This window comes from Zalophus californianus, chromosome 12, assembly GCF_009762305.2.
Source record: "Zalophus californianus isolate mZalCal1 chromosome 12, mZalCal1.pri.v2, whole genome shotgun sequence".
Classification (NCBI taxonomy): domain Eukaryota; kingdom Metazoa; phylum Chordata; class Mammalia; order Carnivora; family Otariidae; genus Zalophus; species Zalophus californianus.
The window spans coordinates 20583359-20643179 of NC_045606.1; the positions used below are offsets into that span (position 1 = coordinate 20583359).

Genomic DNA, 59821 nt, shown 5'->3' on the forward strand with positions numbered 1-59821 from the left:
CAGAAGAATGAAACTGGACCATTTCCTTACACCACACACAAAAATAGACTCAAAATGGTTGAAAGACCTAAACATGAGGCAGGAGTCCATCAACATCCTAAAGGAGAACACAGGCAGCAACCTCTTAGACCTCAGCCGCAGCAACTTCTTCCTAGACACATCGCCAAGGGCAAGGGAAGCAAGGGCAAAAATGAACTATTGGGATTTCATCAAGATAAAAAGCTTTTGCACAGCAAAAGAAACAGTCAACAAAACCAAAAGAATGAATGTTTTAATGGTGAAATTTCAGGTATTTGTTTAGGTGACTGAGGTAGATGTTTTGGCAAAAATGCTATGAAAGTCTTCTACTTTGATGGATCAGATAGCCTGTGAGACTGGACTTGCAGATCAGTCCGCTGGACCTGTTTCAAAGCCTTACTTCACAAAAATGGTCACTTTTTCATATTTTAACTACCAACAGTGGCCTATCTCCCCTCCCTTGCCTTTCACTGCCCTGGTAAGTGAGCCTTTATAATCAAGAAAATGGACTTGATTCTCAGTTGAAAGAGATACTCGGGCACTGTTTAAGGCAGAAACAATGATATTAATGTATTATGCCCAATCTTTGCATGGCACTTCCTTCTCAAGTCCTTATTATCTCCATGCTGCTTATGATCCCTGCCACAATTTGGTGCACTCCTTTTAAGAAAAAGAACTCAAAAATATAAATGCAAAATTAGGTAGCAATTGTGAATATTTATTTACAAAAGGAAAATAAATCACAACATGTTCCAAATGTACACACATTTTTAAAAGTTGAGAGATATCATAAACATTATCTGGAACAGCCAGACTTCATTAAGAAAAGGGTCAGAGGGGCGTTTGGGTGGCTCGGTCCGTCTGCCTTCAGCTCAGGTCATGGTGCCATGGTCATGGGATCGAGCCCTGGAGAGGCAATATCTCTGTAGTTCTTATAAAATCTGGTGATGGTCTTGCCCTTTACTCTCTAGTTTTCCTCTCCCTGTTTTGTTTGTGTTGTTCTAGTCTTTACAGGCTCTGCCTCTCTTCCACTTGAAGTATTGCAGTAACCAGCATCTGGTTCTCCTCTGCAACCATTTTGGTCTGTGGCAATCCATTCTTGGAGCAGTGACTAGACGATCCTTTTTTTTTCTTTTTTTAAGATTGTATTTATTTATTTGCGAGAGAGAGAGAGAGAGAGAGAGCACAAGCAGCGGGAGTGGGAGAGGGAGAAGCAAGCTTCCCGCGGAGCAGGGAGCCCGACGCAGGGATCGATCCCAGGACTGTGGGATCATGACCTGAGCTGAAGGCAGACGCTTAACCCACTGAGCCACCCAGGCGCCCCCAGGGGCAAGTTTTTATGTTGAAATCATTTCTACCCCTCACCTTTGAGGATTTAGGCCCTCTGGCTGCGGTGCTCTCTTGCATCTCAGTTGTTAGAAAGAAAACAGGTTTTCCCTCCTTTCTTCCTTCCTCCCTTCTTTCCTTTCATTCCTCTTCCTCTCCCTTCTTTCTTTCCATTCTCCGTTTTCCCCCAGATATATTCCTTTCTCCCAAATAGGATGTTTTGTTGCTTTACTTAATTTTTCCTTTTTTCAAAAAAAAAAAGGTGTTTTGTAAATTCTGACTAGAATTCCTGAAAAAGAATCTGTCGCGCACGGTCTTGTTGCATGAGTCAGTATTTGCAAGAAAAGGTGGTCATCGAAAGCAGCTCATCAAAGCATTTTTTTTAGAGTGTCATTCTGCATCTCCATGTTCCTTGTCAAGTCTGAGTCTCCATAATCACTGTATTTGAGAATATATGTTAGGATGTTTCCATTTTAAAAATAATAAGCAACGTTTCCTACTTGAATACTATATCGCTTGTTCATTGTGCTTTCTTCAGCCTCGACCGTCTAAACTTGTCTCATATCCCACCTCCAAGCTCCACGAATCCCTCCTGAGGAGTTTGTGAGTCGTGCGAGGGGAAAGTGGGGTGTCAGTCCCGTAACTTTTGGGGGCTGCACAAGCAGAGCATTGGTCGCCAAGCACGCTCCCGAAGTTCTAGACGTTTGAGAGGAGCCCTTGGGCTCGCGGGGTCCCGGGGCGAAGGGCGGGGCGAAGGGCGGGGCGGGGCGAGGGGCGGGGCGGGGCGGGCTCGGGTTGCGGGCGGCGCGCTGGGCGCCTCCTCCGAGAGCCGCGCGCGGACGCAGCGGCGCGGCGTCGAGGCGGCAGGGGCTCCGGAGCGCGGCGGCTCGGCCCTGGGCAGCCCCGGGCAGTGCCGGCCGGTGAGTGCGCGCGAGCCTCGGGCCCACCCCGGCCAGGCAGTCGTCTCTGCTGTCTCTCGGGCTTACCTCTCGGGTCTCTTTGGCTCTCACTCCTTCCTAAAACTAATAGGCAACAACTTAGACTTGCCCCACCTCGGCGGTCTCTAAGCGCTGACAGGATAAAGTCTGAGAAGTGCTTTCCTCTGGAAACGTCTCCCTCCATCTCCCCCTCTGCGGCGGCCGCACGGACTTTCACGAGACGTTCGCCTCCCTTGGCTCCTCGCCGCTTCTTGCAGCGCCCTCCCGGTGCTCCGCACTCTCAGCCCTGCCCCGCCGAGGCTAGCTTCTCGCCTGTTTGTATCCCCTCCGGTTTTGGAAATCTCATTATTGCCCTTGGCCTCCTCGCTGGGGCCGCGCGCTGCCCGCGGGGTCACCGGTGGGGTCCCCGCGCTGGGCGGCCCGGTGCCCGGCCAGGGGAGCTGTGGTTCGGAGGCCGGGCCTCCCCTCAGCAGCCGCGAAGTCTGGCCGGTCTCCGCAGCTCCGTGAAGGGGGTGCGCCTTGCTGCTTTAAAATTTGGTAGTGGTGGCCCCCTGCCTAAAGCTCCGGCTCCCTCCTGAACGCCTCCGGTGCGGGGCGCGCTGCCCTGGTAGCGGGTCCGATACTGCGGCCCGGGCGAGCTCCTGCCTCACACTTAGGAAAGACCATTGATCAGGAAACCGGTTTTCTCGCAGTGACTGCCTCACGGAGTGGGCTCTCTGGCCCGGGCGGGCCGGGGACGCCTGCTGGGCGTTCGCGGGTGGGGGTCGAGCCCGCGAAGGTGGAAGACCTACAAGGGTCTGGCAGCTGTGAAGAAGGCAGCTGTCAGGGACGCTGTGGGGGAGGGGGCGTAGATTCTTTCCCTCCCCGTGATCAGTTTGGGGTCTAGAGTTGGTAAATCGTGAAGGGAAGCTCTAATAACAAAAATGGTAATTCGGTGTGGGGGGACACTGAGATTCGGCTTCTTCTTATCTGAGAACTGGGAACAATGTGCATTAGCCATAAGTGCACATAATCTGCATCACTGAAAGTAAGCTTGGAAATAGAGGGACAGTTGAATATGCAACTTTCTGAAGCGAAATTTGGAATAGGTTTTTGCCAGGCTGTCCTAAATACGGTAGTATTTCTTTGTTCAGAAGACTTTCAGGTAGGAGACCAGACGCAGGAGAGAGAAAGTCAGACTAATTTGCATTAGAAAAAAGCTCGGAGTGAAGAATTCGTAGGTAAGATGACTGATATCTTAAGTGCTCTGCTGGAAAGCATTCTGCTCTGTTAGGTAACACCTGAGCCCCCAGTCCTGTTACGTAGCATTTCTTTTTTTCTCTCTTTAACTACTCTGAAACTATACAGAGTTACAAGTTCCTCATTAATTTATGAGCGATACCAAAGAATTGACTCAATCCAGCAAGTATTCGAGCACCTTCTGCGTGTGAAGCACTTTGCTAAGAGCTGCAGAAGAATGGAAGATAGACGAATTTTCCAATTAAAACCACCACAACAGTGGACTGACTTGTCAGGTGTAGATGCCTCTTTAATTTAAATCAAAACCAGTTGAGTTTTACAAGGCTGATGTCAGAGACAACTGCCTGTTTTCTTTTAGGAGTTTTATGGTTTGGGGCCATTTTGAGTTCATTGTGGTGTGAGAAGGTGGTCCGGTTTCATTCTTTTGCATGTAGCTGTCCAGTGTTCCCAGCATTATTTATTGAAGAGACTGTCTTTTCCTCATTGGATATTCTTGCCTGCTTTGTTGTAGATTAATTGACCACGCAAGTGTAGGTTTATTTCTGGGCTCTCTGTTCTGTTGATCTACGTGTCTGTTTTAATGCCAGTACCATGCTGTTTTGATGTCTAGAGCTTTGTAGTGTAGCTTGAAATCTGGGGAAAAAATGAGTTTTCATCTCATTCTAAATGTGTGTCCCTTGATATCTTAATCATTCTGAAGTTTTTCTACCAATGCAGGTAGTCTGCATTTTATTAATTCCAAATAAAACATTTTCTAGGAAATATAACTAAGTAAGAAGGCATGTCCATTTTCCCTAGTGTTTGCACTATCATTGAATTAATAAAGTCAAAATCAACAAAAATGAGGGGATGGTGATTTTCCTTAGTTTAAAACTAGTGAAATTGTGCAGAAAAGAAGATAAGGTCGGCATGGGTAAATGTAATCCTCTGGTGCTTCCCATACTCTATTTTGTCTAAGTTCATTCCTTTTGGAAGATAGATCCAATTTCATGAAATCCTTCAATTCTTTTGGAAGACAGCTCCAGTGGCCAGTTTCAGGAAATCTTTCAGCAATTCATCATTGCTCTGGATACTAACAATCATCAAGTACATCATCTTTTGGACTTCACCCTCTTAAACAATTGTGTTGGGGGGAAAGGGGTTCGGGGAGGGGACAGGTCTTTTTAAAAATCTGGCCTAAGCTAAGGACTTTATCCCTACAAAAAACACACAGCATTCAAAATGTTGCATATCTTTCAGAGGAATAAAACCCCCCTTTAGAACAGGGCAGTGATTTAGTCACGGAAATGGAAGTGAAGAGAGGATATGGGTAAGTCCACAAACTGAGTGGTTAAAACTTAATTTACTTTGGAATGGAACAAATACTTGGCCTTTTGAGAAAGTGTCCTGTAAATAGGAATTAATAAATGTATTATCTGTAAAAGACTAAAGACAGTAGTCCTGTTAATTTTTTAGTTTATCAGTATCAGCTTGTGTCTTGAACATTATGAATCCCATTTTTTAATTTTTTTCTCATTCTTCTCAAGGAAAGTGCTTCTGAGATTTTTCTCCCAGTACTGATGCCCCATTCAGGGCAGTTTCTCACATACCAACTGTTATAACCATGAATTGCTCAGGATGGGAATGGTCGAATTCAAAATTTGAACTTGCTCTCTCACGCACACATACTCATGTTCACCTTTAGGAAGGAGGTGTGTGCGTATGTGTTACATCATTACCATATTCAGTACTATGTGATAGCAGTAGTTGCGTCTTGGGAGAGAGTTGATTGGTATTAGGAATGAATGGACAGCTTCAAGGAACATTTCGGATGTAACTTCTTTCGAAGAACAAACCAGCAACCACTGGATTAACTTTCCTTCCTTCTGTCCTAGGGCCGAGGAGCTAGCTGTCCCTTCTCCAGCTGTCAGCCCTACGAATCAAGGTTTCGCTGAACTGTACCAGACCTCTCGTCTGGGTCCCTGGCCCCTGCCCTCTGTGCTGTACTTTGGACTCGGGTAGGTAGGTCCCCCTGGAACTAATAAACTGGGAAAGTGGGTCATAGGTAGTGATGGATTTGATGTGTAGCACAGGATTTCTTAACATTTCCAGAGTCCTGAATCATAAACCACAATTTGGAAGAAAAGGGTAAGAGAGAGAATGCCAGAAGCAGCACAGCTTACTCTCTTTAACTTGGATCGGGACTAGCCTAACTGATCCTTAGCTATGAAGCAGCTTTGACTTACCATATTGAGTGACAGCTACATAGTTGGTCACGACCTTAGAGTGCCATTGATCGACATTAACTGGATGAGTAAACTGGTGGAGATCATGGTTTGTTTGGGTTTTTTTTTAAGATTTTATTTATTTATTTGAGAGAGCACGTACAAACAGGGTGAGGTGCAGAGGGACAAGCAGACTCTCTGATGAGCGAAGATTCTGACTCGGGGCTCGATCCCAGGACCCTGGGATCGTGACCTGAGCTGAAGGCAGATTCTTAGCCAGTTGAACCACCCAGGTGCCCCGAGATCATGTTTTTAATCCAAGCTCTGCCCTTAACTAAGTGTGTGATCTTGGGCAAGTAACAAGTCAAATTCTTTGGACATTCACTTTTTTTTTTTTTTCTGTCATATGGGATCAGTGATTCTCAACTACTAAAGTATAATTCTATGCATTTCAATCACAGGGAGAGTTTATTAAAAAAAAAAATACTGGGTCAGAGATTCTGATGTAATTGGACTGGGGCAGGCCCAGACATCTCTCTTTTTTTTTTTTTAAAGCCTCCCAACCCCTACCAGGAAACACTAATGTCCAGCCAAGATTGAGAATCACTGGGTTAAAAAATCACCAAGAGCTGATTCTAAGATTATGTCACCTGAAGATAGAAAGCAGGTCCACAAAATCCCTTCTATACATAGCCTGGCTCGGGATTACATAGACTCAGTGGTAACCAAGCCTAAACATGCCTTCCTAAGAAGCAGTCCACATCAGTGACTTCAGTTTATTTAGGGAAGGTGCTGTGCCTTCTCACTGGTTCAGTATTCCCACAATGCTTTTCGAGTCCTTAGCACCCAGTACATTTTGATGGCCTGAACTCGGTGTAACTCTGCCTATCCAAGATGATTAGCTGTTCCTAATGTCGCCAGAGACGATTATCTCTCTCCTTGGGGTATCCATGCCCAGTGTTCAATAGCCTGTTGAAATTTTTTCCTGGAGGTGATCTGGGATCTGTGTGTGAGGGGTATGGGAGAAAAGTGTCAGCAAGGGATAAAGATGATGACCTTGATCGTTGCTGAAATGTAAGCTTCTGTGTCCAAACTAAGATAAAAAAGGTGATCCTCACACCTTCTCAGGTAGTAGACTATCCAGTTACCAGAAGTGGGATAGGAAAAAAAAGAGCATATTGTTTACCTTAATCGTTTGTTTGGGACCCAGTCTTGTTGCCATTCCGTTGTTAATTCTGCAGATGTTCACACTTTGAAAATTATTCTTAGATTTAAAGATATAACTTATTAAATTGTAATCCATAGAATTTATTTCTGTTTATTCTACTCTTTTTTTCTCCTACTGCCCTTCACATCCCAAAACACTTAGAAGAAGAAAAAAAAACAGTGTGCGTGTGTGACTGTCAGATCAATAAAAGAGAAACGGACATGAGCTGACAAAAGAGGGAAAGGCATTAAGGAGGAAACATAGACCAAGGGTAAGAAAGCCCATGGATTGCAAGGAGCTACACTTCATTTCATTTCTTTTCTCTCTACTGTTGATCTTAGAGCTGCTACAAGTTTATTCTCAGGCTTTCCAAAACTTGGGCAAATTATTGTATTTCACCTGCTGTGTGTTGGAAAATATGGGCTTGTGGCCCATGATTCCAGCATGTTCCCTGCCGTCTTCCAAACATGGTGGATAGAGGGTGTCTCCATAGGTGAATTGGCAGCCTGGACACACTTGGTCTAATCCAGCATGGGCCAGCCCCAGGGCCTGGGCTAATTCTACATGATGTCTTGGGTTGGGGAATATATTTTTTTCTTAGCTTAGGAAAGCTACTGACACTGGAGTTCTTTACCTTTGTGTTTTAGAGGAAATGGCCTTACCTGGTATCAAAAATCGAATGCAGACCTGTAGAACCAACTCAGTCCCGACCTCTCCATGTACCTAGAGCTGGCTGCATCCCTGCCATTAAAAAACAAATCTTGTGTTGGATTCATTTTTATATGTTTATTGCTGATCATTATTCTCAAATATTTAGTAATATTGGGCACATGCTGTTATTTCATAATTTATTCTTTACCTTCTTAAATAAATTAAGATAGAGTAAATGTGGAGTGCCTGGCTGGCTCAGTTGGTGGAGCATCTCAGCAATCCTGAGCATCTCGATCTCAGGATTATGTGTTCTAGCCCCACATTGGGTGTAGAGATTACTTAAAAATAAAATCATTAAAAGAAAGATAGGAGTAAATGTACTATGAAAAGATGGGTTTTGTCCTCGTAACTTCAAGTTAAAACTTTAAGTAAAAAACTTAATTATTAACTCAAATGCCCAGTTATGTGTTTAAGCATTTTTCCTCCCACAAACCTAATTTTTGAAGTTAATGAGTACTGTTAGGGTTGTTCTGGGCCCTAGGATTATTATTTGTTTGCCTTTTAAATCTTTACTCTCTCAAAACAATTAAATGTTGCAAGGTAACTAGCAAAGAATATCCAGTGGAAATGTTGCAAGATAATTAGAAATGATAAAATTTCCTCAACTAGTCCCTATTTGATTGAACACTTTTAACAACCAAATCCAAAGCTAGCAGGGGTTTTCATCTCTTCCTTCCTTTCCTCCTCAATTCACTCATTCATTCAACAAATGTCATGTGAATTCCTGTTCTGTGCCTGTCCTCCTTTGGCTTTCATTCTCACGAAGGGAAGACGACAGACAGAGAATGAAGTAAGTGTGGGTCAGAGGGTGATGTGTGCTATGGATAAAAATAAAGCTAGGGAGAAGGCAGTGGAGGGGTTTGGTGGGCAATTTTTTTAAAATAAGGTAACTAGGAAAAGCTTCAGCTGAGAAAACGGTGTTGAGCACAGACCTGAAGGTGGTGAAGGAGAAGGTTCTGGGGAACTCGGGGCCGGAGTCAGGTGTGTGCCTGGCCCACAGCAGGGAGGTCCCAGTGGCTAGAGCAGAGTGACGAGGTGGGAAGTAGGAGGAAATGCAAGTGGCTGTGGGGCAGGAGCTTGGGAGAATGCTGAAAATCATATGGGGCCTTTTAGGGCCTTTTCAGAGGGATGCTTGTGAAGTGATAGGAAGATGAGGTTTCTTACTGTTTAGTCAAAATTCCAGCAGCCCTGGGATCTGTTTCTTCTTTGTTACACCCTCCGGGTGGTCTCCAGCTTTCCCTTCCTCACAAATCAGCCCCTACCCATTCTTTCCCTTGGGATTCCTTTCTCCCCAGGGCTGGCCATAGAGTGGGATTCAGTCTCCCATTCTCCTTGCTGGCTTGGTACCCTGCAGGTGAGGCTCTCCCTTCCTTTTTAAAGAATGCACTACTAGGGGGCGCCTGGGTGGCTCAGTCATTAAGCATCTGCCTTTGGCTCAGGTCATGATCCCAGGGTCCTGGGATCGAGTCCCGCCTTGGGCTCCCTGCTCAGTGGGGAATCTGCTTCTCCCTCTCCCTCTGCCTCCCTCCCCGCCCCCCGCCCCACTTGTGTGCGCGCGCTCTCTCTCTCTCTGTCAAATAAATAAATAAAAATCTTTAAAAATAAAAAGAATGCACTAGTTGCTAAAGAATAAAAACTGTCAGGTAGTACCAAAGCCAGCAATGGTGAGAGAAATTAATATATACAAAATATATCTTGGTTTCTACTGTAGCCCAGGCAGAAAGGGGCCGCATTGCTGGTTGGCTGAATTTAGCCTGTGTGTTTTCTTGGGTCTGCACATTGTTTTATAAATACTTGTGTAACATTGAAAAAATGATAGTTTTGTTAAAATGTAGTTTCAAGGTCTCTTTAAAAATTGGATGTTCTATTTATATGAAGTTGTGGAATGCGGTGCCTGGGTGGCTCAGTCAGTTGAGCATCCGACTCTTGGTTTCCGTTCAGGTGGTGATTCAGCGTCCTGAGATCAAGCCCCACGTTGGCCTCTGCGCCTAGTGCAGAGTCTGCTTAAGTTTCTCTCTCCATCTCCCTCCACCCCTCTGCCTCCCCCCTCCCCGTCTCTCTCTCTCTCTCTCTCTCAAATAAATAAATCTTTATATGAAGTTACAGAATAGGCAAAACCATGGTGATTTTAGGGATATGGCAGGGATTAACTAAGTAGGAGCACAAGGAAAATTTCTGGGTGATGAAAAGTTTCTATTCATAATAGTCTGAAATGCATGGTGGAACTCATTAAACCACACTGATCTGTGCAGTTCACTATATGTAAATTGAACCTGAATATAAAGAGAATTTTTAAATAGAAGCCAGTATTCAGCAAGAGCTGAGTGGGAGCTAACCACTTTGGGTTGGCACATGCTCTCTAGATTGGCACAGACTCACGTGGTTCACTTCAGTCCTTGTCATTACCCACCTGGCCCCTCGTGTATGATTCCCACAGCAGACTCTCTCAGTGGTTCTGGTTTCAGCTCTCAGTGGGGGCCTGGTATGTTAACTGGCAACAGAGAAAATAGTACCTGCCTCTAGGGTTATATGTGAAGCAGGTAACAAAAACAAACCTGATAGCTTAGGTCGGTCAGGCAGCCTATCCACACCCATCTCTCAGTGGTATTCTCAAACCTAGGGTTCTGAGAGGTCTCTGAACATGACTCTCACTCTTCAGCCAAGGGTCTCCTGTGTTTTTGCAGATACCTCCTCTGCGAGGATACAGAAAGTCCCTTGTACTCCTATCATCGGCACTTACAACTTGCTTTTATTACATTTGTACAAAAATGACAGTGTGTGCTATGGAAATCCTAAAAAGTACAAATAAAAACAAAATAAAATTAGCCACTATTCCACCATCCAAACGTAACCTCTATTTACAGTTTTGTGGTAAATGTTTTCAAATCCTTCTCCATACTTCTATGCATTTTATATTAAAAAAGGTTTGACTCATAAAATTCAGCACACACTTGCTCAATTTTCAAAATGAAAAAATAATAAGTGAAGGATGAAGCACAAGCTTTGCCTTCTCTCTAACCTGTACCTCTTTTTAAAAGGCTATAAAATTGTGCAAAGAATAGGAAGAACTCAGAAGAGAATGAGATAGACAAATGTTTGGAGGAAAGTAAATGATGAAACAGACCTAAGGATTAGTGCAAGAAGGACCGCCATGGGAATGAGAGCGATCTTCTAGAAAGAAGCTCTGGGCATGGAGTCAGCAAAGACAGAGCAGGCATGAGCAGAGGCATTAAGGCAGAAAGATTAACGGAAATTCTTATGCATTAATTAAAATGAAGCCATGCTTCTAATGTGAGTTTGGTATTATAGATAAATCCTTTTTCTTCCTAGCACTTGGAAAGAGGGTGGGCCCTAGCCTACAAGCCAGTTCTTGCCTCTTAACCCTAAAATCAAGCAAGCACTCAGCAGAGCCGACTCTGGTACACAAAGCCTCCTGATCACCATATTGTTCCGGGAAGGGTCTTACGCTGGAAACACTTGATATGTGATAGTGGAGGAAAATGAGAAAAGTTAACGAAGTGTTTAATTTATAAATATAAATATATAACTAAGAATAACCTAACATATGAGGGAGCATTTAAAAAAAAAGATAAACAGTTACTAATGCCAGAGGGGAGATCATTCAGGGAAATCATTTAAAATAGTTTTTAAAAAATCTGGGTACCCTCAGAGTGATTAAAAAGATAGTTTCCTTACACAAAAACAGAATTCTTTTAAGAAGGAACAATCAGAAAACCAAAATAGTCTCAAATTTTTTTAAAAAAATGATTACTATAATAAAAATAACTTATTAGAAGGACTAAAAGATAAAGTTTAAGAACTCTAGTATAACACTATGTTAACTGTACTGGAATTGAAAAAAAAAGTTTAAGAAATCTGTCAAAGAGACAGAGAATATATATGCTAGAAAAGATGAAAAAACATAGAGGAGCAGTCCAGTAAGTCCAATATCAACCTATTGCAGCTCTAGAAAAAATCAAAACAAAATAAAAATGGCGGGAAAGAGATTGACAAAGAAATACTAGGAAAAAATTCCTGTAGTTGAGAAGTAGGAGATAAAAAGAATCCATCAAGTGAATGGAAAAAAAATCCATACAAATATACAATCATTATAAGATTTCAGAATCAAGAATATAGCAAGGCTCCTAAAATTAGTTTCTAAAAGGGAATATGAAGTTACTTAAGATTGACATAAAGTTTCTCATCAATGAACTGGATACTGAAATGTAATAAATCAATGCCTTCAAAATTATGAGTGAAGGGGCGTCTGGGTGGCTTAGTCGGTAAGCCTTCAACTCTTGATTTCAGCTCAGGTCATGATCTCGGAGTCATGAGATCAGGCCCTCATTGGGCTCTGTGTTGAGAGCATGGAGCCTGCTTAAGATTCTCTCCCCCTCTCCCTCTGCCTCTATCCCTGGTCGCACACACTCTCTCTCTCTAAAAAATAAAAAATAAAAATTATGAGGGAAAATGATTTTGAACTTAAAATTCTATTGCCAGTGAAATTATCCAGTAGGTATGAGGATGACATGAAGACATTTTCAGACATTCAAAGATTTAGGCCCTTTGCTTCCAGGTACCCTTTCCGAATCAATTACCTAAGGATGTGTTCCAGCAAAATGAGGGTAGAAAGTGAGAAGGAGGAAAGTGTGGAAGAAGAAAGAGTGTAACTCCCCAAGTGCAATTAAAATAAATCCTAGGCTGACAGATGTGCACCAGGCTCAGAAAGAAATCAATACAAATTAGGTCAAGTAATCAGTGAGCTCCAAGAAGAATGACTTTAATTCTTTTTTTTTTTTTTAAGATTTTATTTATTCACTTGACAGAGGCACAGCGAGAGAGGGAACACAAGCAGCGGAGTGGGAGAGGGAGAAGCAGGCTTCCCGCCGAGCAGGAAGCCCAATGTGGGGCTCAATCCAAGGACCCTGGGATCATGACCTGAGCTGAAGGCAGATGCCTAACGACTGAGCCACCCAGGTGCCCTAGAATGACTTTAATTCTATTCAATAGATAGAACAAGTAATGAACAATTTTAATGTAGTTATAATAATGGGACTTCTGGCAACATGGACTAAGCTGACTCATATGTACAAACACACAAAAACAAAAGATAAACTTTAAATAAAGACTACCAGAAGAATGCAGAAAACTGTTTTAAAAGAACAGTAAGTGCAAGCTCATACTCAACACACCCCATAGGAGTTTCTTTGTGGGAAAAAAACCATAAGGTGTAGGGATGGGGTCATACATGCAAACCTGGAAAGAAGACATGGCCTCAGGCCTAAAGGAACCACCCCTTCTCCCATTTAATATGAGCTCACTATTTTAAAAACCTGCCAACTGTGGCACCTGGGTGGCTCAGTTGGTTAAGCATCTGCCTTCAGCTCAGGTCACGATCCCAGAGTCTCGGGATCAAGCCCCACATCAGGCTCTCTGCTCCTTGGAGAGCCGGCTTCTCCCTCTCCCTCTGATCCTTACCCCCTCTTGGGCTCACTCTCTCTCTCTCAAATAAATAAAATCTTTAAAAAAGTAAAGTATGGTCCATTAAAAAAAGACGAACCTACCACAACCATAAGGGAGTATCAGCAAAGAAAACAAATAGAAGAATTAGGGGCGCCTGGGTGGCTCAGTCGTTAAGCGTCTGCCTTCAGCTCAGGTCATGATCCCAGGGTCCTGGGATCGAGCCCCGCATCGGGTTCCCTGCTCAGCGGGAAGCCTGCTTCTCCCTCTCCCACTCCCCCTGCTTGTGTTCCCTCTCTCCCTGTGTCTCTCTCTGTCAAATAAATAAAATCCTTAAAAAAAAAAACAAAAACAAATAGAAGAATTAGATCCTCAAGAATAAAAGATAATGGAAATATATCAACAAAATCTTAAGTGTTTTAAAAATTATTAAAGAGATAAAAAGAATCCAAACAAGGGAAAATACTACACTATGAAAAAAAGACCAGCATATTTCAAAAAGAAGATACAGAAATAAAAAATACAGACATTGATTTTTTTAAATTAATGTTCTAGCTAAACAACATATTGGAGCCAAAGGTAAATTAGTAAATTAGAAGCCAAATCTGAGAAAACTGTCTGGAATCAGGTCATTGAGATAAAAAGATGGGAAATGTCAGAGGTTAAAAAACACAATGATATAATGAGACGTGCCAACGAATGTCTAATAGAAATTCCGGAAGGAGGTAAGAGAAAGAATTTGCCTATATTTGTTATATAAATAAACAAATTAAAATAGTAGTACAGGGATGCCTGGGTGGCTCAGTCGTTAAGCGTCTGCCTTCTGCTCAGGTCATGATCCCGGGGTCCTGGGACCGAGCCCCGCATCAGGCTCCCTGCTCAGCAGGGAGTCTGCTAACCCTCCCCCTACTTATGCTCTCTCTCTCTCAATTTTTTTAAATAGTAATACAATCTAGCAAAAATAATGAGAACTAGACTTAAATATTCATTTTTAATGGTAAGCATTCACAGATGTCTAAATTCAATGATTTAAAAAATAGCTGTATCCCTGGTGATGGGTATTAAAGAGGGCACGTTCTGCATGGAGCACTGGGTGTTATGCACAAACAATGAATCATGGAACACTACATCAAAAACTAATGATGTAATGTATGGTGATTAACAATAAAAATTTTAAAAAAAGGCAAAAAAGATCCAAAAAAAAAATAGCTGTATCATTCTATTACTTAGAATAGTAGTACTCAAAGTTAAATATATTTTTTAGATTTTTTTATTTAAATTCAATTTAGTTAACATATAGTGTATTATTAGTTTCAGGGGTAGAATGTGGTGATTCATCAGTTGCATATAACACCCAGTGCTCATTACATCAAGTGCTGTCCTTAATGTCCATTACCCAGTTACCCCATCCCCCCACCAACCTCCCCTCCTGCAGCTCTCAGTTTGTTTCCTAGAGTTAAGAGTCTCTTATGAGTTGCCTCCCTCTCTGTTTTTATCTTATTTTTCCTTCCCTTCCCCTATGCTCATCTATTTTGGTTTTTAAATTCCACATATGGGACACCTGGGAGGCTCAGATGGTTGAACGTCTACCTTCGGCTCAGATCATGATCCTGGGGTCCTAGGATCAAGTCCCGCATCGGGCTCCCTGCTCAGCGGGGAGCCTGTTTCTCCCTCTCCCTCTGCTTGTGCTCTCTCTGTCAAATAAATGAAAAATAATAAATAAAATCTTTAAATTCCACATATGAGTGAGATCATATGATATTTGTCTTTCTTTGACTAATTTCACTTAGCATAATACCCTCTAGTTCTATCCACGTCATTGCAGATGGCAGGATATCATTTTTTTGATGGCTGCGTAATAGTCCATTGTGTGTGTGTGTGTGTATACCACAACTTCTTTCTCCATTCATCTGTCGATGGACACATGGGCTCTTTCCATAGTTTGGCTACTGTGGACATTGCCGCTGTGAACATTGGGGTGCACGTGTCCTTTCAAATCACTATTTTTGTATCCTTTGGATAAATACCTAGTAGTGCAATTGCTGGGTCATAGGGTAGTTCTGTTTTTAACTTTTCGAGGAAATAGTTCTCAATCTTAGAGATTTGGAAATGTGTCAAAGTGATTGAAGGGTGCTGCTAGCATTTAGTGTCAGGGACAAAGATGCTAAATGCACAAGAGAGTTCCACACAAGTCCTAACCAGAGTACTATTAGCACTTTTTAAGAAATGCTGATGTAGAGTTCAAAATAAATCCACCAAAGGAACTAAAAACAAAAATGATTTTAAGAAAATAGTTGCTTTGGGGTGCCTGGGTGGCTCAGTCGTTAAGTGTCTGCCTTCGGCTCAGGTCATGATCCCAGGGTCCTGGGATCAAGCCCCACATCGGGCTCCCTGCACCGCGGGAAGCCTGCTTCTCCCTCTCCCACTCCCCCTGCTCATGTTCCCTCTCTCGCTGTGTCTCTCTTTGTCAAACAAATAAATAAAATCTTTTAAAAAAGAAAATAGTTGCTTCAAGGAATAAGGCTACACTTGGGGAGAAGAGGGGTGGAAAACTGTTGCTTTTCATAACTAACCTTCCCATAATATTTGCAGTTTTATTGTGTCTGTATTATTATGACCTGAAGTTACCATTTTAGAAAAAGAAATGACTGGTAAACCAGTAGATTCTTCTTCTGTTTTTACTTAAAGTTCAGAACTTTTTTTTAAAGATTTTATTTATTTGACAGAGAGAGAGCACAAGCAGTGGGAAGGGGCAGAGGGAAAGGGAAAAGCAGACTCCCTGCTGAATGGGGATCTTGACCTGAGCTGAAGGCAGGCGCTTAACCGACTGAGCCACCCACGCAACCCTCAGAACTTTTTCTTATTAAAATATCTGTCACTCAAATCTAAGCACCAATTTGAATTGCTGAGCTTTTTACCCCAAAGAAGATTCTGGAAGCATATCTTGTGAGTATTAATGATCTTTCAAGTGTTCCAGCTAAAAAAATAAATCTTAGAATTTATCAACTGAGGGAGTCACAGCAAATCAGTGTTAGAGGGGCTTCATTTTTTAATGGAATTGAGTAATTTTTCCATAGCAGGTGGTTCTATATAGAACAAAGGATGGGAGTAGAGTCAAATAACTAGAGCATATGGACTCATTTGGAGCCTAGAGCCTGCCCTTTACGGTCCTATAACACCTGGCTCTGTTCAACCTCTCCAGTTTCATTTTCTGTAACCACTTAAAACAGGATTTCTACCCGTGCTTTTGGTGTTCTATGAACATTTTGTTTTTTTACTTTTCACATCTTGGTGCAGAATCACATGCCCTTCCTTCTGCCTTCTACCCGTTATCCAAGAGCGGCTTCAAATCCAGTATCCTCTCTGAAGCCTTCCAATGTGCTTAAAAACCACCATGCTTCATAGGCAGCAAATCACAAGTGAGAATACATGCCTATAATTAATATCATTTAAGTAACATCAGATAAACATTCTGGCAAGATCAATCTGACACACTGTTAATGAGGCAGCATTGCACACGTGCCTGATTTCTGAAATCAGCACACCTGAATCCCCTCGTGGCTGTACTTATCCTATCAGAGCCTCAGATACGTCATCTGAAAAACGTGGATAATTCTTACCTCACGTGGATGCTGTGAGTCTTTAATCCCACAGTCTCAGTAAATCTTAACTGCTGTAATTATGTTCATTATTGTGTATAAAGAAGCTCACATAAATGTCTACCATTCATATTATTTTAAGTCAATTTATAGTTTTTATATACTCACTTTGTAAGTTACCCAATACTTGAGTATTGACATTGTTTAAAGGTGAACTTTTTTTGATTACTATTGCATATGAACTCACACAGATCAAAACCAGAATTCCACTTGTAATGGCAAAAATTTGGGGTTGCCTGCCTATCTCAGTAGAGCATGTGACTCTTGATCTCAGGGTTGTGATTTCAAGCCCCACATTGGGCGTAGAGCTTACTTAAAGTAGCCGAAGCATCTAATAATAAGGAAGGCGGTTAACTAAATCATTGTATATGTATATTAGAAAATATTAAGCAACCATTAAAAATTATGCTTCTGAAGTTGTTTATTAATGTGGCAAAATGCTTATGATATCATGGTAAGTAAAAAATTTTTAATGTAGGGGTGCCGGGTGGCTCAGTTGCGTGTTGACTCTTGATTTTGGCTCAGGTCATGATCTCAGGATCTTGAGATAGAGCCCTGCGTCTGGTTCCATGCTCAGTGTGGAGTCTGCTTCAAATTCTCTCTCCCTCTCTCAAATTAATAAAATCTTTAAAAACAAACATTTTAATGCAAAACTTTTAGGACAATATCCAGCCATGTAAATATATATGCACAAATGTATGTACTCATGATCTACATTCAGTATGTATTATTTATGCATGAGAAAAATGGAAAATTTCCAAATTTCCATGATGTTCGTATATTTTATAAGGAAAAAAATCATGATTTATATATCAAAGGCCCTTGATCTCGTTTTCTAAATATTTCCTTGCCGACAATCTCTCGCTCCCATCCCTGGAACTTTCTGTGTTCCCCTATATGCTCTATCATTCCATATGCTTCTACCCACCTGTAAGAAATCCTTAAAAGGAGGTAGAATGCTGCAAAGACATTAGATGACAAGGGTCCTGAGGACATGTGCCATAGCTTATTGATCTCTAAGCCTCTTGGATGTGACAGCCCCAAACATGGAGGTAGAGAGTCAGTAGAATTGTATTGAATGAATGAATGGAGACCCAAGGCATTGAGAAATGGAGCAGGTAAAAGGAAGTAAGTGTGAGATTGATTTAAAAGGTAATTGTAGGTATCTATGGAGTCCCTTATTCTAAATGCTTTATAATTCTTACATTAATCCCCAATGCAGCACTGTTGGGACCAGCTAGACAAATTATAAGCATCCATATAATGGCATGTATGCAGCTGTTTAAAAAACAAAACAGGGGATGCCTGGGTAATTTAGTCGGTTTGGTATTGACTCTTGGTTTCAGCTCAGGTCATGATTTCAAGGTCGTGAGATCGAGCCCCACATCCGGCTCCGTGCTCAGTGAGGAGTCTGCTTGAGGTTCTCTCTCTCCCTCTCCTCCTCACCTGCTTGCACTCTTGCTCCCTCTCTCAAGTGGATACATAAATCTTTAAAAAAATGAGGAATCTATTTTATAGTGATACGGAAAGATCAAGAGATATTAAGTGAATAAAGCAAGGTGCAGAACAGTATTAAGTCATTCTACCATTCATGAGAAGGAGACTATTCATATCTGCCTGTGTAAAATATTTCTGGAAAGACACACAGGAAGCTGACACCATGGTTGCCTCCCAGCCGTAGACTGGAAGTGAGACTGCACTTTAATTCTTTTTATACATGAATTTTTGAGCCATGTGAATATATTAGTTATTCAAAAAGATAATTAAAAAGGGAGGAAAATCATTATCCCCATTTTCAAAGAAGCAACTTGAGATTGAAGGAAATGAGGCCCCCTGTCCACAGCAGTAGTAAATAACAGTCACACTTATTAAGCATTTACTGTGTGCCAGGCCCCACAAGAGGTATTTTGGAAACATTTTCTAATTTATTCCTCACAGATCTATATTGAAGTTTTATGTTTATTTCAGTGTCACCGCTGAAGAATCTGAAGGAAACAGAATTTTTTTTCCAATCGAGGACACTTTTGGAAGTAATAATTACTCTGGGACAGCAAGCATAAGCCAGGACTTAGGGTCACTCCACTTAGAGAAGACAAATAGCATGCAGATGTCCTATCATCATGGCAGAATCAGAACATGCTCTGTGTGACTCCGCAGCCTATACGCCTAACTGCCGTTTACAGATGAGCAGATGAAGGGACAGAAGACTGATGTACCTTGCAAAAAACACACAGCTGTTAAGTGCCAGTTCCAGCCTCCAAGCATGGTCCTTCTGAACCCAAAGCTTATACTGCATGATGTTGTTTCTCTGGATAGAAATCTAATAACCCTTTGGCAGAGGAGTTTAAGAGGAGGATGATAAATCTAAAAGAAGAGGGAAAGGATGGGCAGAGCCCCAAGCTAAGTAACCTGGCACCTTTGGCCCCCACCACTCAAACACACCTGGAGAGCATCCAGTTGCAAAATGTCTGGGGGACTGCTGCACGCGGGAGTACGTGGCCAGTGTTTCGGGGACAGTGGTCCTGGCCTCACAGAGCTTACTGTCCACATTTAGGAGCAGGTTGCATAGATTTTAGGGCCTTTGGCTCTTTGTATGTATTGGCCACTGCAGTTAATCAATGATTGTTAATAAGGAAAAGCAAATAATATATGTTAAGGGTCCCAGAAGACTATAGACAAAAGGAAACAACTTTTTCAAATTGCTTTCAGGAAAAGGCTGATAAGGTCATAAGTGAAAAATTGTTTTCTGGACTACAACTCATGAAGCTTTGTCTATATGCTATGCCAATTATAGAAAAGCTTATGCCCTGGGAAGTGTAGAAATTTTTCATAATAAATAACATTTTTGTTAGTTGTTCATGCTGATGCCCATAGAGAAATTATGTGAAAGATATAGTAAGTTTGGGCATGTGCTTGCATATTTGGAATGAGAAGGTCAACATAAGCATTAGGACTAATTAGATTATTATGTAATTGAGTATACAATTATAATGAGAGTTATATAAGTTGATTACTTTGAATAGACGGACAGATGCCCTGAAACTCTCTCTCTTCTGATACCTCCAGTCCACAGTGAAGAATACTCTCACCAACTGAAAAGCATTACTGAACTGCTGTGTGTTTGCATGTGTGTGTGGTGGGGTGGGGTGTCTTAGTTTCAGACAACTGAATCCATTCTAGCTAAATCCACAGAGATTTAATTGGCATTTTGAACAAGCTTGCCAAATACTATTCTCAGAATGTTGTCACTGGAAATACTATTTAAGGATGAGGAGGACACTAGGACTCAGAGAGGCAAGTTGTTTTTCTATGTACATTCAACAAGCATTTTTGAGCCCTACGTAGCCATCACTGAAGAGAAATCCACAGCATTGAGTTTCCAGTCACAGTCTCGTTTCCCAACAGGTTGTTCCTCAATCTCCCTCCATGACTTTTAAACAGTACAGATTCCAGAATTATTAAATCAGTATGTCTAAAGGACCTGGAAACCTGTCGTTGCAGGCTCCCTAGATGATTCGGACACGCTTCCAAGCATGGAATCTCCTGGTGTAGTTGGCCCTGTTGTAACGGTATTGACTGGCTCAGGTGCTTGCGAAGCAGAGCTAAAGCTGGACCCCGACCCTGGCCTCCATGCCAGAGCATCTCCCACAAAACCAGCCTGAATCTCCGTTATCAGCAAGCAGCTGATTCTTGCCTTAATTTGAAGTTAATAATGGTGCCAGTGTTTTGTTATGGTTTTTATTTATAAATGTCTGTGCCTTTTAAATTTGATGGCTACTTTGAATAGGAAACCAGGTTTGTTTTGAAGACGTCACTTCAAATGGGTAGATGGGTCTGTTTTCTGACCTACAAAGGGAGGGGGTTACATTGGATCATCTTCAAGATGGACTTTCAGACCTAGCAATCTATGATGAAAACTGTTTTTAAATCCCTTCTTTCATGGCTGTGGAAAACAGGATTTGAACCTCTAGGTCATTTTGCTTTTCAGTTGCTAGTATTTTTGTTGGAGGACCTGTCAGAAGATTTGTCCCTTTCGACCATCTTAGAAGTGACATTTCTCATGTGAGAGTTTGTGTGGTTTTACAACTTGGTGATTTTTATTTTAATCAGCACACTGGAAGCTCATTATCTGTCAGATAAGAGTCTAGTCATTTGATCTGCTCGTGTTGGCCCCTTGGTTTCTTTGCTGCTCTTCTTCTGATAAGGGGGTTATTGATAGCCTTCATGACTTTAATTATTTAATCATTGTTGATGAGCATTAAAAGTTCCCCAAAAGGGCAGCCTTTCTCTATAACACCCTCTTCTCCTGTCCTGACCCCTCCCAGCACTCCTTTCTTTTCCCAGATAAGAAAAAACTGCCAAACAGATATCTCGAGGAGACATAGACTATAGCCAGAGTCCTAACACCTCAAAAATATTTGAGAATCCCCTCTAATATCTGTCTCCTCCTAACCTACAGAGTTACAGTTGCCACATTTAGCAAAGAAAATATAAGATGCCCAGTAAAATTTGAGATAAACCATAAAATTTTAATATAAGTATGCTCTATGCAGTATTTGGGGACATATCCTAAAAAAGTATTTGGTGTTTGCATTGAAATTTAATTGACATCCTATATTTTATTTAGCAACCCTAAAGAGAGTACATACCCTAATGATTTCCCAAATCCATCTAATGTTTTGAGATCTTTCTTTGAGACTTGCTCCTAATTTAAACCTAGAGCAAAATGTTTGTAATAACTGAGACTGTATTTGTGTGAAGTTTAATGGCTGTTGCACTGCCCAGCTACACACAACTCCCTCTTGTTTTAAGAACATAAGAATAGAAACAAGACTTTGTTTGAAAAACCTAAGTGAGAGATTTTTCTGTTTTGTAATTTTTTGTTAAATATTTCAAAGACACACATAAGCAATGACAGTGATATAATGCATTGCCCACACTTTATTTACACCCTACCCAGTTTATTTTCTTTTTTGTTTGGATGTGGGTGTTTATATTGCCATTCCCTAAGTCAGTGGTTTTGACCTTCAGCTGTGTGTTACTGTCACCTGGAGAGCTTTTTACATCCTCATCCCCCGCCTACCTCCCAGACCAATTAAGTCAGAATCCCTGGCATGAGAGTCAGACATCAGAAGCTGCCCCGGTGATTACAGTGAGCGGCCAGAGCTGAGAACCAATTCCCTAAATGAAAATGGCAAAATCAAAGTAGTAGTTTTACTGCTGAGTCATGTCCTCATATTCTAAATTCATCTTCAAAATTATTTCAAATTATTTATGGTTTTCTTATGTCTTTTTCATATTTATTTCTCTGTCTCTCTTAGGTTTTAGACCAGTGGTTCTCTACTCATTAAAATCATCTTAGGATGCTGTTTTAAGAAAATGCCTTGGCTCCCCTCCTGGAAGTTGTGTTCTAATTGGTCTGGTGTGGAGCCAGGATTTCTTGGTTTTAAAAACACCTGAGGAGATTCTGAGTTTAGGCAGAGTTGAAAGCCAGGATTTTTTAATATGTCAAATACCTATCTAGCTGATCATCTGAATTTCCTGGGGAACATTTATTTATTTATTTATTTATTTATTTATTTATTTATTTATTTAAGTGGAAGAAAACACATTTATGTATTTATTCATTTCTACTTACAAGTAAGGTCACAGACATCAAGTAGACATCGTACTGTCTGGCAATACCTTGTCAGTCTCTGGTCTAATTCTCTTTATTCAGACCTCCAACAGTCTCGCGTTCTCACTTTCCTTCCTTTTTTTTTTTTCTATTAAGATTTATTTATTTGAGAGAGAGAGAGAGCAGCGGGGAGAGGGAGAGGGAGAGAGAATCTCAAGCAGACTCCCTGCTGAATGCCCCTGAGATCATGACCTGAGCCAAAATCAAGAGTTCGATGCTTAACTGATTGAGCCACCCAGGCGCCCCTCCTTCTCACTTTCAATACAATTCACAAAAGAGAAACAACTCATCTTTCCAGCACCACATCTACCAGCCTAAGTGTATTTGTATCCACGTACTCTGCCTTCCCACTTTGGACAGGGAGGAGCTCTCCTTTTCCCCCTCAAGGTCAGGTCCTGCTTGTACATAAGAGCCAGTGTCTCCTAGGTAACTTTTAAAACACACATGTAATTGCCCTGCTTGATAAAGTAGAAGGAATTTTGACGTTCTAGGAGGAGGAGAAATGGGTGTTGGCAAATGACCTTCAGAGTAATGGGTATAAATGAGGAATCCTGTTGAGGATAGCGAAAGGACTTTTGAGAATAAGAATAAGAATGTCTAATATTTTGGAAATATTTTATTTCCACGACACCTGGGTGGCTCAATTTTTGGTTAAACATCTGACTTCTGCTCAGGTCATGATCTCGGGGTCCTGGGATCAAGCCCTACGTTGGGCTCCACACTCAGCGGGGAGTCTTCTCCCTCTCCTTCTGCCCCTCCCGCTCTCCTGCCTCTCCCTCGATCCTGCATGTTTTCTCTCTCTCAAATAAATCTAAAAAAAAAAATATTTTGTTTCTTCTGCTATGTTTCAATGTAAACACCTATTCTGTTGCTCTGAAACCTTTAGAGAAGGCTGTCATGCATGGGTACAGCAGCGCATGCCCACACCCACACAGAGTGAATGTCCATTGTCCAGGCCCCACCCCTGGAAATCCTATTTCAGGAGGTTCAAAGTGAGGCCCTGATAACAGTATTTTAAACCTTCCCCAGACCATTGTGGCAAGTGGCCAGGTTTGGTCCCACTGATTGTAGTAGATGTTACAACATCTTTAGACAATGTTCATCACAATCCATCCCATTGACATCTGGGTGAATTGATGTTGGGGAACATAAAATCAATGGTAAAACTGGGTTTTTGCAACAGGGAAAAAAAGAAAGTCTGATTCTTATTAGACCTCCCTCGGATCTACCTTGTCTTTTTCTCTTTGAGTGACTCTGAAGGAAGATACAACCTTTCTGAAATAGGACATTAGAAGACCAAGGAGGTATACAGAAAAATGAATAATAATAAATTTTAAAGCAGGCTTAATCTCCTGTAATACAAAATAACAGAGAGGAAGTATGACCTACATAATCAACAGTCATGAGCACCAATCCAAAGATATCGTTCATTTGTCAAATACTGAGTGCTGGCTAAAAGACAGGGACTGAGCTAGGCCCTTGGAGCTCAGGGTATGGTATGGCCTCGGGAATAACAGTCTAGAAGAGACCAATAATTATCATCAGTGGGAAGAAAAATGGGAAATTACATAAGTAGTAAATATAGACCTAGTATGCAGGGGATTAGTGGTAAGGGAAAACTTCAGAGAAGCAGAAGACAAAACCAGGCTTTTGAAAGATACAATGATCAAGGTGTAGGGAGAATGGAAGGAGAGTGAGGGGGGAAACAGCATTTCTTATCAGAGTGAATAGAACTGTAGGCATGGGCTTAAAGCAGCATGTGTGGTACATTGCCTGAATTATGGATGGTTCTATAACACTGTCATGTAATGTTCTGGAGGACTTGGGGCAGGAGGAAGGCAGAGGGGTTGCCTTGCCCTATGTCAGGCTCCACTCACATACACCAGCCCATTGTTCTTGGGTATTATGATGAGTTCCTAGAGTGTCCATAAAAAGTTAGCCAAGAGATGGCCAACAAGCCTTGCTAGCCTAAAACAAAAGACGTATGATCCCTATTTGTCAGATTCTGCAGCAAAATCCTCTTTCTCCAGACTAATCTGTTCCTATCCTCCTTATTGGTATTGCCATGCTTTTACTGTTAGACTTCCTTTTTATTCTAGACTCTGGAATTTTTAACCTCCTTGGACATAGGCATTTATTTTTGCATGATGTTTGTGGTTGATCACACGAGCCTGAGTTCAGTGTGAATGTAATTTCAGTTTGATGAGACTCTAAATTTTCATCCCACAGGAATTGTATCGGGCAATGTCAGTAATCCCCCACATCCCTAAGGTCACCACATAGACACCTGTTAGCTCAGGCTAACCCCCATCTCTTCTGCTGTTACCTTCCTTCAGGTGGGAACACTGACTTTAATTTTGTGCACTTAATTTTTATTATAAGGTATATAGTTCAAATATACAGACAAATACAAAGAATCATGTAATAAACACCCATTCACTTACTGCAGGGCTTAATCAGATCTAAACATTTTGCTCTATTTGCACCAATTATTTTTACAAACTAAAACGTTGTAGATACAGTAAGTTAAAGCTCTATCTCCCCTGAGTCTAATTCCCCTCCTCTCTTATCATTCATGGTTTTACACATTCACTACATCTATGTGTCCATAAACAACATATAGTATTGCTTTATACATTTTTAAACTTTGTATAAATTATTGCATCCTTGAAATATCTGTACCTTGCATTTTTGTTGAAAATTAAGTTTTTGGGATTTATTGATGATGACAGATTTAGTTTGCTTTTTAAGACTACTTTATAACATACATATATCGCTCTACTGAAATTTACTTTTTACTGCGTACAGGTAGACATTTGAGGTTTTTTTTCCAATTTTTCAGTATAATAAAGCTATAGTTAACATCCTTGTACACATTTTCATGTGCACAGTTATATTGGGTTTTTATTCCTTAATCACTTCTTTTACTCATATTAGTAACATTCACTATGTAGCATTTATATACATACATGTATACATATATATGATTTATAGACATATCTATATATTATATATATGTCTATAAATCAGCCATCTTAATTGTCTCAAACATGACATCATCATCACCTTTAAAACAGTATTATAAAATTGCACTTATGTTTTCAACTTGTAACCTCTCACTAGTCACCAGGAATTTCCCTCATTGGAGATATATAAACCTTAGTTCTGAACCGTGGAATAATTTAAGGAGTAATCAAATGTGAGTACAGAATTGGAGAGGAGGATAATATACCTTCAAGAAACTTGGGGTCAATTTAAGGACTGATCTTGCCCTTTTCCTGGTTCCTTGACATGTAAATGGTCAGAGTCAGCCTGAGTCACTATTCCCCTCATACGGACTGAAAGCCAGCTGACTGCAGAATTTAGCCGCTGAATTTAATACAAGCTGTTGTTAAAAGCATACACATTGCCACTTATTGCCCTGGGAGGAAATAAGTCACATGTGGTTTGTTTTTTTTTTAATTTTAACTTCACTTGATTTATTAGTGGTTGCTAGATACTGAGCTATAGGGTAGGTGCTCTGGGATGTCCAAAGATGAAGAAGTCCTCCAACAAACTCACAATCCTGCAAAGAAGAGATGCTTAGGAAGAGTCATCCATCAGATTTAGGCATCTGAAATAGGCTCTTTATTTTCTCCTTTAGCGACACTCAGGAAATGCTTGTCTCCTGCTGTTGATGCATAATCTGAGAGTACTATGGATCATGCTGAAGAAAATGAAATCCTTGCAGCAAGCCAGAGGTACTATGTGGAAAGGCCTATCTTCAGTCACCCGGTCCTCCAGGAAAGACTGCACAAGAAGGACAAAATTTCAGATTCCATCGGGGATAAGCTGAAACGGGCATTCACGTATGTTGTGTTTTAACCTATTTCCTTTATCCTGTCATTCAGTTATGACAGAAGCGAGGTCAAATGTATCAAGAAAATCTGGTGCGGTGGGGAAAATGAAACAAATGGTGAGCACTTAGGATTTGCAAACTGTCCGCACAGTTCACTCAGGGATAGGTATCTGATTGAATCCCAGCTTCGTTATATATTTCACCCTGTTTATTAAATTTTGATTATACTTGCATCCATTTAACAGTTTATCTAAACACCCTGCTTTCCCATACTCCACCGCCTTCGAAATATCCACCTCTTCTCTTCGTCTCTCAGGAATATTCCAACCACTGTATCTTTTTTTTCCACCCCGACCTCTACACCATTTGGCAACATCCTTAATTTATGTCCCAACCCAGGCTGTGAAGGACACTCAGTGTCCTAGGACTCCTCACTTTGGAGACGCTTACACAGCCATGTTGCTGGCCTGGGAATGGTAATAGGTGTTGCCTGACATGTGTGTCTCTGGAGAGCTCCCAAGATTAGGTTTGATTGCTCCCTTCTGGACCCTTGGGAAGACACATCCATGTTCTGTGTTCATGCATACTTCACAGGGACCCTCCGCTCTAGGTGTGATCATCAGGAGAGTTTTAAAATGTATTCACTGGAGTCAGACTATCTGAGTTTTAAGCCTAGTCCCAATCACCTACCAACTGTGTGCTTGCATTTCCTGCTCTACAAAAGGGGGATAATAATAGTACTTATATCATAGAGTTCCTGGGGGTTAAAATCTGTTAATATATGCAAAGTCCAAGGCACATGGTAAGTACTACATTAGTGTAGCTATTATTAATGTCTTAATTTTCTAAACAAGGAGACTGGCATCTAGTTTGTTCCACTCAAATTCATGGCTCTTGCCACAGTTGCCCCAGATCTCCTTCCAATATCGTCCTTCACCTGATGATCAGATACTTTTGGCCACTGAAGACATGATATAAAGTACCATGCATGCTGCAAGAATGCATTGTCTTTTGAATGGAATAAACTGCTTCCTTGCTTCCTTGTTACCCGGAGAACTTGGGGCTGTCGTGGTGGTGATGAAACCCATCTGTCCATCTCTTATTTAGTGATGTCTCTGATGATTGGCATAGGACTGGCAAAAGGACTGGCCAGGGCCCAGAACATAGTCTATGTACCAAAATCAACTGAACTCTATAGGGATTAAATACAAGGCCTGGGTTTTATCAGCATGATGTTCCACCTAATCAAGACAACCAGACACAGAATCCACTACAACACATCAGTGACAAATGGTGTTTTGAGGTTACCTAATCAAAGACTCTAAAGCACTGACTACATATCCATAAAGCTCATAGTACTTGTATAAATTTCCTTCATTTATAAGGACAGGGGAAACTAAATGGGCCTATCAGTCAGTGGTTCCACATCCAAAAATTTACTCAATCAGTAAATAATTCCCCCACTTTGTTTTACACCAACACAGAAAGTACATTAGGATTTCATCTGCTAAAATAATAGCTTCCAAGGTATCTCAATTATTTTGAAGCTAAATTTTTATTTTTCATGGTAAATTGTAGAGCATTATTATGGAGCCAATTCAGATGTTTCCCTTAAAAAAAAAAGTTTACAAACAGATCTTCTTGTTTCTCATCTCTACAGAGTGGAAAGGTCATTCTTAGCACAGAATGTGAATTTTTCCTTATTGCTCCAGGATATGGGGAAGGGAAAATGCCTTGGTATGAATTCTATAGAAGTATTCCTCATTTTATCTCTGGGTTTTTTTGTTTTGTTTTGTTTTGTTTTTGTCCTCCCAGATGTACTCCTAAGAAGATACGAAATATCATTTATATGTTCCTGCCCATAACAAAGTGGTTACCCGCATACAAGTTCAAAGAGTATGTGTTGGGTGACTTGGTCTCAGGTGTAAGCACAGGGGTGCTTCAGCTTCCTCAAGGTTAGTAGGTATATTCATTTCTTTGTGTTGTTTCCCTTGCCATCATCTCTTCAAACAATTGTTGACCTTTTCTCTGTTTACTTTCATCATGATTGTGAATTCATAGTTTTTATCATATCCTAGTAACCTTTACCTCTCTAAAGGAATTCTTCAGAAATATTTAACCCTTAAAAAGCCCAGAGACAGTAGTAGTAGAATATGGTGATACTAGTTTACAGATCAGTATATTCCTAGGAACTGGCTGGGCATGGCCTTACTTCTTCCTAAGTTAGCCAGTCACTCAATGAATGTGTTGTTGGAGTTCTCCTTGTTAAGGTTCTTGACTTTTAAGTCCATATTCTAATTACAAGGGACCGGGATATGCTGAATTCCTCTACATTTGTGTGATTTTTATGTGTGATATAAGAATTTAAGAAAATGCTCATTAATTTATTCATCTATTCATACATGTTTATCAAGCATTTGCCCAGTTCTCCTTGTCCTTATGAATCTAACAGTCCAATCAGGCAGAAAGGCATGAAGCAAATAAAAGCACATATACATTTTTAACTACAAATGATGTTAAACACAATGAAGGAAAATTCAGGGTACCAGAAGATAATAATAGGGGAACCTAACTTAAGTAGGTAAGTCACAGAAACTTCTTTAAGAGAGATTTGAGCTGAGCCCTGAAGGATGAGCGGGAGGCAGGTAAGGAATGAGAGGAAATGCATTTGAGGCAGAAGGAATTGCTATTCCTCCTAAGTGAAGACACTTAGCAGGAAAAGAATTGAGTATTTGAAGACTTGGTTTGAAGAATTACTAGAAAAGCAGCTCGCTAGGGGTGTAGGGGAAGAGGGGCCGGTGGCCAGCGAGGTGGGCAGTGATAGATCTGCCGAGCCTTTTTGGCCAATTTTTGGATTCACTCTGAGTGCGCTGAAAGCCATCACCGTGCTTTCACTTGGGGTTTCTTTCTTTCTAAGGGGTCACTAGGACTGCTGTTGGGGTGACGTGGATTTGGTTGGTGGGAGGGGTACCAGAATGAAAGTGGGGAGACCGATTGGAGGTGATAGGACTCGGTATAGGGAAAAGGTGATAATGGCTTGAACAGCCTCTAGGTCCGTTGGCCAAGAATCTCTTCCCTTCTCCAGTTTCCCAAAACTTAATTACTAAATGATCAATTTGTCAAGAAAAAAAACCACTTCCCCTAATGATCAATTAGTTGCATTTTTAATTTTCTAAGTGACCGATTTACCAAATCTGTTAAACATAAGCCTTGTACTAGGTGTAGGATGGTTTTCCACATCCATTTTGGCACCAACACCCCAAGGGCAGAGAAGGAGACAGGTTCAAAGATGGGGGTGGGGGCAGGGAGGGGAGCACACAGAGACTCAGCATCTGAAATGGGAAACAAGTGGAACTGACATTGAATCAAGTGGGACAAAAAAAGCTACAGAAGTACTATGGTGAAACCGTGTAAACTAATACTTTAGCGAAATCCTCAGGATTGTGCCTAATTGGGTTAAAAAGCCATTCCACAGGTTTATTTTTGACCTGTTAGCCATCTTCCATCTTGAACTAGGGTGGTGGTGATAAAAATGAAAAGAGTTATAAAGGTACATGCTGTATTTTATGGTGAATTCAGCCAGATTGGCTGTTGGATTGATTGAGGGGGGAATGGGGAAGCAAGGCATGTCAAGAATTACTTTAAGGTTTCTGGGCCGATAAGCTGGATGCAGGGACATTGAGGAAGAAGGGTGGTCAAGAATGACTCTCAGATTTCTGGTTCTAACATCTGAGGGTTGGAGGTGCCCCCTGCAGATGTAATAAAGACTGCAGGAGGGATGAATTTGAAGGGTGAATTTGAACATGTTAAATTTGAAATGCTTGTGAGATAGACAAATGGACATTGCATGTTTATATTTAAAATAAGGGCTAAAAAGAGAGCTGTGGGCTAGAGATGTCAGTTTGGGGATCTTTGACATACAGGGGACATTTAAGCCATGGAAGGCCACCCAGGAAAAGAATGTGGAGGGAAAGAGAAGAGCGCCAGGATCAAGCTTTGTCCAACATTAAAGACCAAATAAAGAAGGAGGAACCAGCAGAAGAGACGGAAAAAGAAGCATCTGGAAAGAGGAAAGGAGAACCAGGAACCTGTGGCTTTACAGGAAGGAAGAAGGAATGATCCAGTAGGTTGAACACTAAGGGATGTAAGTCATCCCACAATCAAATTTGTATGGAAAAGGTATTTTTCTGCCCATCACTAGTCAATGAAGATAGATAAATAGGAACACCAAAATGTAGCAAAGACAGAGATCCAAGAGATTAGTAAGTTGATGTCTTGTGGTTGGTAAATTATTAGTAAAAAGACTTTGTTAAGCATTGAATTAATGCATTCATGAACTTAATTGGATACATGCTTCTTTCTCTAAATTTAAAATCCCTCTAAAATGATGGTAAAGGAGAGGGAAATGGTATAAACTAGCAAGGACAAAGAAAATGGGAGAGCAGGCACCATGGAGCAGGAGAAAAAATGGCAAGGGATAGACGAGTGACAACTGAGTCATCAGAGTGGAGAAAGCTGGTATTTGGGTGTCTGCCTTGCAGAACATTGGGAAATTGGCAGCTCCAAGGGCTGTCAAAGGTCAGAGTCAGGCAGATGGCTAGAAGCAAGAGAGATTGGTTGAAAGTCTGTATAATAAATAGCAAGTACATGGACACCTAGGTCCCCACCAACACCACTCAGTGGATGGCAGGTGAAAGCACTGAAAGATGTCAGGAGGAATGAAGTCTACACATTGACCTGTGCACTAACAAAGGCTCTTCTTTGCCCCGTGCAGCTCCAAAGAGCCTGTGAGAACTTACGGCCCAAGGCAAACGAATCCCCACCCCCAGAGAAAAAAAAGCGATAGTGACAACTGGGGGTTCCCCAACCAAGATGCTGGGGCTGGTCTCCCAGTTGCCATATAGTAAAGCTCATCAGTAAATAAAGGGGGCCAATGCACATGAAGCTTCAAGGAAGAAAACAAACCAAACAGAAAGAAGGACCTCATTGGGCATATAAATAATGGAGAGAGCAAAATAAAACATAATTGCCCTGTAACATTCTCAGCAAGTTTTGAAAACATATCGAATCCATGAGATAAGAAAAGGATGTGATTTTAAAGATTTTATTTCGAGAGAGAGCTTGAGCAGGGGAAGGGGCAGACACAGAGGAGAATCTCAAGCAGTCTCCACACTGAGCACAGAGCCCCACGCCCAGCTCCATCTCATGACCCTGAGATCATGACCTGAGCCAAAATCGAGTCGGGTGCTTAATCGACTGCACCACCCAGGTGTCCCGGGTTGTGATTTTTAAAAGGAGCCTTCAGAGAACAAGAAGGAGCTCATAGAAATTAAAAATATGATAGCTGGAATTAAAACATTCAGTCAAATGGGTTGGAAGATAGAGGAAATCTGGAAGTAGAAGAAAGAGATGAAAACGTGTGCAATAAGAAGGGGCAAGATGGGAACCCCAGAGGATCAGTCCTGGTGCCCGTCCTATATCTGCTGGCATTCCAAAAAGAAGAGGTTAAACAGAACAAAAGAGACTCTCAAAGAATATTTTCAGAATTGAAATACATGAGTTTTCAGACTGCGAGAAACCACCAGGTACCCAGCAGAGGAAATAAAAAATAAAACGAGGCACACCATAATAAATATCTGAATACCAGGGTTAAAGAGAAGATCTCAGAACTTCTTAGAAAGGAAAAAAAATCACATATTATGATATAACTAAGTGGAAGCTGAAAAAACAGGAAGTCAGTAGTTCACATCTGAAACTGATGAACTGAGAATAATAATGCCAACACATTGTTTAGAGCAAGGTTTCTCAGCCCTGCACCATACCAGGAACAGCCCCCATCCTCAGTCAGTCATGATAACAAAAAATGTCTCCTGACATTGCCAGATGTCCCTGGGGGGCGGGGGGGGGGGGGGGCGCAAAAGCCTCTTAGTTGAAGACTGTTGATTTAGAGAAATGAGATAAATGGTAGAAAAACAGCTAAACGAGTTGGAAGTGAGCGCCTCTGGGGAGCAGAACCTGGAGGTAAGGCAGAAGAGAGCCCACTTTTCTTAGAGCCTTTTAGTACTGCTTGGCTTTTTAAACTATAGACATGCGTTCCTTTGAAATAAAAATAAAAAATAGAAATTTGTTTCTTAAAAAAAAGACAACGTTAAAATGACCATATTATTATATATGGAATAGGGATGCTTCCCCAACTCTTCTTTGGCTAAAATTTTTTTCTTCACGACATGACAATGCATTAAGTGAATTTTGTAGTTGTCCCAGACATTTGGCTGAGCCCCCTGAGCTGAGAACAAGGGGTGTTTATTGCCTACACATTCTGAAGAGGATGCCAGACAGACCATCTCTGCAAAACTATGAGTGAATGACACCAAACTGTCTCTTTAGTGTATCACTTCAACAGGATATATTTGGGGACCAGGGATATGATAGTAAATTTGGAGTGAGAATTTTCTAGAGAGAGGTGAGCACTATACATTTCCGCTCCACCTAAAGTCAAGGTAGGAGTGACTGCAAGAGAACCACTCAAGAGCACTGAACACATGTCCTCTGGAGTTTTGGGGGGATTGTTGCCTAATTCTTGCAAGAGAAAAAAATCTACAGGTAAAAAGGTGTAAACTGCCCATGTAGGCAGAATGGAAAGCCCTCCAGTGGGCGTGGCCTGCACTTCCAAAGCTTCTTATAAAGGTGCCAAGCTTTCCCGTTGGATAAGTGGGTGCTCTGGAAGGTAATGAGGCTTGGCTCATTTGAAAGGTACCTGCCCAAGAAGACTGCCTAGGGAGGAACGTATGCCTGCAGAGAGAACCTGGAAGAGTGTAAGAACTGGGCCCTGGAAGTTCCTTATTGAAAAGGGATCCCCAACAGACCCACAAAAACACCCTGTTACAGAAACAGCCAGCATTTGGCCATCAACACGTATTATAGCTACACCAGTAAAAGTAAGACTTTCTGCCCTTACTTAGGTTGGGAAAGAATAAAACAGAAAAATGTCCACCCCTTGGCAAAGAGGAGATGACAGGGAAAAGGGTCTCAGCCTGGGTATAGGATTGGGATGCAAGGGTGGGCAGGTTAGGACCCATCTGCTTAAGTTAATGTGGCTTTCACTGCTTCATCCTAAAGCGCCAAGAGATATGTATATATAACCCTCTGTTTTTCTGTTTGGTTTCAATCCCACAGGGTTAGCCTTTGCAATGCTGGCTGCCGTACCTCCGGTGTTTGGCCTGTACTCTTCATTTTACCCTGTTATCATGTATTGTTTTCTTGGAACCTCCAGACACATATCCATAGGTAAAAGCTTAGAGTTGATATTTTAGTGCTGTTCTGTTTGGATTTCCAAGCTTTGCAGTGTGCCAAAGAAATAGCCTGTTTGTTATCAGAACATCCGTTTCATAGTAACTTTTGTTACTGCATACCCTCTAGGTGCTTTATAAAAATAGACTCCCCCCAGATTTCCAGAATGAATAGCTTTCTTATAATCTTGGCATACGGGGGAAAAAAAAAAAACATTTTCTCATGTAAGAAAGAGCAATTGTTGAAATCTGGGAAATAAGTACTTTAGTTCATAATACAATTTGCTTGGATCTGGTTTTTCTTTTTCTTTTTTATTTTATTAGTGTTACTGCATGTTCCTAATTACTATGCATGTATCACATTTTCATCCTATTTGAGGCTCTGAACTCTACATGATTTTTCCCAGTGTATTTAGGATAAGACTTATATGGACTTCATAACAGCGTTGGTGCTGCACGAGGCTACCACCAGCGAACACACACACAATGTTTCCGATTTCTGGTGCTGGGTAACAAATATGCCCCAAATGTAGCAGCTTAAAATATTTACTTGATTATCTTGCACAGTTCCTGTGGGTCAGGATTTGGGAAGCGCTCATCTTGGGCAGTTCTGCCTCAGGGTCTGTCATGAAGTTGAGAGTCAAAGGAGGAGCTGAAGCAGCTACTCTCTCCCCCTCCCTCTGTCCTTGCCCCTCCATCCTTCTCTCCACGGGGTCCTAATTGAGCTTGCTCACACCCAGTGCCCAGCGCAAACAAGTGTTCCATCTGAGATGGCAGTGGCATCACCTTCTGTTACCTAGCTTCAGAAGCCTCACAGCATCACTTTTGCTGCATGTCACAAGCCCACCCAGATTCAAGGAGAGAGGAATTAGACTACCACTTAATGGGCAGACATCCAGGTTCTAGAAGAGTCCATGGGATGGAAGATACCATCGTGGTCATTTTTAGGGAATACGATCTGTATGTACACAGCTTACATGGAACCCAGGGGCACAAGGCTGAAGAGCAGTGCAGTTTTAGGTCAGTGATGCTGTATCAACCTCACCTGGGTCTCCTTGAGAACCGGCAACAACCAAGGAGGTACACAGAAAATGATTGCCTCAATTAATGCTTCACTTCACTTTCAGGTCCATTTGCTGTGATTAGCCTGATGATTGGCGGTGTGGCTGTTCGATTAGTACCAGATGATATAGTCATTCCAGGAGGAGTGAATGCAACCAACGGGACAGAAGCAAGAGATGCCTTGAGGGTGAAAGTTGCCATGTCTGTGACCTTACTTTCAGGAATCATCCAGGTAATAGCCACAGGTGGAGAAATGGGCTCTCATTTGTTCATTTAATAAATACCTATTGAGCCTTCGGGGCTGGTCTACATGGTGGGCAGGGTCCAGCCAGCAGAGATCCAGAGCTCGGGGCTCAAAGCACTCAGAACACCAGTCCCACTGCACGGCTCACTTAGGTTGGTATTTATTAGGAGCTAGCAAGCTTCAGTTGGGTCCTTTAGAGATTCCAAAAGCAAGAAAAGTTTAAAGCAGGATTGATTAGTATTGGAAAGAAGCCCTCTCTTACCTGCTTGAAAGGAACAGGAGGTGACGTTGACTCAACATGCCCCCAGTTCTGAGGACCAGGGAAAGTATGAGTGTGCCGGGGAGCGGGTGGGCGGCGGGCTCCAAGCCACTCCCAACCTTCGACTGCTTTCTGTATAACTGGTGTTTCACTTGGGAGCTACTTAACTGCTGCAGAGGCAAGACTGTAGTGTTAGAAAGTGGTCCAGAAAGAACTTTTGTATGTTTTCTGTTGGTTTTCACTTCCTGGTCTATCACATGACTTCTTTGTTTCTTTGTTGTTAAAAAAAAATTAGTTTTGCCTAGGTGTCTGTAGGTTTGGATTTGTGGCCATATATCTCACAGAGCCCCTGGTCCGGGGGTTTACCACTGCGGCAGCTGTGCACGTCTTCACCTCCATGTTGAAATACCTGTTTGGAGTGAAAACAAAGCGGTACAGTGGGATATTTTCAGTGGTGTATGTAAGTAAGCTACTTCCTGACTTACTGGTTTTTCCTTCTTATTTTCCTCTCTTCTCTTCTGTATCTCTGTCACCTTCAAGGCTCACTTTTCCAAGAATTAAAATAAAATGGAAAAGATCTCATTATTCTAAGACTTTTCTGAGAACCCTACACAGAGAATTAAACCTTAAAGTCCCATTTTATTAATAGGTGATACCTCACAAGGAATTTTTTATTAGGCCTTTATTTGGTGACCGCACCTTCACCCCAATTGGCTGAAAGGAATGCTTTTCCTTAAGACCGAATTGTGTTCTCTTTGGGAGCTAACATAATTTAAAGGCATCACGGGAGAACACATCTCTCTCTAAAACTGCTTACTCAAGCAGGCAAAAAAAAAAATCTATAAAAGATTTAACCAACACGATTACCCATCAAATCTAATAAAATCTATGTCGACCCTTGCACCCAACTCAGAGAAAATATAAATTATTTCCAAGCACATAGGGAACAATGGTAAGAACTGATCGTGTTGAAACTGATCACAGATTCTGAAAATTCAGTATTTTCTCACACAGTGCAGTATAATTAGCAATCGATAACTAAATATAGCTTTAAAGCCCCCCTACATTTGGAAAACAAAAAACCTTCTTAATATTCCATGGATAAAGAGGAAGTTATGAAATAACTAAAACCAAATGACAGTTAAATTCTTCGTATCCAAAGTTCTGAGATGCTGCTAAAGCTAGTCCTGGACAGAAGGACCGATGGTCTTTGCAGGTGTTTGTGTGCATTTCATCATGCTGGGCACAGCAGTGAGTGAGCAGATATGGCCCTTGCCTCTTGGAGCCCAAGTCCCGTGGGAAGGCAGATAGTAAACCATTAACTGCATAAATATATAATTAATTGCAAACTGTATTACGTGCTATGGAGGAAAGGTACAGGCGGCTATGAAAGGGAATAGGGAGACCTTTCAATTAGGGGTCTAAGAAAGTCACTATAGGGAAGTGACATTTAAATTGAGTCCTCGATGGATTAGAATGGGATCAAACTGTAGGAACATGTCCTAAATAACTAAATTCTTCATTTCCCATAGTAGCCGATGACCTGCTTCCTACACTGAGATTTCTCTCAGTGCCTTGTCACAAAGAAAACAGAACAGATAAGCACCAGAGTATGCTCTAGGCATCAACAGGCAAGGTGTGTAGCCTGGGCTCAGTGTAACCCACTCTCCCAGGGGCCAGATGAGTACTGACCATATTTGGGGTGCTGAGGCTGCATCCCGAGGATAAAAGTAGGAGACTTTCTTTTCTTTTCATTTTTTAAAAGATTTTATTTATTTATTTTTGCGAGAGGGAGAGAGAGAGAGAGATCAAGCGAGTGTGACAACAGGAGCAGGGAGGGAGGGGCAGAGGGAGAAAAGACTCCCCGCTGAGGAGGGAGCCTGATGTGGGACTTGCTTCCAGGACCCTGAGATCATTACCTGAGCCGAAGGCAGATGCTTAACCAACTGAGCCACCCAGGTGCCCTGGAGACTTTCTTTTCTAACTCTCCTGGGCTTTGTCCAAACTTCAGCACTCTCTTGCCTTTGAAGTGTACCTGGTCCCTTTTTCATCTGCTAACTATGACTTCTTTCTCCCTCTTTCGCCTCCAAAAAACTTCTCTGTGTATTTACCTTTGCATTATCTTGCTGATATCAACCCCTAATCTTTCATCATGCTCAGAACTCAGCTTAACGGGTACTTTTCTGAATATGATAATACTACACTGAGCCATTACCCAATCAAAGAACACCATAATATAAGATTGTTGGATAACAGTTACCACTACAGGGGCGCCTGTGTGGCTCAGTCTGTTAAACGTCTGACTCCTAATTTCAGGTCAGGTCATGCTCTCAGCGTCATGAGATCGAACCCAGTGCTGAGTCTGCTTGGGATTCTCTCTCTCTCCCTCTCCCCTGCTCACTCATTCATGCTCGCTCTTTAAAAAAAAAAAAAAAAAAAAGAATTAAAACTATAAAGTTATATGACGGGGTAAAAATGCCTCCTAATTAATGGGAGAGATTTCGGTCTGAGAACTTTTAACTAGAAATGCACAGTGATGGGAAGACTGGTGTGTCTTAGCACACTAGTGTCTCTGTCTCTCCAGGGGCCGTTGCTTGATGTAACATCCAGTGTTCATTGTGTTACAGAGCACAGTTGCTGTGTTGCAGAATGTTAGAAACCTCAACGTGTGTTCTCTAGGCGTCGGGCTGATGGTTTTTGGTTTGCTGTTGGGTGGCAAGGAGTTTAATGAGAGATTTAAAGAGAAATTACCTGCACCCATTCCTTTAGAGTTCTTTGCGGTAAGTCAACTTTGGCCACAGATGCCTGACTATTTTGGTGAGGGATTTAGAAAGGGGAGGAACAGGGAGTTCTACCTTTTTTCTCCCAGTTCTGCCAATAGAAGGGTAGAATATGTCAAGGGGAACTTTCACAAATATTCTAAAAGAAAGGAAATCTATGAGAGTGTAGACAGGGATGATTTTCAAAGTCGAGGTGAAGGCCATCTGTAAAAATTGTAACATGAATCATCTCTGAGTGATGAGATTATGGAAGATTTTTCTTCCTCAAAATTTGTATTGACTAATTGTTTTATAATGAATACCTACAACTCTAATAACCTGAAAAAATTAAGCTGTTTCCATTTTGAAAAGAGCAAGAGACAAAGGTTCCCAGACTTTCTTGGTTCCTGGTGCTCCTAAGCCAAAAGAAATACCTAAGAGTATTAAGTAGTTAATACATATTTACAACTTAATACGTATTTACATCTCACAACTTAGGAACTATTGTAAAAATAATGCACATGCAATGAACTACTATATATTCTATTACGTTCTTAAATGACCACAACGGTTTATTAATAACGGTACCTTATTATTGGTTTCCTGCAGCCACCACTACAGTGAGGACTGGCTCCCTGCCCTGGCCAGCCCTCCTTCTCCCCTGGATGACCCACTCAGAAAGTTCGATAGCAATAGTTCTTCAAGATGAAGAAACTTGCTTCTCCTTCTGTTATTTTTCCCGTTGCTCGTCAGTAAGGGCTGTCTTTACACATCCGCTGAATCTGTGCCCTGACCATCCAGGGAGGCTCATGCACAGCAGGATTCAGTGACCCCGAGTGTAGCTGAGGGGGGAGACCGCTGTGGGGCCGGTGGACGCCTCTAACCACAGCTAGTGCTGCTGACGTGGACAAGGGTCAGCTGAAAGACTGTGGGTCCAAACATACATTTTCTAATGACACACTGTCAGTGCACCACCCTCACAGTGCACTCTCCAGCATCCCTTGTTCATGCCATCGTAGTAAGAAGGGCAGAGGCCACTCCTGGAAGGTCTTAGGGCTCTTCCTGTTTGCAGTCAGCTGGCCAAACACCTCAGCAGGGAACAGAACAAAATAAAGAGGAAAGAACACCAAGCCAAGAGGCAATTTTGTGGGAAAAGAGCCACCAGGAGAAGTTAGAAATGCTAGCGGCTAACTGTAATTCTGTTTCTTAAAACTGGAAGTTGAAAGTGAGACTAGATTGTGGCTTGGCTAACAAAATCGTTTGCAGCTCACGTTTGAATTTTCATCTATGAAGGCACATTTGGATTTGTGTCTGTTCTAGGTGGTGATGGGGACTGGCATTTCAGCTGGGTTTAACCTGGAAGAATCCTACAATGTGGATGTCGTTGGGACACTTCCTCTGGGGTAGGAAAACCGTTTTTATTTTAAGTAACATCAATAATCAATAGATCTATTATTGTTTGTAACTCCTGCTTTAGTATTCTTACAATCAAAATCTCTTTTTTTCCCGCCTACATATCAAATAGCTGAGGCTTTGGGGTCTTTTTGGGTTTTAGCAGTTTTTTTTTAAATTGTAAAAAAACAACAAAATTTACCATTTTAATCATTTTGAAGTATACAGTTCAGTATGTTAAGTATATTCACATTGTTGTGAAACAGATCCCCAGAACTTACTCATCTTGCAAATCTGCAACTCTGTACCCATTAAAACAAGAATTCTCTACTCTAACTACCCTCCCCCCCGCCAACCCCTGGCAACCACCACTCTTTTTCTCTGTATGAATTTAACTACTCTGGGTACCTTATAGGAGTGGAATTCTATTTGTCTTTTTGCGACTGGCTTATTTCATTCAGCATAATATCCTTAGAATTCATCTGTGTTGTAGCAAGTGACAGAATGTGCTTCCTTTTTAAAGTTGAATGAAATTTCACTATTTCACTGGAGCTACACACACACACACACACACACACACACACACACACACACACACACACACACATCACCACATTTTGTTTATCCATTCACCCAACAATGGAACTTTGGGGTGCTTCCACCTCTTAGCTATTGTGAATATTATTGCTATGAACATGGGTGTGCAAATAAGTCCTCAGGACCCTACCTGCAGTTCTTTTGGATACATACCCAGAAGTGGGATTGCTGGATCATAGGATAGTTTGATTTTTAACTTTTTGAGGAACTTCCATACTGTATTCCATAATGAGTACACCATTTTACAATCCCATCAACGGTGGTACGTAGTGTTTTCTTTTGTTTCCCGTTGCTGGTTCTTAAAATCTCTCTTCAGGTGCCCTAGGAATTAAGAGCCAAAATAACCTAAATCTAGCCTGACACTTACTAGCTGTGTGACCTCAGGCAAGTCACTTACCCTCTTAAAGCCCCAGTCTCCTCCCCTGTCAGGTTAGCACCATCATTGACTCCTGTGTCCAGGGCAGCTGTGAAGCTACAGGAGCTCGTGTGTGCACCTGGAAGAATTTAAGACACGGGAATTGGAAGTTCTACAGTTCATTATTTCAACAGATTTTCTAGTTTCAAGTCATCTCTTCTTTGCTTCATCAATCCCCTTTTACCTAATTCTACATTTAAAATTTTTTACTATTCTCTTTATGTTTGAAGGATAACTGTGAGCCTCTCTTCTCACCTCATTCTGCCTCTCCGACATGGTTGTCTCTGCATCTCTCTGTGTGTCTCTGTCTTTCTGTCTCTTGTACTGTCTCTTCCTCTTACCATCCTCTTCTCTTTCCAGATGAGCAGAATCAGATGTTTGCCCAGATGCTGGGCACTGATGAACCTGATACCTTGTCTCTGGTCCCATCTAAGAATCTCCTGGGGAAGGACAGGGGCAGGAGTTGCTCTTGAAGCCAGCGTCCACCCCCTACCCCAGGGCAGGTGTTGAAGGAGGAAGCAATGGATTGCCATCATGAACATGTTACTTATGATTCCATGTTAAGGAATAACCCGGTAGTAACACTTGCTTTTCTGTTTGGACTTATAATTTATAAAATACTTTTATAGCCACCATCTCTGTTGGTGCTCACAATCACACTGTTGACATATATGCTCTCCCCATTTGACACGATAAGGAAGTTCATTTATTTAAGCATATGTTTATTGAGTGCCTGTTATGTGCCAGGGACACAGCAGTTAAAAACAAAAGCAGCTATGCAAGCAAAAAAGTGTCTGCCCTCACGAAGCTTATATTCTCCGGTGGGGGAGGGGACCAGGGGGTATGAACAGTGAGAAGTGCTGTGAAGAAGACGGAGGCCAGGTAAGTGATAGGGAGGGGCTGGGGTTGCTGTGTTAGGTAGGCTATCCGAGAAGGCGATATTTGAGAGACATGGATGAGGTTTAGTGGCTCACTGGTGAGTCCCAGCCTGGACCCAGAATACAGTATTCCGATGCTCAGTTGTTAGCCGTTTCCGTTACCTCACACCTGGGTCTCTAACATAATTAGTCATGTGCTAAGCCTTCGTCTTTGACTAGATTCAATAGACAGTTCTAGTCAATAATCACAAATAATTTGATTAAATGTGAATTCTTATGCTTAGATTTCTCCTTTTTAAAAATTCACATACAAATAACCACAGTTTCTACCCAATACCTCCCTTTCCCTATTGTATTGTACCCAAATATGTTGCTTTTCCTCCATGTGTGAGAGTCATACTTTAAAAAAAAATTTTTTTTACCTTTCTATAACTTGACTACCCTTTCTGGAACTCTGCCCCAAACCAAGCAGGAAAGAAATAATGCTTACCTAACTGCCTATCTATATATAATCATACCGTTTATGAGTCTTACTGCTGAAAGTCTTACTGCTCCAAAACAATGTCTTAAAACATAATCAACTTGTTTGCTCACAATTCACAATCTAGGTAGGGAGGTGGGTGGTCTCCTGCTGTCACTTGGGGTCTCTCGGGCAGCTGCTGATATCTGAAGGGGTGCCTGGTGGGCTTCACTCCCCGGTCCAGTCTGTCAGGTGGAGGGCTGGAAGGCGGAGGGCGGGTGAGCATCTTCTCCCGCAGGGTGACTCCAGCAGGATAGCCAGACTCTTTTATGTGGTGGCTCAGGGAAACAAGACAGAAAAGCAGAAGGTGCCGGCCCCTAAAAGCACTCATCCAGCATCACCCGCCCCGCATTCAGTTGGCTAAAGCAAATCACAAGACCAGCCCAGATTCCCCGGAGGAGACACAGATCCCCCCGCTACACAGGAGGAGCAGCCCAGACAAGAATGGGAGGAACTGTTGGCGGCCATATTTGAACGCAAACTACTGCACTTATCTATCCACACACACAGGACCGTGTGTTGACTCTTAAAGGTCCCAGTCATGGCAGTATATCCTGTTTCTTGGTCTACTTTCCTTAACTCATTCCAGAATACATTCTTTTCTCCTATTCTTCTTCTGCGCTCCCAAATCTGCTGCTCTGGCTTCCCTCCTGGCTAATGCTTCTGCAGCAAAGTACAAGGGAAAGACAGTCAGTTTTGCAGGCAGACCTCCTGGGCTTGACTCCTTGCTCCATCTTGGGCAAATAACTTAACATCTGCAAGGTTCCGTTTTTTCACCTCTAAATTAAGATAATAATGGCACCTAGCTAAGAGGATTGCTGTGAGGACAGATGAGATGATGTATGGTAAGCATACGGCACTAAACGTAGGCTTAATATATGTTCGGATTTTTTTTCCTTCTCCCCCTCTCGTTCCCTTACCCCTGAACTTGAAACATCTCCTTTGTCACTGTGATATGACACGGTCAGAGAAATAGGCACAGGGAGGCAGGTTCTTCATGGTTTTTGTTGTACTGGTCGCCATTTGTACGTGAGCCATCGGACCTTGGACAAATTGCTTAGTCTCACTATCCCTCATTTTCCTCATCTGTAAACTGGGGAATATAGTGGTGCCTAGCTCCCAGGGCTGTCAGAGATAAATAAGCACAGAACCTGGCGCAGAGGAAGCACCTAATAAATGGTTGTTATTGTAAAAAAGAATAATATGGTATGTAAATTGATTGTTGTTATTATTTAGCCCAATGCCTTGAATTGGATCAGGTGCCTTTGAAAACGTCTAGTGCCCCTTACCCCATACCATTCTAGGGAATCCCTATTTTGTTTCTTTAGGACAAGGGTTCCAAACTATAAGAATGGACCACAAAAACTGGGTTCCCCATTGGTCCCTTCAGATTCCCAGGGCTACCAGGTAAGACCCAAAGGGTATAATCTTCTGTTGCTCCTTTCCCATGTTAGAAACTCACCTAAAGAGATCCTGGGAAGCAGAGACCTTACTTGAAATAACAAAGGGGAGTAGTCTGGACAGTAGTTCTCCTCTAAGACAGCCCTTGTTAACACCCTCCCTGCCCTCAGACTTTGGTTCAAATGTCTTGTGCCACCTGAGCACTTTGCTGACCCTCCCTTCTTCCTGTTCTGTGTCTTACTTACACCTGCCATACAGAGTGTCATGAGGTATGAGGTTACTCCTTTTCTAAAGAAAACGGCATCTGATATCTGCTGATAACCCATTTGGGTAGAAAGCCAGTACTCTAGGGTTGGGCCCTAAAAAGAACCTGTGTGTGTCAAAGAGGGTGTTCATTCCTTTTTGCCAAACCAGAGCAACTAACCATCCAAGCATTGATCACCTCATTTGCAGGTGAGGCTCTTCTGAAATGCTCCCGTCTAGTTGCATGTTTTTTTCCCAGTGGCCACAATACGTGGGTTAAAGTCAGCTTGACTTTTCAGGCTACTGCCTCCAGCCAACCCGGACACCAGCCTCTTCCACCTTGTGTACGTGGATGCCATCGCCATAGCCATTGTTGGATTTTCAGTGACCATCTCAATGGCCAAGACCTTGGCAAATAAACATGGCTACCAGGTTGATGGCAATCAGGTAAAAAAATCATTCATTCCCTGCAGATGTTTCATTATGGTATAATCATCCTGCTGTGCTATGGAAGGCAAATGATTTGGATTTCTCTGTCTCGTTAGAAAAACTTATACTTTGATATTGGGGGTACTGGAAACATGTATTTATTCAACACTACAGTTTTTTCATTATTCCTGTGCATTAGATCATCAGAGCACTGAGGTACAGTTCTACCTCATGTCATGGGTGGGGGTCCTGCTAGGCAGAGGTAACCTTTGATGTGAGGCTTTCAGTTTGCTATACTCCGACAGATGTTATCCTTATTTTTTAGGCTCACAGCCTGAGAAGCAAATGTTTTTCTAGAACCATTTCTGTGAAGACTTTTCTTTGCTCATCAAACTTGGACATGTGATTCATCACTCAAACTCCACATTATATTCTTTGCCACCACTTTTTAAAAATTTTTTGAGAAGGATGGGGGGAAGGGCAAAGGGAGAGGGAGAGAGAGAGAATCTTAAGCAGGCTCCACGCCCAGCACAGAGCCCAACGTGGGGCTCGATATCACAACCCTGAGATCAAGACGACCTGAGCCAAAATCAAAAGTCAGATGCATAACTGACTGAGCCCCCCAGGGGCCCCGCCACCTCCTTTTATAACCTATCTATAGATAAGGTATTTAATCTGAATATGATGAGTCATAATTTTAGCATGACACTGTCTACTTTAAAACACTGTGTATTTCTAAGAGAAGATTAAACGCTGGACATTCCCACAAGACACAGTGATCCAACTAGGAAGACTGGAAGTAGCCCTGAGAGCAGGACTCACTCACTCACTGGTCCCAGGAGGACACTGGCATGCACTCACTGAAGAGCAACAGTCCAGGCATTTAGAAGATGCCAACAGTTCTATACCCCAATAACTTATAAATATTTTGTCCCTTTTTGCTGCAGTTTTCTTTTAAAAAAAACATTATTTGTGTAAAAGAGTGGGTTTGGGAAAGTGGGGACTAGGGAGTGAGTGCAGCTTTTATCTCTGACAGAACAAAAGCTCTAAGTGTTTTTCTCCCATCTTATTCAAGAATCCCTATTTTAAACTCACGCTAAACAAACTCTTGTATCTGGAAAGAGAATGAAGAGACAGCCTATCCTGCTGAAAATGTATCTTAAATGGGCCATCATGCCTTATTTCCTGAAGAATGACTGACTTCTCTGACTGACTTCTCGTGTGCTTTGTGTCCACATGGAAAAGGAGCTCATTGCCCTGGGACTGTGCAATTCCATTGGCTCACTCTTCCAGACTTTCTCCATTTCATGCTCCTTGTCTCGAAGCCTTGTTCAGGAGGGAACTGGAGGGAAGACACAGGTGCGTATACAACTAGCCTCTGAGGACCGGTGATTTGGGGTAGTAAACTTTAATCCCCTGATTCTGTTCTGAACCCAAACAAAGTTGCTCTCTCTGAAGATTGATGCTTCAGGGAGCTGTGTAGTGAATCAGAGAAAGGCATGAATGGTTGAAGCGATTCACAGACACTGAATCTATAGGAAAGAGGTATATTCTCCAGTTAAATCGAAAATTACACAACATTCCCTGCTACCAGTAAACCTCAGAGTTCAGACATAGGATGTTGCCATGAAAGCCTAAGGCTGGGTATGGATGGTCAGGATGCCAGCACCATCCAGTAGAACTTTCTGCAGTGTTGGAAATGTTCACTATTTTGCATCATCCAGTACGACAGTCATTAGACACACGTGGCCCTTGAGCACTTGAAACATGGGAAATGCAACCAAGACCTGAATTTTTAGTTGTATTTAATTTTAATTTTAAAAATTTAATAGCTGCACATGGCTAGTGGCTACTGCATTGGACAGCAGAGTCTCATTTGACTCTGCTGGCCCTTGTGGGTCTTGGGTCATTATCTCCTTTCCCTCACCCCTGACAAGGGCATTTCAGTCAGAGTTTTTAATCATTTCAGCCTCTATTTAAAAGCTGTAAGAGAAACCAAAACTTCAGAAAGGGGAATAGGAAGGAGTTATAGGTTTATGTAATGGTTTTGATGACTTGTTTGAATCCATATTTTCTTGATCTTCCTGCAGTAATTAACAAAAGACTAAGATCACCCTCTGCCCCGCCTCTTACTCGTGTCTTCTAAAAGCCCGTTTCATGTGTCATCTCTCATTCAGCTTGCAGGTTGTTTGGCCTCGCTAATGATTCTGCTGGTCATATTAGCCACCGGATTCCTCTTTGAATCATTACCCCAGGTGTGTAGTTTGGACTTGGTGTGAGGTGCTTCCATGTGAAGAGATTTTGCTCTTTTGTTTGTTTATATTTTTGTGGCCATCTCATGGGTTTTTACTCTAACCCTATCAGAGCAGTATAAGAAAGGGCCAAGGCTGGGACCAAGATCCCACTCCACAGTCTACAGTCCTGCCCCACAATCTGGGACCTTGGGAAAGCCATCTCAACATCTCTGGGTCTCTGTTTCCTTATCTGCAAAGTGGGGGGTTTGGACTGATTAATCTCCAAGGTCCCTTCTCTCTTTGATCTTCTATGACCTTGTACTTCCGTTAAAAATCTGAGATGGCCTTCACTCCGAAGACATTTGTTTGCCCATCTAATTAATCTAGCAGAGATCAGAGTAGAGAACATCATAGTGTAGGAAGACCATGGGTGAAATAATTCCTCGAGTACCAAGTTTAATTCTGAACCTCTTGACCACCATGCAGGTTTGTTGCTAGGATATAAGCCTGGTTTTCCAAGGCCCATTCTAGCTAACCAAGTCCTGAAAATCCAGGTGTTCATGGCTCCACACGTACCATCACGGCTGCGTGGGAAGTGAGTGGGGAGAGGACGTGGGGAGGGTAGCAGGGGGACAGTGAGGAGCCAGCAAAGGGGGCTCTCTGTCCACAAGAGGAGACACATGCGTGATGTGCTCTGTTTCAGGCTGTGCTGTCAGCCATTGTGATTGTCAACCTGAAAGGAATGTTTATGCAATTCTCAGATCTCCCCTTTTTCTGGAGAACAAGCAAAATAGAACTGGTAAGTAACAAAGATGATTGTTAGGTTAATATGTCATTGCGACACCTGGATGAGTGCTGGTAAAAATGTGAGAAAGATAAGTTAGTGCTGTCATTTGTTATATGTAGTATCTAGTCAGGCAAGGTTAGGTACTGTGTGTGTGTGTGTGTGTGTGTGTATGTGGAAATTCTAGCATGATTCTACGTAAAGCTTTCTGTCTTTCTTGTAGACCATCTGGCTTACCACTTTTGTTTCCTCCCTGTTCCTGGGATTGGACTATGGTTTGATTACAGCTGTGATCATCGCTCTGCTAACTGTGATTTACAGAACACAGAGGTGAGTGTACAAATTGGGATGGATGTGATTGTCCTGCCTGAAATTGCATTGTTGACTCTAAATATATTGTATTTGTCAACAGACACCACTAGATTGTGAGCATCTTGATTGTGAAGGTGCTATTTCCAGAGTCCAATGCCGGGCATATAGTGTGTATTCTCTGAAAGCTTGTTGAGGGAATCCACCCAGAAAAACAGCTAACGTTCATATCATATATTCTAATTCACAAAGCACTGGTGCATACCTGCTAAGCACCAGGGCATTGTAGCAAGTCCATGGAATGTCAAATCAAAGACCTTGAGCCAATATTCTTGCTTTGCCAATCCCTCTGACATTGAACAACTCACTCCACTAGGCCTCAATTTCTCATCCACACAACAGTAGAAAGAAGACTCGTGTGTAGGATATAGTAAGGTAATATGAGGTGCTCAAGCACTAATATCTGTCATTACAGGATCCAGTTTGAGCCAGATTGTCCTCTAAAAAGAGGCAGGCTCTCGAAAAATAACGTTTAAAATCTATTCAAACTGGGGCGCCTGGGTGGCTCAGTTGGTTAAGCGACTGCCTTCAGCTCAGGTTGTGATCCCCAAGTCCCGGGATCGAGTCCTGCATCGGGCTCCCTGCTCAGCAGGGGGTCTGCTTCTCCCTTTGACCCTCCCCCCCTCATGCTCTCTCTCTCTCATTCTCGCTCTCAAATAAATAAAATCTTTAAAAAAAATAAAATCTATTCAAACTGGGGCGCCTGGTGGCTCAGTCATTAAGCGTCTGCCTTCAGCTCAGGCCATGGTCCCACGGTCCTGGAATGGAGCCCCGCGTCGGGCTCCCTGCTCAGCCGAAAGCCTGCTTCTCCCTCTCCCACTCCCCCTGCTTGTGTTCCCTCTCTCGCTGTGTCTCTCTCTGTCAAATAAATAAATAAAATCTTTAAAAATAATAATAAAATAAAATCTATTCAAACCAAACTTAAGAAAACTTCTATGCTAATAAGATTTTTGTTGTTTGTTTTCTTCCCACACCTTCAGTTGACTACCTCCCCCAGGAGTCAGAGCCTCTTACTAGAAACCAAAAGAAAATCTCCTCCCCTGCTTTTGAGTAAGAGTAGGAAGACAGTTCTATTGAGTGGATGAGAATTAGAATTACACATTCCTTGGCATGGCTTGAACTCCGCAACATTCACTTTTGCCCCCATTTTTAAATGCCTGAGTCTTTTGTCCTGACTAGGTTGTGTGGTGTGCATGTGTGTGCGTGCATGTGTGTGTGCATGCATGAAGAGTATGTGGATGTGTGAGTCATGTATGTTTGGGACAGGGTGTGGGCATGTGCCAGGAATGGCCCTGGGAATGTGATCCATGTGAAGGCCTCTGCAAATGTTCCCTATAAGGATCACGTATTCCTGAATTCACTAGCAAGTCCATACGTAAACATGCAAAACCTCCTGTTTAAATCACATACTGGGCCTCAAAACAATGGTATTTTAACACCCTGTCCCTCTGTCTTTAGTCCCAGCTACAAAGTCCTTGGACAGCTTCCCGACACAGATGTGTATATCGATATAGATGCATATGAAGAGGTAGGACTTTTTTCTCATTTTAAATGATGGTAAGCCAAATAAATAAAATCTTTTAAAAAATAAAAAAATAGGGGTGCCTGTGTGGCTCAGTCATTAAGCGTCTGCCTTCGGCTCAGGTCATGGTCCCAGGGTCCTGGGATCGAGCCCCGCATGGGGCTCCCTGCTCCGCGGGAAGCCTGCTTCTCCCTCTCCCCCTGCTTGTGTACCCTCTCTCGCTGTGTCTCTATCAAATAAATAAAATCTTTTAAAAATAAATAAATAATAAATGGTTGTAAGTATGTCATGGGATCAGCTGACTACATTTTTTACACAGGACAAAAAGTGGGGCTGAAAAGGAGGGAGGTGTTGCAGTCAGAATGAAAAGCCTGAACTGGAATTTACTGTCTGTATTCACTTTTAGAGTTTATACTTTACATTAATCACTCAACCTCCTAATATTTACTTTTCCCCTTTCTTCAATAGGGATAAATAGATATTCCTGGAATTAAAGTATATATTTACCAAATACTGAAACTGAGAGGATGGTTTGTACTTGCGTGATTTTATGCCTTCAAATTCCCTTGATTTTGAATATCCTGAGGGGGCATCTGGAAGACTTGTACAAAACCTTTTAAAATTAGCTTCGTCTTGTAAGACTGATGAATCACAGACCTGTACCCCTGAAACAAATAATACATTATATGTTAACTAAAAAAAAAAAAAGGAGTCAGACACTTAACTGCCTGAGCCACCTGGGTGCCCCCCTAAATAAAGTTTTATTGGAACACACACACACACACACACACACACACACACACACACACACACACACACACACGAATTTTTCTCCAAAAAAAATTAGCTTAGTCTCTTTGATTTGCCTTATGTTTGGGAAGCAATTCTCAGATTCACTCTAAGTACTGGGAAATGAGACTTGTATTAGGATTGTTCATTTTTCCTCCTTCTATAGAATTATGTGCTGGGTTTGTCACTTCCAAACTGCATTCTAAAGTTCCTTAAGGCTTCTCGGTAAAACATTCACTCTGTGGAACTTGGGTCTGTTTCAGCTCCTGCCTGCATTCCAGGAACCAACGAACATAACCTCTCTTCACTCCATCTGCCTGTTCTTCATGGTCTGAGGGGCAGCCTCCCCTCCCTATCCGTTTTCTTATCTCTGTTTGTAAGTTTTCGGTTCCTTCTTTGTTTTTTATGGTGAATATGAAACAAAGACTTTTAAAAGAAATGTGAAGATGTGCATATTAAATGCTTTCTTCTCAGACCTCCTTCCTCCAGGGCACTAGTAGGTAGGCTAGAGTGACAGAATTTTATCTAAACACCATAGGAGGGCCTTTAGTGACTTCTGCGTTGATTTTCAGGTTTGAGGAGGGAGGCGGGTGCAGTTGGAACTCTGAAATATTTCCATGTGTTAAATTCACTAACATTTTATTTCTCAGGTGAAAGAAATTCCTGGAATAAAAATATTCCAAATAAATGCCCCAATTTATTATGCAAATAGCGACTTGTATAGCAGTGCTTTGAAAAGAAAGGTGAGTCACAAGAAATTGATGATTTTTGAGGGGACCTGTGGATTGACAGGAATGTGAGGGACACTTAATGTCTTGATATACCTTTTATACTATTTCATTTTCTCCCCCTTGGTAAAATACATAAAATTTATCATTTTCAGTAAATTTACCATTCAGATGAATGAAATACGTCCACATTGTTGTGCAACCAGCACCACTCACACCACTAGTCATTCGCTTTTCTCATGTGCACATATTACCTTTTCAAAAGATTTTTAAGAAAGAGAGTGAAAAAATAATTTTAGGTGTCTCACTCTTCGGATCATGTGGGTTCCTTTGGTCGTGATTAAAACTGGATCCACACCGCCCAGTTTATAAGAAAACCTGCCAATCAACCCACAGAGTCTCTTAAATATAAGAATCTGAGAGTACATTTGAAAAATACTCCTTTAAATATTCTCTTTGATACTTTAGTGTATTCACTGCTGCATCCTGCTGAATGCACATAAGAATAAGAAGAGTTACTCCCGTTCCTTTAATGAGGGAGTAACTCAGCTCAGGGTGCCTGAGGGTAGAGCAAGAGGTGGGGTGATAACTTGGTATTGAAAACAGTCCAATGGGGGAGATTTGAAGATTTACTGCATTTGGGTGGGTTTCTGGGTGCCAAGAAGTGATTTTGCGTGTATTGCTCTTCTATAAAGACTGGAGTGAACCCAGCATTCATAATGGGAGCAAGAAGAAAGGCCATGAAGAAGTATGCTAAGGAAGTTGGAAATGCAAATGTGGCCAACGCAACCGTTGTCAAAGTGGTGAGTCCTCTCTTCACTGTAGCTGAAGAGCCTCTGCACCGCCCCCCACCTTCATGCATGATTGAAGTCTTAACACAGCAGGAAGCCCCTAAAATAGGAAAGCTTAGAAACAGTCGAAGTATCCTTTATATATTAAAGATACATGATAAGGTCAGTTATGAGAATGCTTCTGAAAAAATTAGGGATATGAGCCCCAGAAAACATTGTTTAAAAGAAAAAAATAGGGCGCCTGGGTGGCTCAGTCGTTAAGTGTCTGCCTTCGGCTCAGGTCATGATCCCAGGGTCCTGGGATCGAGTCCCACATCGGGCTCCCTGCTCAGCGGGAAGCCTGCTTCTCCCTCTTCCACTCCACCTGCTTGTGTTCCTGCTCTCGCTGTCTCTCTCTGTCAAATAAATAAAATCTTTAAAAAAAAAAAAAAAAAAAAAAAAAAGAAAAAAATAAAGATCACACAGTAGTACCTTAATAAATTGTACTTGTACCATGGGTACTTTGTCATACATTCATTCAGCTGATAGTGAAAAACAAAACAAAACAAAAAAACCTCAGGCTGGATTTTGCTGTTCAAGCTTATGGTAACTTGTGGTCATGCTGAAGTTAACGGAATGGTTTTAGAAGTGAGGAGAAATTGGATATGATGACTAAGGAGAGTGGATTTTATTGGACAAAAACAAGAGGAAGAAGAAAAGAAACTGAGCTAAAACTGAATATTATGAACACATCCTTTTTCTGTCACATTACAAGGTGGGGATATGGCAGATATTTTAGAAGAGTCTGGTGGAGTCAGTAGTTTGAGAGTATGGGAACTAATTTTCCCTTATAAATCTTTCTCAGGGGCGCCTGGGTGGCTCAGTTGTCAAGCATCTGCCTTCGGCTCAAGTCATGATCCCGGGGTCTTGGGATTGAGCCCTGTGTTGGGCTCCCTGCTCAGCGGGGAGCCTGCTTCTCCCTCTGACCCTCCCCCTGCTCATGCTCGCTCTCTCTCTCTCTCACTCTCTCTCAAATAAATAAATAAAATCTTTAAGAAAAAAAAATCTTTCTCAGAACCAACATGTGCGCTGTTCATAGGCTTCTGGTTTGGTTTACCCATTGACAGGATGCAGAAGTAGATGGAGAAGATGCCACGAAGCCTGAAGAAGAAGATGATGAAGTAAAATATCCCCCGATAGTCATCAAGAGCACAGTCCCTGAGGAACTGCAAAGATTTATGCCCCCGGGGGATAACATCCACACCGTCATTCTGGACTTTACGCAAGTCAACTTTATTGACTCTGTTGGCGTGAAAACCCTGGCTGGGGTAAGCATCATCTTATGAGTCGTTTCATAGCTCTGTGCCATCAGTAAAATCAAAGAGTTGAACTAGGGTCCCCTTCTCAACTCAAAATTCTCCCTTTTTTTGGTGGTTTTTTTTTTTTTCAACTTTTGATTGTGGAAAACTTCAAAACCGTACCAGAGTAAAGAGCACAGTGTAATGAATCCCTGTGTAAGCACCGCCCCACTGTAACAGCTCATCAGCCTGTGGGCAGTCCTGTGTCATCCACCGTCTGCCTTCCCGCCATCCCCTTCTCTGACCCGAAAGCACATCCCAGCCATTGCCTCTTTGTGAATATTTCAGGGTATAGTTCTACAAGGAGAAGATTCTTTTACCAATCAGTACCATAACCCAAAATTCAACGGGAATTCTTTGATGGCCTCATTATCACTGTCCATATAAAAATTAAGAGAAATACAAATTAGTTTTAAGCAATTAGTTCAAAATGCATAATTATTGAAGCGAAGTAGCTCAGGTAAATGCACTAGCCTCTTGTGTCACTAAATATATACTGGTAGAAAGAGACTTGCCTTGGGCCCAGAGTCGAGAGAAACTAAACTTTATTTCAACATTATTACAGATTGTAAAAGAATATGGAGATGTCGGTATTTATGTGTATTTAGCAGGATGCAGCGGTGAGTACACTTCTAGAATGGGGAGAAGTTTTAACATTTTGGTTTCGTTTCTTTCTTTTTTAATAACTTTTTAAAAGTTTGGAAATACTTTCCCTTAATTTTAGTTTCTGGCAGAAATGAAAATTATTCAGGAAGGGAAGGGAAAAAATGAAAATCATTCTTCTGAAAATCACTCTGAAGCTAGCTTTGAAATTAGTCACTCACAGGCACCCCTGTCCCTGGGCTATTGTGGCAGGCCTCCTGACCTGGACTTTGAGGGAAGGAGCTTATAAACCATTGTTCTGAGCTGGTACATTTTTTAGTAATTATTTAATGGCAGCCCTAAACATAGTTCTATACAATCATTTAGGTTTTTCCATGACAACGCCTGCTATTTTTGCTTTATAACAAATTTTGGTTGAAACAGTGCCTGAAAATGGAATCTACATAAAGGCATCGCTTTTCACCTGCCAGGATGGCAAAAAGGAGAAACGTCTGACAGCATGCTCCGTAGGCACACTGTGAGAGAACAGGGACTCTCCGACATTGCTGGTGGGAATGCAAAACGGAACAGCCTCAGGGGAGGGCAGAGCGGCATTATCGTTCCCAATTACAAACACACTTTATCGTTTAACCCAGCAAGTCCAGCAACGTGCTGCATATACTCAAAATGACACGCATACGTGGTTAACCGTCTATAAGCAGTTGCAGAAACTGGTTACTGTCTATAAAACAAAAGACTGGAAAAAATGTCAAAGAAAAGGGACCAGTTAAATAAATTGGGTACATCCACACAATAGAATATCATGTAATGGTAAAAAAAAATTAAGTACAAACAAAATCCAGAGTAATGGGGTAATTGGGTGATGGGCATTAAGGAGGGCACTTGTTGGGATGAGCACTGGGTGTTATATATAAGTGATGAATCACTATATTCTACTCCTGAAACCAGTTTTACCATATATGGGATCTAGAATTTAAACAAAAACTTGAATTAAAAAGTTGAAATTAAAAAAAACAGAAAATAGTTTCCTACTACTACTAGGGTGTGACATCGTGGGGACGGGATTGAAGTGACACTTTGTCATTATAGTATTTAAGCTATATAAGAGTGCTAATTTTTTTAATGTTCAAGACTGATACCCAGAGTGTGGACTGATTTTCCTTTCTTCTTTTGTAGCACAAGTTGTAAACGACCTCACTCAAAATCGATTTTTTGAAAATCCTGCCTTGAAGGAGCTGCTGTTCCACAGCATCCACGATGCAGTGTTAGGCAGCCAGCTTCGGGAAGCACTTGTTGGGCAAGACGCCTCGGCTCTCCCTCCCCGGGAGGACTCAGAGCCCAATGCCACTCCAGAAGCATAGATGAAGAACTCAGCTGGGATGGGGTATGCGTCTCTAGTGAACTCACTCACTGTTACACAGTTTAAGTCTAGACACTAGATTTTTTTTCCCTAAGGGTCAATACTAGTAGTCAAGGCTTGATTTGGAGAGTGAATGACACATAGCAAGATGTATCTCACTTGTGTTTTTTTTTTTTATTGAATATTTCAAAGATAGACTGTCCTCTTGCCTGCATTTCTTGTGCAGTGACTTTGTTAAATTTAAATTCAATTAGCCAACATATAGTACATCATTCGTTTTTGATGTAGTGTTCAGTGATTCACTAGTTGTGCTCATCACATTACATGCCCTCCTTAATGCCCATCACCCAGTTACCCCGTCCCCCCACCCCCATCACCTTCTGCAACCCTCAGCTTGTTTCGCCAGAGTCAAGAGTCTGTCGTGGTTTGTCTCCCTCTCTGATTTCTTCCCATTTAATTTTCCCTCCCTTCCCCTGTGGTCCTCCGAGCTATTTCTTATGTTCCACATATGAGTGCAACCATATGATAATTATCTTTCTCTGCTTGACTTATTTCACTTAGCATAATACCCTCCAGTTCCATCCATGTTGATGCAAATAGTGGGTATTCATCCTCTCTGATGGCTGAGTAATATTCCACTGTATATATGAACCACATCTTCTTTATCCATTCGTCTGTTGAAGGGCATCTCAGCTCCTTCCACAGTTTAGCTATTGTGGACATTGCTGCTATGAACATTGGGATGCATGTGCCCTTTCTTTTCATTACATCTGTATCTTTGGGATAAATACCCAGTAGTGCAATTCCTGAGTCATAAGGTAGCTCTATTTTTAACATCTTGAAGAACCTCCCTACTGTTTTCCAGAGTGGCTGTACCAGCTTGCATTCCCACCAACAGTGTAAGAGGGTTCCCCTTTCTCCACATCCTCACCAACATTTGTTGTTCCCTGTCTTTGTTCCTTTTAGCCATTCTGACTGGTGTGAGGTGGTATCTCATTGCGGTTTTGATTTGTATTGCCCTGATGACAAGTGATGTGGAGCATTTTTTCATGCGTCTGTTAGCCATTTGTATGTCTTCTTTGGAGAAGTGTCTGTTCATGTCTTCTGCCCATTTCTTGACTGGATTATTTGTTTTTTTGGGTGTTGAGTTTGAGAAGTTCTTTATCGATCTTAAATACCAACCCTTTATCTGATATGTCATTTGCAAATATCTTCTTCCATTCTGTAGGTTGCCTTTTAGTTTTGTTGACCATTTCCTTTGCTGTGCAGAAGCTTTTTATCTTGATGAAGTCCCAATAGTTCATTTTTTGGGCAGTGACATTTCTGTTACTCTTTAGTATTACCTTTATAAGCCGAGCATTTAAGAAGTTATTTCCTTTAAGTACTTTACCTACAAATCAGAAATGCTGTCCCCAGGTGGGTAGTGGCTCCTTGTTCTTGTACTTGATTTACAGGATTTTTGTAACCAGAGTTATCTAACAGAAGGAGCAAACCCACAATTTTCTAGAAGTTCTCTTAAAGTAACCTTTTATTATTAAAGAACAATCGAAAAATTAGAAGAAACAGAAGAAAAGAAACACATTATTTTGCTACCACTCAAAGATTATCACTAACACTTTAATGTACTTCCTTCCACATCTTTTTCTGTTCATATGTATTTTCATCTTTTAATCAAAGGAAGATCATTTTCAACGTAGTGTTCTGTAATCCATTGTTTTCAGTCAATAATCCTTGCTTTCTCATTCCGGAATACTTTCACCTCAGACCTACTTCAAATTTCCCATCGTCCTCAAATTTGTAGTTGGTCTGTCCAAACTAGTATCCATTCTGTGACCTAATGCTACAACTGGTCCTGTCTCTTCAAGTCCCTTAAGTCCATCTTAATCCAGCACAGTCCCTTTTATGACACTAAGTTGTTTAAAGGGATGGGGGCAGTTGTCCTGTAGAATCCCGTTTTGTTTTTTCAAGGTATTATTTCTCTTATCCCTTTATTTCCTGAACTGCCTGTAATCTAGAAGTTATATCTAAAAGTTTCATGGATTGAAATAAAACATTGTTTTTGCTAGAATATATCATAGATGAGACACATGCTTCAAATCTCATCACATCAGAAAACAAATATTTAGTTGCCCTACCATTAATAAACGATGCTAAGGTGGATCACTGGATTAACAGGACAGCCTAACCCCCCAGTTATGTTTTCTCCGTTGTGACTACTGAGTTACCTATATGGTATGCCTTTGGCATTGAATGAATGCCCAGTTTCCCATTAGCCATTCACCCAGGGGTTTTAACATCCTTGCCTAAGTCAATAATTTTATTAAGATTTGTGATTTTTTTTCCATTTCTCTCATTTCTTCAGCATTTATTAGTTGATGTTTCTTTGTAAACTACAACTATCCCTCCTCCACTTGAGCTATTTTGTCATCCTTAAATACATCTCTTACTGGAAAGGCAGGTTAAATGTTTTATTTTTTCAATTTAATTATCAACTTCAAAGTAAGGAGTTGGTTTAACAGATGACGACAAATTAGGTTCTTTTAAAGCTCTTTTTTTCGTGTAATTATAGGCTCGTGAATTTTTGTAGTTTTAATGTTCTTCAGTCCATTATAATTATTCTTTTTGGTGTTCAGATTGTCACAACTGTGACCAGAAGTTTTGTTGTTGCTAATAGTAAAGTAACCTTAAAGCCATGTATTTAAGAAAGGTAACTCCTAGGTATAATTTAATATCTTCCTTGGAAGTCCATAAGAGTTATCAGTTAATTCTTCATCAAACCCAGAGTTAAGCCTATAAGTGAGTAAAATGCCTATTTCAAGGACTTTATAGTTGTTCAAAAGGAGTGGGGGAGAACTTTAAGCCAATTTGTCATCAAAAGGTCTTACTCTTGTAGTTCCGACTACCACTTTATTCCAAATCAAAGCACAAGTATGCCTAAAGCCTCCTCTGCTGAGATTTCCTAATAATCAGGTTTTTTTAAAAAAAGATTTTATTTGAGAGAGAGAGAGTGAGAGCACAAGCTGGGGGGAAGAGCAGAGGGAAAAAGAGAAGCAGGTTCCTGCCTTAATAGGGAGCCCCATGCGGGGCTTGATCCCAGGACCCCGGGATCGTGACCTGAGCCGAAGACACTTAACCAACTGAGCCACCCAGGTGCCCCTAACTGTCAGTTTTTAAAGTATGTTTTCTTATTGACTTCTTGTTTTAGTTTTCATGAAGAAAACATTGCCAGGAGGAAAGTGGTCAGATCCTAGGAAAGAACTATGTTAGCATGGGTCTGCTCCAGCCAAACCCTACGGTTTGCTTGCTTTAACTATTGGGTTTCTCAGTGACTTTACTAATTTAATTCAAAGTAGGCCCCTCCTTTCTAATCAGTACTTAATGTAGATCTAGAGTGAAATCAGAATCGCATCCAGTTACCTCGTTTGCAGTCACCACATACAAGATCAGATACATCTGCATCCTGATACAGCCTGCCTTCTGAAAGAGCACTTAGCTGTAGAAGCTCAGCTTTAGTGGAAACTTGTAAAAGGGCCTGCACCATTTCAGCCACTGAAGCAGAGCTTAAGGATTTTAAACAATGTCATAAAATACTTCATTGCATCTACTTTAGCACCCCTCTTCCACAAATGCTTTACACATAGTAGATACCCATGTCCTAGTTGTTGGTAGATTTGAAAGTAGTGTACAAAAATACTATTTATCTGTATCCAACAGAGCTGTTTTTAACTTTTCTGTTAACCATGTACATAAAAAACGCTTAAGTCTCACTGAAGGGAAATCTTGTTTTTGCTTAGCATGCCTCTGAGAAAGTAAGAGTACATTTCAAAATGTTTTATCTATATGTAAATATGTTGGAATGTTTTACTTTATTTAATATGGTGGAAAATTTCCTGACCTTTTTTACTTGAAGTATGTCTCTATGTTCTTCTTTCTGGACCTTAATAGCTATTAATATATGCTTCCTATGTTTCTCAGCACTGGTTCAAATTCATTCTTAATTCCCTGTCAAAATGGGCATAATCCACAATGATAGATACCGGGACTTGGCTAGTCTTATTTTAAGGCAATATGGGAAAGCCCTGTCTTCAGGAAGGGTCCCACATAGAGAAGTCCTTTGTCTTTCTAAAATCCTACACAACATAACAGTGGGTGATTTCTGCCTCATGGGTAGACAGAGTATGTTTGAAAATAATTGCAAACTTGGGGTGCCTGGGTGGCTCAGTCATTAAGCGTCTGCCTTCGGCTCGGGTCATGATCCCAGGGTCCTGGGATCGAGCCCCGCATCGGGCTCCCTGCTCCGGGGGAAGCCTGCTTCACCCTCTCCCACTCCCCCTGCTCGTGTTCCCTCCCTCGCTGTGTCTTTCTCTGTCAAATAAATAAATAAAATCTTAAAAAAAAAAAAAAAGAAAAAAGGATTGCGAACTAACTCATGTCACAGACATTGACTCTATATAATTGTACGGCAGCTTATACTGGGATCCCATTAGCCAGTCTCATCTGCAGTGGGACTCAGAGAAGACAGGATAGGAATCCTCTGCAAGCCCTGGGAGTAGCTCATTTTATAGTTTTCAGGTAACATCTAAAAATATCCATTCCATGTGGTTTGATCCTTTATTCTTAACTGTTCAACAGAGAAAGGAGGTGCCTGCCTCCAAAGGGACATTTTGAGAAAATGAGTCTGCCCTCACGTGTGCATGAAGGAGAGGGTAACAGACGCACAGAACCTGCCCTGGAGTGGGTAGGTGTGTTTTTCTGTTTTGGGGGGTGTGGGTGACATATGCCTTCATGAGAGGCTGATGGAGAGGGAAGGAGGGTATATGGTAGGGAAGGCTTTATCTATTATGTCTGCCCCTTTAAAGGCAATCAATTTAAATTTTAAAATCAAATAAAACGTCTTTGGTGTGAGCCTGTGTGTGCTTTGAGTGTAAAAGTGCTGTTGGTCCGTTTTAGTGTATCATTCAGAAATGCTTTTAGGATTCAGTATGTTTAGATTTTTGATAATATGGTTTGAGTGTTGATAAGAGCTGGTTTGAGAACGGGTAAAAAGTACTGCCTTAATTCTCCATATAGCCAACCAAAATTCATAAGACGGGCTTTGAAACCCCTCAAATACCAACAATAGAATGTTCAAAAAGCTTAGCATTGTAGCAGGTAACCTGCTGGCTTACTGACTTGGATTTAATCAAGTTTGAGCATCTCAAAAATCTATCTTGCCTTTGAGAAAAAGGCATACCAAGCTTTTCATTTCACTTTATGTAACAGATAAGCCTGAGCTTTGTGGAAATTAAGTTTTTATAAATCCAATCGCATTTTTAAAAATGTTTATAGAAAGTATTTTTTAAAGATCACGACATATTTTTCTAAAGTCATCAACTCTTTGTATTCTGACTTATCAGCACCCTGATATATATAGAACATACATGTGTGTCCATACACATGCATATGGACGCACACGTGCATGTATTAGGTGGAGGGGGTTACCGGTGAATGTGTGTTCGTTTTCTTTTAAAATAGGGTACGAAGATGCTAATCTAGATAG

The 59821-nt window shown here is 41.5% G+C and overlaps 1 protein-coding gene across 1 annotated transcript; it reads left to right on the forward strand.

Moving 5' to 3' along the window:
- Window positions 1-2168: 2168 nt before the first annotated feature.
- SLC26A5 (solute carrier family 26 member 5) lies at window positions 2169-59513 on the forward strand. Its single transcript, XM_027573712.2, has 22 exons — window positions 2169-2264; window positions 5396-5518; window positions 7095-7203; window positions 26083-26287; window positions 28093-28232; window positions 33454-33564; window positions 34694-34860; window positions 35427-35591; window positions 37759-37911; window positions 39211-39293; window positions 43636-43783; window positions 45011-45124; window positions 45943-46020; window positions 46703-46798; window positions 47007-47113; window positions 48611-48680; window positions 50114-50206; window positions 50887-50994; window positions 52089-52289; window positions 52885-52939; window positions 54099-54306; window positions 58915-59513. Exons 4-21 carry the CDS (start codon window positions 26136-26138, stop codon window positions 54281-54283), a joined length of 2226 nt encoding a protein of 741 aa, XP_027429513.1. The 5' UTR covers window positions 2169-2264; window positions 5396-5518; window positions 7095-7203; window positions 26083-26135; the 3' UTR covers window positions 54284-54306; window positions 58915-59513.
- The last annotated feature ends 308 nt before the right edge of the window (window positions 59514-59821 follow it).

Bases quoted from the DNA above. Each gene is read 5' to 3' on its own strand.
- SLC26A5 (XM_027573712.2), top strand. From the start codon at position 26,136: ATGGATCATGCTGAAGAAAATGAAATCCTTGCAGCAAGCCAGAGGTAC. The intron at 45,125-45,942 runs GTGCGTATACAA...TCTCTCATTCAG, and splicing joins GAACTGGAGGGAAGACACAG to CTTGCAGGTTGTTTGGCCTC. The intron at 48,681-50,113 runs GTAGGACTTTTT...TTTATTTCTCAG, and splicing joins ATATAGATGCATATGAAGAG to GTGAAAGAAATTCCTGGAAT.